The sequence below is a fragment of the Monopterus albus genome, unplaced genomic scaffold, assembly GCF_001952655.1.
Source record: "Monopterus albus unplaced genomic scaffold, M_albus_1.0 scaffold60.1, whole genome shotgun sequence".
In the NCBI taxonomy this organism is placed as follows: Eukaryota; Metazoa; Chordata; class Actinopteri; order Synbranchiformes; family Synbranchidae; genus Monopterus; species Monopterus albus.
In genome coordinates this window covers 2,386,399-2,448,167 of record NW_018127940.1, presented here as the reverse complement: position 1 = coordinate 2,448,167, position 61,769 = coordinate 2,386,399, and the positions used below count along the sequence as shown (strand labels likewise).

General features: G+C 40.5%; 1 protein-coding gene across 1 annotated transcript; it reads right to left on the bottom strand.

The window, feature by feature from the left end:
* Window positions 1–1,609: 1,609 nt before the first annotated feature.
* On the bottom strand, window positions 1,610–30,594 carry pax2a (paired box 2a). Its single transcript, XM_020603281.1, has 10 exons — window positions 30,027–30,594; window positions 28,526–28,703; window positions 27,281–27,478; window positions 23,897–23,982; window positions 23,587–23,706; window positions 15,965–16,140; window positions 13,802–13,922; window positions 6,038–6,139; window positions 4,569–4,655; window positions 1,610–4,399 (listed from the first exon to the last, which is right to left on the bottom strand). The coding sequence occupies exons 1-10, from the start codon at window positions 30,067–30,069 to the stop codon at window positions 4,257–4,259; spliced, it is 1,254 nt and encodes a 417-aa protein (XP_020458937.1). The 5' UTR covers window positions 30,070–30,594; the 3' UTR covers window positions 1,610–4,256.
* Window positions 30,595–61,769: the final 31,175 nt, after the last annotated feature.

Below are 61,769 nucleotides of genomic sequence, written 5' to 3'. Positions count from 1 at the left end.
ACGCTCCGCACCTTTTTTCAGCATTAATGGAGCCATCTCAGAAGTATAAGTTTCCTTTGCCAAGGGCACTGACACCACCCCAGACCAATACAGACCCTTGCTTTTTGACTTGTTGCTGGCAATAGTCTGGATGGTTGTTTTGTTCTTGGTCCGGAGCACATGGCATCCATTCCTTCCAAAAAAGACCTGAAATACTGATTCATCTGAACACAATACATTTTCACCGTGTTGATGGTCCTTCCTGGATGCCTCTGAGCCCAGAGCAGTCAACTGCGCTTCTGGACACTGTTGACATAATGCTTCCTTGTGGCACAGTACAGTTTTAAGTGACATTTATGGATGTACCTATGTATGTGTGCTTGACACAGGTGTGCCAAAGTAATCCTTAGCCCATGTGGTTATATCGCTTATATATATAAATACATTATGTCTATACCTGAAACACACTTTAAAATTTGCAAGGAATTTCTTCAGACTGTATACAGCTACCAGCTTGTTAAAATGGACTTATTTCAGTGTATAAATTAATAGTGACAGATATGAGTCATGCCAAAAAGGCCTAGCTGTAGGGCATCACCATACCAAGTTGACAATGAGGGTGAAGTGTTTGAGTAAATCTTGTGCGAGGCCTTTTGGCCCCCATGGCAGGGCCTCTCTGTGTCAGTCTGAGAAGCCCCAAGGATGACAGGTGCTTTTCGTAATGCCTAACTGATGAGAGCCAATCAGTGCGCCCCATTCTGCTGGTGTGTGTCTCTTCTCCTGTTGTTGTCATCTGGTCCGCTAAAGTAAAGATGAGCTTGACTGACAGATGCATCCGGGTTCACAGTTTATTGGTTTCTGCGAGAGAGCCAGATATGCCAATTTAGACAGGGTAGTGACAAAAAAGTTCCCGTCTAAATGGAATAATTTTACCACTGGGAATTTTCAGCTGGGAGAGGAGGGAGTGCTAGTGTGTATGTGTGGCAGTTTTTTTTTTTTAAATCTTTTAACAAGGCCTGAATGACAAACACATAGGACAGTTAGAGGCTGACAGAAACAGCAGCTTTTGATGCTTCACAGGGGATCCATGAAATAAACAATAGGCAGAGGAAGCAGAGAAATTGAATTACAACTGGCTGGGTTTGTGTGTTTCAGAATACAGAGTGCAGAGAGCAGCAGTGTCATATAGCAGGATGAAACCAAAGCATCATTAAATATACTGGAGTCAGAAGCTGGGGCAAAGCTCTCCTGCTTTCCCAACCGTTCTTCTTTGTTTCACCCTATTCTTTTTTCCTTCTCCTTTTTCCCCTCTGTCTTCTACATTATGTAGAAGACAGAGGGGAACAGATTGTTAACATAATGCAGTTTTTGTTGTTGTTGTTGTACACTAAGCTATTTTAACAGGAATCATAATGTACATGATTTCTACAGGCATCCACACACTGATACATGCGAACAATATGTTGTGCAGATGTCAAGTAATTCTTGACTGTTCATAAAACCAAACATCAATACACCAGCAGAAGGAATGCTCCCTAGGAACCTTGAACTCTGAAATATTTTCTTATGAGGTTAATAATGAGGGGGCGCCGAGTCAACAGCTGACATATAAAAGAATTTATTTCTCATGTGCACAAAAAGAATTGGAACAGAACTGAGACAGAACAATGATTGAGGCCACAAGGCTTTCCGTATAGATTTTCATCAGAAATCCTTTTTATGTCCATGACACATCTCCTGTATCATCTTTACAACAGCAGAAGACTCATTCCTTCAGAGGTGCTCCACTTCCTAAAGCAAAGGCTCCAACTGCACTCTGCACCAGCGTTTCATTTTCAGATATGTTGAGCTACAAGTAGACAGCAATAGACAAATCCCAAGTGCAATTTGTAGAGAATAGCTTGTGTTGAAGAGCAGGACTGCAGACTGACTCTATGTTTTCTGGTGCCCTCAGCAATGACAGTTAACCCTGGTACCAGAAGATGTATTTACTTGTGTAGAATTAAAGTAAATTTCATCTTGGATGCCTTATGCTAAAGAGTTGTATTGGTCACGGTGCTGAGAGAGTGGAGGGAGTGAGAAAAGAGCAGCGTGGAGAGAGGGAGGAGAGATGGGCAGCCGGGAATAAGTGTTGATGTGTTTTTATACATGGAGGCACAGAGGACTAATTTGAGTTAACATAATGATCACGACATCTACTAACAACAAACAGGACAATATCTTTGATTGTTGCCAAGAACTTCAGTTTGATCACATATTTGTTTGAGGGAATTTTTGGAACAAAAGTGAAACCAGAGAGAAACCATTTTACATCTTATGTACTTTCTAACCTTTATGCTGTTCTCCACTGGGATTGCTCATTCTGAGCCCAACAACAAAAGATGATACAGAAAGCCATTTAACTCATTGCATAGTGACATAAAACATCATCATGACAAGATCATGGACATAAAATAAAATGACAAAGACAACTTATGTGATGTTAGCGTCAGAAACCTGCCTCTGATGTAGCCACAGGTTATACAGTAGCTGTGCATCTCCTCAGAACACATTACATTAAGATGCAAATGTAATGCATGTTTTTTTTCAGTCTGTATATCTACAAAGGGAGCCAGTACGTTAGTAGATACTGCAATGGTGTGTGTGATATTATTTACAGAGAAGAATTGTCTTCACATTTATTCACAAATCATTCTACAAAGCAGCATTTGTTGCAACTGTTGGAATATTGAGTCACTGAATATCACCTTTTTCATTACAGTCATGAGCATCATGTTGCTCGCCTGTTGAAAAGTCACAACATACATGTTCAGTGTTGACTACTTAAGAGATAATACTGCTTTATTTATGCATACATATACTGTAAATAAAATATTAAATATCAAACTAAGTCTTTGGCAAATGTAGTTAAAAGTACATTCACAAAATATTTTCCAAAAAACTGAACTGAATCAGTGTATCGTTTCAGGCCCTATGGAGAGTTGAACATAACTCAAGGAGGGGAGTGAACATGTGCTTGTAAAGGTAGTCAACTTTATTGAACAGGCATGAATTTAGGTTGGAAAAAAAAATACATGTTTGTAAGGCAATTGTTGAAGCTAATTTACAGTTGGTTTTCCCAACTGTGTGCAGCTTTCTAAACTGTGTAGGCATCTAGTGGTATGACTAAGTAGCTGAATGATGTACAACCCAGGAGAATTGAAATTTGTTCATGTAGCCAAAGAGCTATGACTTACAATGTCTTCAGAATTGTGAACATATCACTTTTACTCTTAAAATGATATTCACTCAAAAGCATGCCTCTCTGCCTTTTGTTTATACATCTAAAACAATTATTTTTAACTTATATTTTAACTTGGTGGATTAATTAGACTTAACTTTAAGTGAATGTACCGAATAAATCAAATAAAATGAGATTATAGTGCAAATAATAATCATGCATGGGCATGGACATGACTGGAAAATGAGTAAACTGTGACAACTCTTCTGAAAAATCTTTCTTATAGATTAAAACTGTCAGAAAAAATAATTTAGGTAAGTAATTTAAGTATTCAAAATTCTGGCAAGACCATTTTGAGTTCATGGTCATTACAATTTTTAATTCTTTGAAAAATGATTTACATTTTTACATCTGATTGTTTGCCACAGGGAATCAGTCTATTTAGTGTCAGTAAATGCCATGGGACATGTCGTCTTTGTCTGATACTGTAGGTGGGACTGGAGAAATGAGAGCAGAAGATGTAGTCAAAGCACCAGAATAAAGCCCACCCTTCACTATGGAGCCAGGATCTCATTAAATATCAGAGGGGCCCCACAACACTGATTCAAGTTGCTGCATCATCAAGCTATGGGACCATTGTCTCCCCTGGACTTTTCTCTTTAGAGCAGAAAAATACTGCAGTCCATTATGTAAAGGAATGTGAGGATCCATGAATAAAATAACAACAACAACAACAGCAACAAAAAACAAAAATAAAATCCCACAACATCTTTTCCACATGGTATTCATCACACTGTTTTTCTTCAATTTATATTTTATAATATATATATTTATATAATCTCTTAAAGTCAGTTCTCGAAATGTTCAGGCCTGTGAGAGAGTGAGGGCATAATGGGTAGGTTCTGAAAGCCCGCGGGCCTTTTTGACCCAAAGTATGAAACGCTGAAGCTGTGCTTGATGCACCGGTGTCGACCTCGCTGATCCTTCCTTCACATCACAGAGCATCCCAGGGTTTCCTTTGGAATTCCACCTCACTGCCCTTTGACCTCAGTGTTTCTCAGACGGGGACAATATGGAGGCCGAAGCCCTGGCCCTGCAGTTTGAGCTGGTCTCCATGGTAACTAGTGGCGGGGGGGGGGGGGGGGGGGGCGGTCGTAGGCAGTGGCAGCAGTGGGGGGGGCGGAGCCACGGGATGCGGCACTATAATAATAAGGGGAACCTGAAAGTTAACAGAAGAACGAGCCGTTGGAAACCATGAAGTCAAACATCATGTGAGACGTAAAGCTCCAAGGACAGTGAATGCATGGAGCCTGGAGATTTTTATTACTGAACACTGTACAGTATGTTTTATTAAGACAAAGTCGCTTACTTAGTAATGCTGGATTGCTGACCCGCCATGCTTCGTTGTAAGTGGTGTATTGTGGATGAGAGTAAGGGTTTCCAGAAAAGTCCCCTCCTAGAGAGCAAATGAGTAAAAGTGAACATTAGCAAAGAGCTAACAAACAGAAATGACTGACAGCTTTTAGAAAATATTCACGTTCCACATTTAAATTACAGTTTTGTCTAATAACAATGTGAATTTTGGTCCTGGCTGCTTGTTTCACTTTTCTCCACAACCCCTTCAGGTGCAGTGATTGTTCCTCTATTCATTCGTTAAGTGAGGACTTCAGAACTTTTTTAAGCGATGATGCTTGGTTTTAAAACTTCCTAATAGGTTCTCTGAGACTTTCATTCTGTCTTTGTTCTCTAATGCAGGTCGTGGTGTAGAGCACAGGAGACTGAGGGGGTGTCAGAGGGTGAAGCAGTGGGCCCACAGGTTTCTTTCTTTTATGAGACTATAAAGACTGGGTTTTATATGAAGCAACTGAAGAATGGCCTTTGCTTTAACAGTGTTTGGGGCCTGTCTCTAAATCTTAGTTATTTGCCACCAGATGAAAAAACCTACAACCTTTGTGCTTGTGAGCTTGTGTGTGCTTTTGGGTGAGGATATCCAAAAGCATGCTCTTGTGGCATAATTCAATAAAGCAAAGCAGAATTTCTTAATTTAATTTGGATACATGCTTTTGCTTCCATGTCCATCTTAAAATGTTCCCATGATTCACAGTGAGTTCACTTGTAAATACTGCACGCCTGCTTTGATTATTGGTCAGTGTGAAAGGTACATTGCTCCGAGCAGTAAAGGCAATTGTGTTTTCAGTTGTTCTAGTTGATCTACACATTCCTGCAGCTATAGCATCCTCACTGCTGGTCATGTAACTCAAGCTCATCCCTGAGAGAGATAGTGATTTAAATATTTACAGGCCCTCCACGCCTCTGTGTTTTGACCCTTAACTGTTTGCTGTGAACCTGAACTGCAGGTTAAGTAGAGGAGAAAGAGATACGCTCTGCAGCCCTGGGTGGCCGGGGAGGCGAGGAGAGGAGCAAAAGCAATGTTTATCGACGGGGCTGGTGAGAGTGTGCTGTGTGGACATGGCGAGGGTAATGAGCGCTGGGAGCTGGAGTGTAACTGAGAGGAACTGTCCTATCTCACGGCCACTGATTGTGGCGATCGCCTATCGAGTTCATCTAATGTCCTCGTCTGCAGATGCTAACCACACGCTAACCGCAGTCTAACAAGGTTTCTTCAGTGATTTGATTCCAAAGCAATGCTTTAAGGGTTCTTCAGTTTCTCAATTGTGAATGTTCATATGTGTTTCTAGTATAAATGTTTCAGACACCACAGAAATGCTTTGCTATGTGTTTAGCTTACAGTGACCTCGAGTTCTTTAAAGAACTTCAACTAAAGGTGACTATAACATGTGAAAGTAAAATTAATGGCATCATAAAAAGGTCACCTACCAGGAACCATTCCAGCCAGTGTTGAGGTGGGGTAGCTGCCTTGTCCTGTGGGGGGGACATGCGGCGGGTAGCCAGGTAAGGTGGTACTGGCCATGTCTCGACCTGTTAGGGACACAGGAGGAAAACAGTTAAAAGGATGCTCAAAGAAGATATATGATTATATGTAAACATACATTTTTAATAACATAGTACATGTACATGTAACCACTGTCTGGATTATGTTGACAAGGAACAATTTTTTGAGTGAAGGCAGTGCAATATTTTGGTGCCACACAGTGCAGGATTTTGACACCAGAGACCAGGGTTTGCATTTTGAATCCTGCACCTTGGTTACGGTTTGAGAAATATCGTGATTCTAGTTAAGTGGCAGGAAAGTGAACATGCTGTGGTGACCGCTGTGGCTTAGGAGGTAGATCCGGCCGGCCATCCACTAACCATAGGCTTGGCGGTTTGATCCCCAGCTCCTCCAGTCCACATGTTGACACTGAATCCGTAGTTGCTCCTGGTGATACCACCAATGTGTGAATGTGTGGGCATTTGTGTGTGTGTGTCCAAATAGGTGAATGGGAAATAGTGTAAAGCGTTCGATTCAATGTGAAGAAAAGTGCTATAGAAGTATGAGGGCATTTACTATTGTGCTGTGTGCCTGGAGTCATTATGGGCTTTCCCTATAATGCTTCCCTAAATTAAACCAAGTTATACGACTGTTTTAACATGGCCATAAAAAAGTTTACTCGCACTTTAGTTGCTACAAGTGGATATTGTAGAGATGAACATCAGTGAACATATTATTACTAATACATTTTGCAACTTGCCAGATACATTAATTAAAGTTTCCTAATTATGCTGTGAATAATGACAATACAAAATTCATAATAAAAGAACTGACAAAAGCATCAGGCCAGTAAGTTTCCATCAAACTGTATTCACTGTTGCAAATTTTCAGTATACAGTATTCATGTCATTTCCTGAAAGCAGGGTTGATCATTGATTATAGTGTTATTATGATAACAGTGTCATTGTATTTTTGTGCTTTTCCACATGCTAAGAACACAATAATATCAAAGTGCAGTGATGCATATAGTCACAAATAATAAGAAATCTGTCACAAAACATCAGATTTCGTCAGCAAGATTCTTTTAGAATAAGTTGCATGTTGACCATTAATGTTTATGGGGACTTGAGCCAATGCCAACAAACACTGGGTGAAATCCTGGGTACATCCTGGACAGGATATCAGTCTACAGTACCACAGGGAGATTTGCATGTTAACTAGAGGAAAGATATTTACATGAAATCATATCATCAGACACTGAAGTCACTTTTATATTAATAAACCACTGTAGCTTTAAAACTGACAGGAGCATCAGGCCATTGAGAGTGTTCTGATCTTTGCTCCACATTTAGTGTTGTAATTGACAGTGACAGCATCAGGCCTGACTAGATGAAGGGGCACACAGGACAGGGCCCCAGCCCTATGTCTATGCCTCTGCATCCCCCTTAGAAGGACTTATAGGCCTATTGTTAACCCAAGAGACAAGCAAAGGGTCAGAGCTGGAGAAAAGCAGGGTGAAAAGGGGGACTGAGCCTGTGCTGCTAATGAGGGGCAAACAGTTTTGCTCCTGAGCACACAACAGTAGATCTACAAAGCATGGAACTGATGGCTTTGAAACATGAGAGTTAAAATAATAGATAATGACAAAAGCTAAATTGTTACAAATGAACATATATGAAAATGAAGAAAACACTTGATTTAGAAGTAGTTATGGGGCCTAAATGGTAAAATTCTACCTTCTATAAAGGGTTGGCTGGCATAGTGCCTGTAGCGGGAGCTGCGGACACAGGCAGGGTAGCTGGGAGCATAGGCATCTACAGGGAGGCGGGACTGGTGGGGCAAGATGTCAGCTAACACAGAGTCCCCAACAGAGAAGGGGGTGAAGGGGGCAAAGGATGCCTCATGGGGCTCCTGCTTTGCACACATAAGAAGGTGGATATGATGGGTGAGAGTCTGCCAGGCAGAAAAAAAACAAAAAAAAAACTAGACATAATGTAGAAATGTAAATCCCCACATATTATATATACCTTCGATTCAGTCTCTGATGTATGGTGGAAAGAATATATGGCATAGCTTTTCTAAATGTCCAAGTAGCCAAAAGGAAAACTATTGTACAGAGGCACAAACAAATTGCAGCAGACGTCTGTTGATTTGTCACGCACATAGCTACAGGGCAATAAACCAAATAGTGGCCGGACTCCAAATTCTGAGCAGTTTTGTTGTATGAATTACAAAGAGCCTAAAGGATGAGGAGCACTACAATAAATGCACTTCCTACTTTATATCAACTTTTCTTTTCAGAACCAGGTATTTCACATGAATTCTGAATAGATAAGCAGTTGATTTGTTCATTTACATAGCTTATAATAATAATAGTAATCCCATATGCATGCAGCAGTAACTCATTGAAATAAATGGAAACATACACCAGTGAAATGTTGAACCAGTGAACACCACATCACGCCTGATCAATCAAGCTCAAATGCATAAAAAATTTCCCAGAGGTTTTGGGAAAACAAACAATATAATCTCACGGCTGCTTTCTCACAACAAAATCACTCCCACAAATAACCAAACAATTGGTTTGCAGACAGTTCAGAACCCTACACTTTGATCTAATTTGGCTGATGAGCGTTGGCATCTTTCATTTCACCGGCTCTGCCTCTTGAACCTACACAATCAATGTGAGCTCTGTCTTCGGCCTCCCCACGTCTGCTGCAGAGCCTCTTCTGTTCACTGGGGCCTGTGGGGAGAGATGGCTCCTTCCTGTCACCATGATAGCCTCATTAGCTGCTTCTCCCATCATTGTTTTTTTTTTTTTTACAATAGGACTGTGTGTTGCAATTCCTCATTAAGATAAAGACTGTTCTATGGAAGGGAGATAAAACCCTATGAACCTAACACCAGGGAATCAGGCAACATAACTGACTGTTTTCCCATAGAAATCGATAACAGGTTTCCCAACTCTCTTCCTTCCTCTTTTTGTCTTTGTGACAGTTGGACATGTGAATTTAGAAAAAGGTATTTTAGTTTCACCAAATACCTTCATATCTTTATTTCATTGAAACAAATACCAAAGTTATAGTGAGAACAACACAATAAGTAAGTTTCTGACTTATATTCAAATCATTAAAAAGAAGGGTTGCCATAAATCTGACATAAAAAGAAATATTCTAATGAGGCTTTCCATTTAATTGGGTGAACCAAAGACTTTGTCATATGCACTGTATAAATATGTCAGAAATGTACTGGAAACACAGTTTGCTTAAGAATGATTGCAAATGACTAGCCCTCAGTTCAGCTCTTCAGTTAATTATGGCTAATATGTAGGATATTAAAGCCATTTAAATCAAAACAGCCTTCACACGTCCAGTTACCCTGTGGTTGATTCGGGTGCATAACAACCCCCATTCTCTCAGAAAAAAATATTCATTCATTGATATAAGACAATACAGCTGATGATGTTAGCAGTTAGCCTTGGTCCGAAACACCTTAAAAGCACCATATCCAACACGTACTATACCTGAAACAGCAGCATTCAAAGCAAGCCTAGTTGGCAGGAATTTCACAGGCAACCAAGATTAAAATAAATTTAATAACTACATACATATTAAAAGACATACTGTATAGTAAAAGTATAAGCATTATTCTCTACAATAAAGCAATATCCAGTAACTATATTCCACAGTTTAGAAAAAAATGGATTGTGTGTAACCTCAGACTGTTTGTTAAGTGAATCTTGCTCTGACAAGTGCAGCATATTGTCATTCTTAGGACCACTTATTTTACTATCAAGTTGACACTGGGTCACATAACCTTTAATACATTAACCTGAGCTTTAAGGATGACTCTGAAGGTGCCAAACATGAATCCGGGGCCTAGCCTGTTTACAGTGTATCTGAGAATTTCTGCTTACTGCTGTAGGCTTCTGTTTTCTCAGCGCCCGAGTAACCGTTGTCAGACAGACAGGGGGTTACAACACAACAGCAAACGGTACAAACACAACGTTCAAGACCACTGAACTCTGAAACTAATCAGACATGGTGCTGCTTATTGTCCTGGAGACGAGGCAGAGCCTGGGTAAAGGGAGTCTGTCAAATCACAGGCCCTGATGATGGAGATGGAAGATAAACTAGAGGTCCTTGGGGACTCTTCTCACCAGCAAACACATCTCTGAGACAGTGGAGACACTATAGAGTTCTCCAACATCTGTCTCAGCTGCACCACTGATAACATGTCTACAGACCCCATCAACCATAAAAATGGACTGTTAAGAACCTACAGCAGTCCTGTGAGTGATGCATCCAAATATAGCTACAACAGCCTTCCCTCAAGTGAGCGTTTCAGCTTTAAACGTACACCAAGGAACTTTAGTGAGCAAACCACTTATTGGCACAGCTCTGGTTCTCAAAGGCTGACATTCATACCACGGAGAACTTTTTCATTTCTACAGTATACTTAACATTATGGCAAAACTTCCTTCTTTTGTGCAAAGTCATCTGGAGAGGAGTCTACAAAGAATTATAAATTAAAAATTTCAGGGACACAGTCATGTTTTTTCCAAGTCCAGACAGTTTAAACTCTTCCATCACTAACCAGCCTTCTAGAAGTGGTAATTTATAACCACTTACGCCAGAAAGACACAAAAGAACATCTGTCAAAGTTTGCATTTAATTGTGAGTGAGTAAAGAATATTTGCGCAGCTAAATAGCTTGAATTCCCCATCCAAAGGTTTTAAGTCATTCATTATCAAATGTGTGCTCAAAGGTTAGTGTGCTATTGCAGGGGGTGATATAAACATTAATTTCTGAGCTCGGGCCTGCAGGCGTTAACTGAGCTGAGACAAGCCGTTTGTCACTAGTCCACACACCAGGCACTGCAAGCTAGGTAGCTGCTTGTTGTTAGCGGAGAATAGCTGGTACTGCCAAGTCATACAATAGGCTCAGAGTGTGGTGTACATTTCAGCTTACATTAATCTGAAATAAAAACCACCCCTCCCCCCTTATCTGTACAGTGTTATAACGCTTCACTCATAAGCAGAAAGAGAAATAGAAAGGTGAGAATGAAAGGGATATAAAGACAAAAGGAAAAGCATTGCATCTCCACATCTGCTGGAGGTGTAGTAGGCCAGGGAGGTGAACATTTACAACCAGATCCCCAGAGGATTTGCTGATTATCAAGCCCAGCCTGTGCACAGACCACTGAACTGCAAATATTACAAAGAAGCCAGATTCATTATTCCTCTTTAGAGAGATAAGAGAATATCCTCCTTTACTTACTTTTTTTTCACTAATAACTGATGACATTACAACGAATTTTCCTAAATTTCCTAAATCTAGAGGTTTTCATTGTGCAGGAGAGAAATCATTTGTAAACAATCTGTGCTTCATAGTAAACCCCATTGGTCCGTTTCACTGCCCTGAATCTCTCCTACAGTAGGTAACTGTCTCTCGCACATATTAGGGTAAACAGAGGACACAAAAGATGGCCAGCATTGCTTTTGCGGGCGTCCTTGTAATGCAAAGCTGAGTACTTCATTAATCTTTCTTCTTTAATAGATTATGTAAATTTCAGGACATAAAAATCAACAAGATCAATAACTATATAAATTTTAATTGGGAGCAGAAAACAGTTAAAGAATGAATATAATCTCATGGCTCCATCTAGTATGAGAGCATAATTTATTGATAATTGGATCTCAGCCTCTGTGAGGAAGGTAATTTAGCATTTTTTCTGCCTTGGCATACATTCCTATTTACAGGCTTTGCTAATGGCAAAAAAGTAATATTATGCACTAACAACCTACACCCAATCAAATGTTTCATGCAATACTTTGTATACTTGTAAAAATTAAGTAATAAAAGTTTACTGGATATGACTTCTGAGTTTAATTTGCCACCCAGAATACTGAAATGGCTATACCAAATTATGTTGTCGTATTCTACTTTTTAAAAGTTTTGTTAGTACATTTGCTTATTATGTCATCTTTAGGAGGCCACAAGCCCCCAGGTGGCTTGGAGGCCACCTGCTATGAGAGTGCTCTCCAGAGCGAGACTGCTTTCATAGGAGGAACCCGGTATAAAAGACAAAAACACACCTTTCTTCTCCTGAGGCCCAACTTTCTGGGGCAAATCTACCTCCCACACATTCAGTAATAAAAAGGGGTCTTTCTTGTGCCTGAGTCTGGGACTGGACCATAGGGATCATCTGAGAAGGGCCACTGCAGGTTTCAATCATACTGCCCTCCTCTTTACTTTCTCTCTCACACACATGCATACACATGCACACATCACAGTGGACTCATTGACTTGGTGCCCATTGCGTAATTATTGGCATTTTATTAAAAGCCAGGCATATTATTCTTGAGTCAGTGTGGCCATCAGCAAACCTAACCTCTCCTGGGAAAAAGCCTCAGCAGCCACAACGAAACAATATTTCAATTAAACAGGTAGTCATCAACCTGGTCAGCAGAGCAAAAGAAGCCGAAGTGGGTTATATGATACAGATAGTTAATGCCAGAAGACATTCAATACACCGCACCTGCCAATACCTGTTAGCCTTAGGAGGAAGGTACTAATGAAAACAGAAGCCAGTTTGTATGTTGGAAAAAACCTGTAATTTCAGCATTTCTTTAACTGGCTGTGTCTCATTGGTATCTGGGCCTCTTCCTCTCTCTCTAACCATAGCACGAGGCACACAGCCAGCCACAGTGCTATTCCAGCCGCTGTCAATCAACGGGCTATCATAGCCTTTGATGACAATGTCATGTAGTGGCGAGAACAGCAGCTGTCTCTTATGAGAAGCGCTCCCAGTCAATCTGTTAGCAGGCCAATCCACGCTAACACAATAGCCAGTTAGTAGCAGCGTGTGAAAGGCCTGTAGGATTTAATGGGCTCAGATGATATATCACCTGGCTCTGTCAGTTAGAAATAAACACAGAGTGGCACAAAAAGTGCCTTGATAGAGTTTTTTCATTTGATGACAAGAGTTTTATATTGCTGTAAAATGTGTAAGCCATAATAAAGAAATAGAAGTCAAAATACAATCCAGTTGATGACTCAATGATTGTGCATTATCTTAAATAAGAAGCAATTGATTTTTGACCCATACCCTGTCCTTTCAGCTGAACACATTTAAAATAATTTGTGGAGTTGTACATTTTAATACTTTCACCCTTGAAGATAACACACACAGTGAGTTGCTGTATGTAAAAGTAAAATTCAAGGGTAATTATCCATATTATCAGGGGTATGATACAGCTGTAAACTGAGGGTAAAACAACACTTTATATAATCAGTAAATGCTACCATCCTTTCCAGCTACAATTAAATCAGCATGTGATTTGCACTTATTCAGTTTGACTCAACATGTTGATCAACATGAGAGGAACAATGTGTTACTAAGTTTTTTTTAAACAGACAAAGGCAAACTAAGAGACAAAGGACAGTTTAGAAGAATTTGATAGTCCTATGTTAATGCTGACAGTATCAGGAATGCTGGTGTAAGTGTTTAGTTTGGGACAGCTGATAAATCAAAGTGATGGATGTGGTGGAACAATATGAAAAGACTGCAGCAGAAGCAAAAGCTAAATGTTTGTGATCTGAACACTGAGGCCTGTAAGTTCATCCACCTTGCCGCAAATGACTTTGACCTGCTGCGGCTGCATGTGTGTTCTGTTAGGGATCAATGTAGCATGAGTCAGATTGTACCTGTTACAACAGAGTAACTCTGGGAGACACTGGAGGCGAGGTCGGAGCTTGCGCTGGTGGAGAGGCTCGGTTTTACGTCCTCCAGGCCAGCGTTCAGCGATGGGAGAGAGTACTCATTTGCCTGTAGACAAAGGCAAAACAAATTCAAAGATATCAGTGGAGAGGTGCACACATACGTTAAAAACAACAGTTCACACAATGTCACATTCCATCAGATTGGGGTTGTGATGTGCTTGATATCACTGCCTACTTTGGGTGTCAGTGTTAGAGAAGAACCCCCAGCTTAGGACACATACTTTGGGTGTCAGTGTTAGAGAAGAAGAGAAGAACCCCCAGCTTAGGACACGATATCAGTCTAAAGGAAACCTCTGGTGTGTCTGAGGAAATTGTCGGTGATACTCTGACTGTGTTTCCTTCTGAATACTTCCTGTGAATTCTGTGAACACCGCCATCACCCCTTCCCATGCTTTACCAAGACTCATGATGTATGCCTGCATTAGGGCTTGTCTGAGGAGAAGGCAGAAAGGGAGAGAGGGATGAGACAGAGATTGGAAGAGGAGTGAAAGGACAGGGTGTCAGCTGGCTCTTTGTGCTCCACTGCAGTCATCCCTGTGACCAGTCAAGGGAGGAGACATTCAGGGCTTTGTTACAGGAGAGACATGTGGTGTGGATTTTTAAAGGGGAGTACAACCTCAAAATCACCCTTTGTGCTATACCTCCAGGATGAACACATAAAACTAAGTTAATAAAATGATAAAATAGTGTATATTGTTTTTCGCTTTTTATATTTTATTAGTATTTTTACTTTTTATTGGAGGTTTTCATTGCATTTCTTTTCAAATGCGATTAAACGTACCGTGCTACAGCCATTTTTCATGTTTTACAGTTTCTAGTACAAATAACGCAGTAGTCTACTGCACACAGAAGCATGAGGATCAACCACCACTGAGTCTCTTTAATATTTATTCACTTTAATATCAGGTTAAGACTCTGCTAGCAGCTGTGATGAATCCTGTTTGTTAATGAGATGACACTTCCTGACCCGACTCTTCTTTGAAAGGATAAGTGTGTGCACACATTTGTGTGTGCGAGTGTTTGTATCACAGTTCCTGTGTGCATCTGTTTGTCTCAATGGGATGGGGTCCCACAGGGCTGAGCTGGTGACCCCAGTCTTGTCTGCCTCTATCCCAGATAAACTCTAATTGTCTGCTTACAACTGTTCCCTGGCACTGGGCTGGATGTTCCTGTCTATTCCGCTGGGCCTCGGCAGCACAAGAGCCATTTTGTCATGCAGATGGGCTGTGGGCAGGGCTGGGCGGAGGGCGAGTGGCATGCACAGAGGGGCCTGAATGACCTGACCACATGGCTGCCAGAAGTGTGGGAGGGATGAGGCCTATTCAGCCTGGTCTCTTCAAAATGGCTTTTTAATGTCCTAACGCAGACACCAGACAAGCCCCTAATGGCCTAATATCCCACCTTTTCACCAGTTTAAGAAAAGGAGGGGTTGCTGGAAGCAGGGAGAAAAAAACGAGGTGCACAGAAAGAGTGGAAAGCAGCCTGATTAATATTACATTAAATTAAAACTGATTTTTCTGGACCATTCTGATGCTGTTACTCGCCCCCCTCCTCCCCCTTCCTCTCGCCTTTTTAATACCTTCTCCTCCATTCTTTGTGATTGCAAGTCATTTCCAATTCGTTTTCGTATTGATCTTGCCGTAGAAATCACTTTGGTAATTAGCTGCATTAGGGCCTGTATAGCCGGCTGAGGGGCTGTCCCTCTGATTTATCGCCGCTGTAATTCCCCACGATCGTGCAGAGATGAAAATGAACTCAATTAGGGCACTGCTAAGGCAGCATGGGCACCCACATAGAGTTCCACTGGAAAAATTAATAGTCTCTTGTTGTTTAACAGACTAATGAATGTAAATAAAGTTTATCTGCTCTAATAGGCTGTAGGGTTGTAGGTTGCTTTAAGCAAGAAGTTGCATAGAGCTTTTTGTCACCTGTGTCAGAATATTTATCATTTAATTCACTAAATAATGTTAAATCTGAGTTATTTTATTGTTAGCTGCTACTATTTAAGGATATATAGGAAGCAAGTAACCAAGACGTCAGTGCAGGGCTTTAAATTTCATTGAGCAGAAAGAAATCAGTGTGACCAACCTGTTCAGGTTTGATGTGTTCTGAAGTGGGGAAGACATCAGGGTAAGAAGGACGTTCAAACACACGATCCAGGGCCTCCAGCTGCTGCTGGGTGAAGGCGTCTGCTCGCAGGTGCTTCCTTAAACTCTCCACACTGCCCTGAGAGTCACTGCCAGGGGCTGAGCCATCAGAGCCATCTAGAGAAAGATGGAGAGGAGGGACAACATTCTGTATCAGACCACAGCTCCAGTATTTTTACTTGATGATATTCTATAAGGCTAATAACAGCAGTGAAATAAGCATGAGGAAAAAAAAATGTTTGAGCTCAACGGGTATGAGAGTGATGGCATGAGGAGCAGTAGTAAATTCAGGGAGACCCACCAGCATGTCTGCTTTGTATCTCCGTCTCTGTGTTTCATTCTCTCTTCCTATCACACACATACTCTCAGTCAAGCAGTTCTCTTCCTCCCCCCACCTCTCCTTGCAGCCACCATCAGCACAGTCATCATGTGATAGGTCTATAGTAATTGATGGATTACCATCAGTGCAAATATATACTTGTAAGGGAGAGCGTGTGTTTCAGGAGGAGAAAGTAGGGCTGGCGATCACATACAGAGCCTCTCATTCTCCAAGCGGGAAATGGAGAGCCATTATTTAACTGTACTATTTCCTCCTGAATATATTACCCTTCTCTCTCTCTCTGTCTTTCTTTCTCTCCCTCCTTCCCCCACATATTGCCTGTCTTCTGGAAAACAGAATGGAGTGGCAACGGTACTCGGGGCCGAATGAGGACGGGGTGTCGAGAGCTAGCGTATGCATTTCCTCACTTGGTCACACTCTATATAAACAAATGAGCCTGTGCTTCCTTGGTTCTCCTGCTCTCTGACCCTATCAACACAGCCAGGGACCCCACTGCAGCACTGAAGCTCTCTCTCCCCTCAGTCATCAAGTCCTGAATGCTAAAGAAAAAAAAATCTGCAGCTAAAACCTCCAGCAGACATCCCAGAAACCTTCACTGCACTGCATGCCTCCCACCACCCTCCCTTACCTCCCTATACCCCACCACCAACAGCGGATGAGGGCTTTAGCTCCCGTACAAATCTGTCATTCTAAATTTGCAGCAGATTATGTTCTCTACTGGGCGAGCCAGCAGTGATATATGATATGCAAGGCCACTATTGATTGCCTGATCTGCCAGCAGAGGAGGGAGGCGAAATGAACTTGGAATGAACATCATGCCTCAACTCATTGTGCGTATAATACTCTACTTAATCCCACATTTTTCTGTTCTATAGAATTCAATTGATCAATCATGTTCAACTGATGGTACCATTTCAGGGGCGTTATTGCCATTCTGCTCGGCTGCTTGACCTTTTTTCAATGGCTGAGGCCAGAGGATGAACCCAAGTCGCACCAAGAAATAGATCCACGGAGAGAATGGAATAGAGGTCTGCAATTGGGTATGAGTGTGTGTATGTGTAGAGAGGAAGGTGTGTATGGGAAGGTCTGTGTGTTTCACAGCTAAAATATATTGACTTTAGCTTTGTGTAACATTTATGACAGAATCGGATTTTTTTTCTGCCACGTGTTTTTCCTTCCATCAGTTAAGTGAATATTTTAGCTAATTTTTTTCAGCTGCCATTGGTGCAGGGTTGGGGTTGCTGGTGCTGGAGCAGCAGTAGTGTTGCTGTATAAAACGCCATTGTTGTCTGTTGTACAGATGAAAATGGAGTCATTAATTATCTTGTATCACCTGGTCTGAGAATGGAGGCAAGATCGATCAGTAGCAAGTGTTTGTCACTCACTACGAAGGAGCATGCTTGCACTCGGCAACCCCCCACCCCACCCTCACACACACACACACACGCAAAACATACATAATCAGACCTTCTGAATTGGCACATAGATTCCCATTACAGGATACTTTCTTGTGTGCTTCTACATGTAAAGAAGAGTCTCACTATCAAAATTAAAAGACCATTTTTAATATCAGCAACACTTTGTAATTCTGTTTAAACCAGTAATGTTTAAAATTTGATGTGAAACAGGCCTAATTTGTTCATCTCTTCAGTTACGTGTGTGAATATATTTCAAAATGATGTGGCCCAACAATTACAGATATGGCCTTTAAATAGAATTAGAACAGTAACTCATTTAGTTTCAGAATTCACCATTAGAGATTCTTGTTTGACATACACATATCATAAGATAACTGCAATAAATCAGATTCACCCTTTGACAGTCAGTGTGTCAAGTGGAGTGTGAAGTCTGACTCTCAAATTGCGTGTGTGTGTGTGCCTCATTGACTGGCTTGTTTCATTTTCTCACTGTTTCTTCAATCCCTTGAGGTGTCTCAGCAGGTATTCTCTTATCACTCCCACAACACCAGCTGACTGCGTCTCTTTGTTTTAACATCAACGTGTGAGGAGACAAACTGAGATAAAAAAAAAACAAGACTTTCCAACAGTGACGTTCACACATCACCCCTAAAGTAATTTCTGGTAAATACTTTCTTTGATCAGCAGACAGATGCTGTTTGACCTTGTTGTGTCCAAAAGTTGGATATTTCACCATGATGCACTCAAACATTTTAAACGGACTGTGCAGCTTTGTATCAACTCAAAGCACCAAAGACAAACTCAGCCAACGAACATGAAACTGTAACTCGTCTTCTTGTTTAACAATGTTGCTGTATGCCTTCAGCAAACTAACACACACACACACTCATATGACTGTGCACACAGAATTAACAAAGGACAGCACCTAATGCAACACAGACCACAAGTGTATCAAAATCTGTTCTGTTTTGCTTTGTCTCTAAGGGGGACGTTAATGTCCTCCAGTGGCATGGTGGCAGTTTATGTCCCTCTTTCATCTCCCCTGTTCCCCTGTGATAAGATAACTCAGAAGAGAACTGAGGTGTGGGTTTGTTTGAAAGGCAAATGAATTCCTACACACTGCCTAGCTCTCTTCGTAAATCAGTGATGTGGGGTTTCCTAGATCAGAGGCTGCGAGTTGACCGTTCACTTATTTGTCTTCTGTTGATAGGTGAAATGATGCTATCGCAAATTACGGATCGTTTGTTGATATTTTTAAAAATGCAGTTGAGCTTGTAAAAAAAAGAGAGCACAAACAAACTGGTATACCCAGAGGGTGAACACTCCTTCCCTGTAAGCTAGCTATATTTATGAAACCTCTGAAGTGGAAAGGAGAGCGCTGGGTGGGTGGGGGTGGGGAGGGGGCAGCAACACTGCTATGGCTGTTAAGATCCTGTTATGTTGTGGCATGTTTAAGAGCTTTATTAATTCAATTTAGCACCACCGACCAGCGTACTGACTGTCAGCAGGCACAGTGATGCTTATTTGATATTTGCACTCACTGCCAGCACTGAGGCTGAGTTGGTAGTTTAGTAGTATTATTATTATTTTTTAACTTGAATTCACATTCTCTGATCAAGGGTTTTGTAGAATGTTTCTAATAAACAAAAATACATGACTATTTGGTTCCAGTTTGAGTCTATAATATTAATAAGAGGACAGTAGTTTAAGGTTGGTAGTTTGTTTTTGGACTACTAATAAGGACGAACAAAGCAGTACACCCACTTCCTCTTCAGCATGACTCCATTCCTGTTTCTTTTCCTTTTTTTTTTGTATTCATCTCTTTGCTTCTCTGCCCTCCTCTGGACCAGTCTGCCGTTTAGCGTTGCCACCCTGTGTGGTGAGTATTTGTGGAAGTCCAATTAACGTATGCCTTCTTTTCTCTTGCCTTTTCTCCCTCCTCAAGCTGAGTAATGCCCCGCTCCATTAATTCTCGGCACTGGCGCCCGTAATTGACTTTTCTCTGACATGATTCCTCTCCAGTGAGTGAGTTCCCTCTCCTTATACTTTTGTGACGGAGCTCATTGTATATTGTTTACAACTACATGGTCTCATGCAGCCAATTTGTTGAGTGCAAATGGTTAACCCACAAGACTCAGAAAGTTGGGAATGATAAGAGGAGAAATGAAATGCTGAAGTCATAGTATGACAGAGATAGAGCAGAGAAGGAGGAAGGAGAGACATGCAATGTGGACCCTTTTGTGTCCTCCCCTACTGTCGAGACCCTAACAGCTTCTTGTCTCTATGTTACGCTCCGTGGCCCCTCTCATACCTGGGCTTTTCTCTTCCACACAGACCCCATCAGGGCCATCATGGTGCTCATGATTCTATTTATTTCTGTCTTGCTGTGGATGCATTTATTTTCTAAAGTGATCCTCTATTGACTCATTGTCATGGCCTGGCTTGACTAGTCAACCAGTGTAGGCCTAGGTTCAACTTCATACACTAACTGATTTAAACTCGACAAATAGGTCATACAAGTTAAAAGATACAAACTGGACAATCGCCAAAAGACCCAAATATCAAATCTGAAAAACTCAAAACAGCGACTGTATTCATTTTTCCTCAGGCTATTGAACAAGGTTGATATGACTCTGGCTGCTGTGCGTGATCGTTCTTTTATGTCATGAATGAACAAGTTGCTAAGCCATATTTTTTTTCTCCCTGCTCACTCACTCATCTGCTCTTTCTACACACATCTCACCCCCATGCTACAATCACAAGTTATGACCTTTTCTTTCTCCATCTAATTTATCACTGTAGCTCCCTACTGCCTGTCCTCCTCCTCCTCCAGAGCTCCACTGGGCTACATCCAGGACATGGTAAGTCAGCAATGAGAAACATACAGTTAGGTCACATCAACCTGACTGCATACAGCAGCAAGGTCAGGAGTAACCTGTCACTGTGTGCTAAGACCACGAAAACACTGAATTTACATAAAGCTGCACCTCTGGTGAAAAAAACCAAAACATTTCCTTTAAATAGAAAACAAATGAGAGCAGGTACATCTCACATAATAATTAGCTCATAATCATCATGAAGCTCAGCCTTTTTAAATGAGTTCACACTTTCATACAGTTTTGACAATCACAAAGCAGTTGTCACCCAGTCCTCTCTGTCTTTTCTTGGCTTCCACTTCCACCATAGGTTTAAATGACTGAGTGAGAGCATGCAGTACAACAGGCTAATTTCCCCACCTCACTATTAATGCATTTGGCAGGAACAACATTCCATTTCCTGTAATGAGATACACAAATAAATCTGGCTATGGATAGATTCGGGGTGGGGTGGTGGTGATGGTGGTGGGAGATGGGGGGCAAAGGAGGTGGCGCATTGAGACACATTCTCCCAGCACTGGCATAATTGGTATCGCTGCTTGCAGACATGCAAACCAATCTCTCCACAGAAAAAGGGCTGAAACTCTCTCTTTTCCTCCCTTAAGGCTATTTCTTTTGTCTTTTCAATAGCTTGTACATCCAAGATAGAGGGAGGGAGAAGGGAGAGATGTTAATTTGTGAATTAATGGCTTTTCTCTGCAGAATTGCAAATTCTTTTAAATGTCACCATGTTCACCATGTAAGGAGCAACTGAAGCCACAGAGTTACAAACAGACACGTGCACTACACACATAGGTGCATATATACACGTGCACAAGTTCTAAGACTAATTCTTGCTCAACTCTCATTGAAGCTGCCAGGACCTCCACGTTCTTCCCTCCTCCCCTTATAAACCAAGCTTTTTTCTGACATTCCTCTGCTCCTGTCTCTGTTTCCTCCTTTCACTTGAAGCTGTCCAGTGTAACATGCTATTTTTAATTTGCCATAACACATGACAAGGACAGATTAATGGCTCTTTTGGCACCTATGTCCCTGAAGCTCATCTTACGGGGACCCCGTATACGTAATGCATGTCACACTACATTATCTCTACAGCCCTCCAGTAATGGGGACCCTTCTTCCTCAAAGGGCAGTTGCTGACTTCAGCCACACCGGGATCTCATGCCACTACCATCACAACACCAGCAGTACAAGGACTGCAGTGCTTTTTTCATCATGGTCCAGTTATAACAAACATGTGAAGCGTTCAAGCTGAAAACTTTCCTTTAGATTATAGACATGCAACAAAGGCTAGTGAGTGATGTTTAAAAATATTTAATATTTGAAAACTAGGTCTCCCCTTGTTATTTTATTCACTTTTTCACTTGTATTTACTGAGTTGTCTGCAAAGTACTGTGCTAACATGTTAGCAGGAAACATATTGCTGTGAGATAGTTCAGATAGACAGGTCATGTTCTTATATACAGGTTTGCTGCAGCTGAGACTGTCCCTCTAGCTTTGCTTTTTACTGTAACAGCAATGATAAAATTGTTTTAAAACTATGTGGGCAATTGAAAATTACCGCAAGTAACTCAACACAAGAGCTGCTGTAGGTCAGCAGTCAAATTTCATGGAAATGCCAAGTTGAGAACCATTAAAATTTCATTTTAGATTACAATAAACTGCATCTTGTTGTTGAAAATCCACAGCTTTCTTTGCCTGATAACAGTTCTACAAAGCTACACTACACATTACTGTATAACTTAACTTTAACTTTATTGTCATTGTACATTGTACAACGAAATGCATGCCAGTTTAACTCCTCTGGAGGTTATTTATTGGGAAAAAAAATCTTCCCAGCCTCGTCCCCTTAAGCTCATAACCCTGAAAAAGCAAGAACAGTAATTGACAGGAAAGTGGTGTGATCTGATTGACCAAAACAAAAGAGAAGGTTGTCTAACTTCAACTTACAATATCCTATTTTCCTTCCATCCAAGTGGTTGCCACTCCAGAGAACTAAAGAGACAGAAACATAAAAGAAGGAAGTGGCCTGTTTTGATGAGTGCTCTTTGAGATCATTTTCAACCATATCACCCCATCAGCCACCTCACAGCAGTACCACAGACTCACAAGCACACACACAGGCACACATGTAGCCCCCTCCCTGCCTCCACCGGTCTGTTCCTACACCTGTTCAGGCCTCCACCAGGGACATGTTAATTCATAGGCATTAAAAAAGCCAATTGTTTGCTCAACCGATAATCTATTAGCCCTCAGGCGGTGTGCGTCCATTCTCTTGCCTTGCCTAGGAATGAGAAATTCTGGCTTGGACCGGATAGGCTTCCACTTAATCTTTGAGTGTATCTAAGTCTATTTTCTTGCCAGTTCCATGGTATAACACACAGTCTAAGTTTTACAAAAATACTTTAGTATTGAATATTTTAATGCTGTTGAGCACCGCAGAATAAAATAAAATTCTGTCCAAATGTATTTATATAGCTGTATAGTACAGAATATTAAATTACTGGTGGTTAACTGATCGTATCAAGGCAGAGAATCACAAAAGAGCTTCTTTTTCTGACTTTTGTTACGCTATAGAAATGAAAGCAAGGAGCAGCAGAGCTGATGCCTTGCCAAGGGGGATTAGAGTTGTATGACAGTTATATGGGATATCTACAGAATGTCTGAGGATGGTATAAAATTGAGATGCAGCTCTGTAGGCGTATGGTAAAACATAGAGCATCAAAAAGCTGATTGAATCACAACACTCTCTCAACATTCGCCCCTGCCTGATATACAACATAACAAGTCACTGGAGACAGCACACAGAAACACATTTGGCTTCAGTGCTGTCATAAATGCCATCTTCTTCACACAGCAAAAAAGTAGGAGACGAGCGATGTAGAGAATTAAAAGGACAGAAAACAAAGGGATCTTGTGTCTCCCTTACCATCTTCTCGTTTCCTCTTCTCGCCATTGGAGCGGGGGATACCCAGAATGCCGTTGATGGAATAGGATCCTACGGGATCGTTGGAGGCGCTGGTCACAGGGGGGGAGGCTGTGCTGGGTACTGATGGAGAAAGCTGATTTTGAGTGTGTACAGTATATGAGTGAGTCTTTGCATGACTGTGGTGCATGTTATTCAGAATGGGTAAATGCATGTACTATGTGTTCATGTTTAGGTGTTTTTACTCCACTTTCTTCTTGTTTGCCCTGACTGGCTCATTTGACTGTGCTTGTGTAGCCCCATTCACTCTCACCTATAGTGTGGCCAGGCGTGGAAAGTGGCGTAACAGATCCGTCAGGGGAAGGGTGGAACTGCTGCTGGACTTTGGTGCGGATAATTCTGGCAAAGTGAACAACAGACACGGATCAATCAATACGTCTCCCAGAGCATGGAGATTTCACACTGGCACGGTTGCCCCGGTACACTTAAACACAGCACATCAAGTTCCCTTACGCCCGTGCATGTACAAGTGCTCCATCGTTTGGGGCACTTGTCTACCTATATTCAGGCCCCTGTCACAAATAGCCAATCCCAGGGCTTCAGGGGCAATCGCTCTGCTTCTGTGTGAGGCTGAATAGGGGTTGCCCCCTGAGATTGTGAATTCAATCTAGTTGGATTCTGAGGTTAGAAATATGATAAAGTCCCCATACCAGTAAGATGTGATGTGGCGGGAAAGTCTTCATTGCACTTTGGTCTGAATGATCTTGCAAACAAAGCATGAAATCACATCAATTCACCTCAATGATCAGCTTCACTGGCTCTACCTGGCCAACTCTAATAATCTACCTCTCCTGCTTTTCTCTCTCCATCTCTCAAACCTGATCTTTAGCTCCTCTCACTCCCACATCTACTTTTCTTATTTCTACTGTCCAATGCGTTGCCTGTTTTACTGTACCTCACAATCTCTGTTTTTCACACTCATCACATCTTTCTTTCCTTTCTCTCTTTACTCTTCTCCAAATCATACCTTTATTTCTTACTCTATTTTTCTGTTACCTCTCTCTGTCCGGCATAAGTTTTCTGGGTCTTTTTGTTTCTTAGTGTAGCACACAGGAATCCTACGGACTCACTGAGGATCAGAGCCTATTGACTGGGACTCCAGGTTAGAAGAGCTGAAGACGAATGGCAGTGAGGAACTACAAATGCAAATGGTGATCTATAAATTATGTGTGACTGGAAAGCAATAGTGTCTTACTGGGCCAACCTAAGACCATTAACATTAAAGGTAACAAAAAATAGAGGCCTTACATATAATGTTACATTTGAACACTTGAGGATTATTGTAATTCTTTTAGCACAACAGAAAGGTACAGTGGAGATCACAAGCATAGCTTTAGCTCTTATGGGACATACTCTTATCACATTAACTATGGTAATATTTTGATTGACATAAGAACAGGAAATCATTGAACAACAAGCGGCCTTGTGTACTGACAGAAATCCCACACCTCTCACTCGAGATGTGTGACAAAAACAGACTTTTACAGGCTGCAGATGAGCCAGATGACGTCCACGTGCGCACGCTACATCCAGCAATAAGCTATCAGTTCTGATTCAAGCAGCTGTGGAGTTAACTTCCTCAGGGGCAAAAATGTACATCAGATTAGTTTCATTCTCCTCACTACCTCATGTGTCCTCCACACTTTGTCCTTCAGACAGGGTAACAAAGTCTATCAGCCCTCTCCAGTAAACACATATCAATATTTTATTTGAATTTCTAACATCTCACCACAACAGTTATCTGACCTCATGACTCGAGGGAACCTCATAAATTCAAGGACTTTGTTTGGAGTCTCTGTTGTAGTCTGTGTTGTTGATATTGAATAAGCAATTCGGATGAGCAAATTAACGACTGTGGTGTTTGGCTGTTGTTAAAAAATATCCCCAAAGAAATATTAACACATGGATCAATATGATTGAAAGTCACTTAAGACCTTATGGGTGCATGTCTCTCCATGGGGCAAGGTGCAGCAAGTGGAAACTCCTTTCCGCAGCAACAAAACAAAGTGCAACCCAGTATCTGTGTAATCTTTAATAATTCATGCAGGAAAATGTGTTTAAAGCCAGGACATCCTCTTTAGTTAACAGAGCAGAGGTCAGCCCCTTAACCACAGAGACCACCAGGGGTCCACTGTCTCTTTCTCCTCCTCCGCCTGCCTCTTCACTTGTTCACTCTCTTTCCTAATCCCCTCTTAAAGGACATCCAGAACTTTAGACAATATTTTAAAATAGCCTGTGAAGTGAAAAATGCAGGGAACTATGAATGGAGTTAAGGTTAGATTTTCCATTTCAAAAATACTCCTCTACTTCTTCTCACTGCTGTAAAATAAATATCAATTAACCTTTGGTCAGTGCTGATGTATTCCTACTTGCGTAGGGGAAAAAAAATCAACAGTGAAACCTATACAGATTTTCTTAGTGTGATTTGTGAGGCCATGCTTTAAGAAAGAGATTTTTAAAAATGCTGATTTGTGCATTGCCAGAAGGTCTGATGTTAATTATTAATGCGCAGGCCAACTTAGTTTTAAAGGACACTAACATAGATACCAGTAATTCTGCCATAGCTCAATCTTAACCTATCAGCAGGGACTTGTTATAATAAAAATATCAAAAACAAACCAGTGAATACATTATCCTTGATTTCATGACCAACAGGTGAAAACAGACTAGTGCTAAAAGGCCTGTTGAAACCCTAATTTCTATGATAGCCTAATTTTATTTTTTTTTAAGTCTTTCTCTTATCTTAAAAGGTTCATCCATCTCCTGCATTTAGCTGGATGTTATGAGACTCTCTTCAACTCATTAAAATGTAATGCCGATGACTAGCTCTCTGGAACAGTGCCTCCTAACCAAAGTTCATCACTGGCAGGCACTATGGGGCTTTTTTCACTTCGCACACATGTACTGGGGCTTTTCGCAGGCGTCCTCTGTCTAATGATACTTTGTCCACTGCTGTTCCGTTTCATGTGGAAAGGTGGAGGTGTAGGGTGTCTGCTGCTTTCGCTGCTGCAGTGGAACAAAACCTCTTTTATAGTCCAGATCAACACTTTATTAGATTTATTCATCGATGAAAATGAATAAAAAATAACCCAATAATAATGAGAAGAATGCGTGGTTAAACCCGGCATCGTTTACAACTGTCCAACCACACTAAAATCATAAATGTGTGATCTGCTGTCGCTCCATATTCACTTCGGTGTTGGAAAACCGAGCAATTGGTTGCCAATAAAAAGGCTGCTGTCGCCTCTGTCGCAGTGTGGTGCTCGTATTGAACGACTTTGTTGGGTATTTCCCTCTGCCGCTGGATCTGGTTACGCAGTATTGATCGGTTTTTATCGAGACAGATGTGAATCTTTGCGCATGGCCCCAGACTCAGCTCCCGAGCTGGCTGTGCTGTGAAGGGCCGCACAGCGGATTGAATTGCGCTTGTGAGACCACCCCGAATAATACGTGAAGGTAAAATAGATATCTATTTATTTAAGAGCTTATTTACGCATGGCAAATATCTGAGGTTTTTCCTCTGATTCTCCTTTTGTAGGTCTTCACACATTTAAAGATAAATATGAAAATTTCAGAAAGACCTTTACAATTTGACATGCTTGGTTTAAACAATAAAATTAAAACTGTTTCCACCTACCTGTTGATGGAGGAAACGCTGGGGACTGTGTCGTTGTCGCAGACCCCCTCAGCCAATAGCCGGTCCCGTATCTCCCAAGCGAACATGGTCGGGTTCTGGCGTTTATATTCTGCAATTTTATCCACCACTTTCGGAGTTGCAACTTTAGGTTTGGAGCCGCCAATGACTCCGGGTTTAATACTGCCGGTTTCATAGTACCTGCATGGGGACAGAGTGAGCGTTCCTGAACGGATCCCTCCTGAATTCAAGCATCCAATCAGTCGTCTGATTGATGAGAAAGGTGGCTTAAAACTCGTTTGCGTGAAAACAAATCTCTTCAAATCTTCATGTTACCTACAAATATGATGGCGGCTTTAATCTATTAATTGGCCTGGAAATGTACTGTTATATGGGCCTGACTGAGTGTCAGCTGGAAGGTAAACACAACGGATTGTCAACGAAAAGAGGTGTAATCAAAATCACACAATATAAGCAGTGAGACGGACAGAACAAAGGACAGTTTAGCTGCAATAGCACAGTTCACACCGTACTTCCAGTCTCCATGAGCTTAAAGTAGCATGCACGACATGCCACCATAACCTATTGGTAAATGTTGGTGACAAACATTCAGTGTGTGTGAAATGAAATACCTCTGAAATGCCTTCTGATAGCTGGAAAAAATATATTTCAAAATATTATCTCACAGCATTGTGCTCTGACGTAAAATGATATAGACCAATTTCTCAGGTTTAGAGTGACTTTTACACTGATGAAAAAATATGGGAACGCAAAGAATGAGTTTATGATGTTTTGGCAATAGATTATTATGCTGAAAGGTGAGTCTGCTGTGGCTGTAGACTGTGCTGATTTTCTTAATTTACTATATTCACATTTGTTAAACTGAAAGGTCAGTTTTCAAGTGATCTCTCTTCTTTTTCATCTACAGTCCTCTGTAATATTAATGCAGCCTCATATTCCTCTGGGATGTTTTTTTATGTTTAGCTGTAAACGTCATTTTTTTTCATGATTATGATTTTTTTTGTTGTTGTTTTTTGCGAGGCTGCAGGTGATTGATAGAAAATCTCGGACGCAGAACTGCTGTGTTCAAGAAAAGAGAGAAAGATAGAAAAGAGAAAGGAAGGAAAAATGACCTGCCTATATAACCGATGACCGAGGCTGAAATAGAGCTGGGTGCGCATACAGGAGCTATAGAAGATTGATGTTTGACACACATAGGCTCTGTTGGTAGTGGATCCCCCCTTTTACCTGCCGAGGATTTTGCTGACACAGCCGTGACTGACCCGTAGCTGTCTGGAGATGTCGCAGGGCCGGACGCCCTGGTGGGCCAGCTCTACGATCCGCTGCCTCACCACGTCCGGGAGGGGTCTGCCGTTGACAAACACCCCGCCGAGCTGGTTCACACCGCCGTGCCCTGCGTGGGATACAACAGCAGCACAGGGGGAGCATAACATTACATACCTGCAGAAGGCACGGCTGTTCTTTATATGGGTTCATCTGCTTTCTATTATTTGGTGGCAGAGAACAAGGAGATGCATTTTCAGCCTAAACGTTTAAAATGCAGCGCATTAACATACACATAGAGCATACAGTGTAATTTACATTTATACAAAGACATAGACGCACACAGGAACGCACAATTTAATTTTAGCCAAAGAATAAATAAATAAATAAATAAAATAAAATATATTTACCAATGTAGTGGCAACAATAATAATAATAATAATAATAAAAATAATGTTACATTAAAAAGTGAGGCAGCCAAAAAGTAAAAAGAGTTAAGTTTGGGTACTGTGTTGCTTTCAAATACAGTAAATAAGATTATAAGAAACATCATTAACTATAGTAACAATAAAAACTCCTCACTCGACAATAAATGCAACAGTAACTCTTCCTTCTCTGTACACTGGCCCGGATAGCCCACATTTTCCAGGAGCATCTCTTCCACTGCAGCTTAACACATGTCGCTGATATTATGTTTCAACCTGTTTAATTTTCCTTGCACAATTACTTTAAATAATTAAAATGAGCTTTGATAACTCATATTACAAACGCGGATGGTGCGAATGAAGAAGAATAAATAATTTACGCACAGCCCGGGTCTTCTTTACGCATATCATATGGATGAAAACATGAAGAAAAGGAGCAGCCACAAAAACTGACGGTGTTTACGGTGAGTTTTATGCTCTACCTCCTAAATCTAAAGTGAGAGGTGGTAAACAAGTGTTTACAACCATTTACACACAACGTGCTCTATTCCTTCTAAAGTATCTTTTCGCAGTTAATAAAACCTTTGTATTTAAATTGAGGAGTTTCTATTTTCACACCTAACTGGAAATGTAACATAAACCAGCTCACGTTTTCCAGTTTCTATTAACATTTGTTGGATTAAAGCTTTATACCGCAAAAGAATAAAAATAAATATCCCCGTTTTAAACACGAGAGAAGCCATTATTCACTGTCTTCTCGGTGTTTTATTCACATTTTAATAATATTACGAGTGACGCGAATAATTATATTTTAAACTATGTAAAATTAAAGCTGTAGTCATCTTCAGCACAATACAAAAACATTGGCAAATAATAAGCCTTAATGGACTGGGGGGAAACAACCAAAGCACAATTTAATATTTCTAGCTATGATTTCTGTGTAAATTACACCGCAGCCACTGTATGACTTGGATATCTTTTGTGCAGGGAGTAAAGTGAAAACATACGTGGTTTTGTCTAGAAACTAATTCAGTACTCACGGTGCATCGCTGAGAAGGGGTCTGCTTTGCAGTGAATATCCATGGGATAGCAAAGGAAAGAAAGGTAATCGACTGAGGTCGCCGTTTCGCCTCGGTGATGCAGCTTTAAATGAGTAAAAAAAAAAAGAAAGAGAGAAAGATTTGTATTTTGGTGTAAAACAGTCCGTGTGGGGGGCGTCCGCAGGCTGCAGCAGTGGATAACTTGTTAGGGCGACGTCAAGTTTTCCTCCTGTTCAAGTCTAAACTCAAAAGTCTGCAGAGGGGCTGTCAGGTGCAGAGCATGACCCACGCGTGTGCAGAGCGCACCAGTCGCAGCAACATTGGCTCAAATCGGGTCAGTGTTTAAAAGACATCATGAAGGAAAAAGAGGAGTAGCTGAAGTCATAACGGGTCCACTCGGGAATCTGCGGCCGAAATATCCCTCTCCTTTCACGACGTGGAGGACCAGCGGGCTCTGTGGTTTAACCAGATAGGGGCGGAGATGACAACAACACGGACAAGGCGAAGTCGCTGTGCGTCCCCCGCTCCTCCAAAATGGGCTGTGCCTGAGCGAAGCTTTGGGCTGAGAATGAAACCCTTCTCCCTGCCCACCCCACCCCCACCCTCCTACCTTCCATCCCACAGATCCCCTCGCATAGAGATGGATGACTTGTCAGACAAAGGCAATAGATTCCAACACTTTGTGATTCGCCCACGTAAAAACCTGCAGCTGAAATGAGGAGGTCCCTGCATCCGACAGTCAGGAAGGGGAGGGAGATAAAATGGGACATGATTAGACTTTGGGGTGAAGAATCAAGGAAATTAAAGGCACGAGGTAGAGGAGAGGTAAAGCACTGTCAGGCTGGTGTATGATGTTGAAATGTTTTCAGGACTCCCCACAGAACCGCACGATGAGAGTGAGGCTCAGGAATGCGCACATGATTCTTGTTTTTACGCCAACATTTTAAAGCGATATCGAACGAGTAAAACAAGGTGTTCAGATAGGAATCATAGTTTTATTTTTGCTGCTGGCTAGTGAAAGGTTCTGAGCCACTAGCGTCCCAGTGACCCGCCGAGGCTCTAGTTCAAAGTGCACCATCTCAATATAGCTAAAGAGGATGCGGTTTTACAATAAAATCCCTTCTACGTGGTGTGACTTTACTCTATGTCACCCCAAGCTTTTCGTTGCATTCCTTTTTTTAGCTTGCTGTGCGTAAAAAAATACCCTAAAATAGAGGAATTCAAAAAGTCTTTGGATTTTGTGAGCGCAGCATGAAGACAGTCAAGTTAGTGGTGTGTGGCCAAACAGGTGTGCAAGGTGAGCTCGCAGCCTGCAGTCAGTCAGTAGGCCATCGTGCACTCACTGCCCGTGTGCAGCATCGCTCTGTAGATGGCGCTCATACAGAAGGTTACACAGCCCGCTGTGCTCGGAGGGGACAGGCAGGCTGATGCTGCTGAGGTTGCCTGGGTCAGAGGTCAATGATAAGTCTACTGTAGCTGAACTATGCACTTTTAATTTGTTCTAGTCGAAATCAATCCGGAAAAAAACCCCAGAGAAAAACAAGATTAATAGATTTAAAAAGTGCTCAATTACATGGACTTTAGCATGAAGTTACCATTGACGTCTGCATGTCTAACTGCAATTTACCTGCAGGTAGCTGCAGCTTTTCTAGCAAAAAAAGTGTCAAAATAATTTTGTATAGAGCCTATAGATTTCTATTAGCGCAGTGTTTGTTTCGTGTGGGGTGCTATACTGTGGTGAAATATTGTCCAAAGCTGCGATCTCTTTTCATTGGATGTATTTGGTGCTTGGGACTGTGGTTAATAATAATAATATTACTAATACTAATACTAATACTAATAATAGTAATAGGCTATGCAGACTTCAATGCACAAGATTTCATGTTGCGTCCAGGGGGGGCTTCTAGTACAATATGTAGCACCATGGGCTGTAATTTCACACGTCAGTGCACTTTTGCCCTAAAGCTGCTGCTATTTCCCCACAACATCCAGATTTGCCCCCGTACCTCTCTGCGCTGCTTCGATGACGTCCCCGTGTCACAGCACCACAGCAAAACAAAACTGCGTGATAATTAAGAAACTGTTAGTCCTGACTTCACCCCTTTTAAAACTCCAGCCACCAAGGGCCTAATGCTATTATTGTTTTCGATTTTTTGCCTGCATTATACAATAAAAAGCATCTGCACAGTTGTCACCCACTGTAAGAACAGTTGATTTAATAGAAGTCCGACACTTGAAATAATTACGAAAACGTTCCAGCTTTCTAAACATAATGCATTTTATTGATATCAGCAGAGGTTAAACAGTCCATAACAGATCTTTTAGGCTTGTCTTCTGTTACATATTTCCCTTCACCTAAAACAGATTAACATAATAATAATAATAATAATCTGTCCTTACTGGTATTCTACTAAGAATATTGAAGTAGAAGGACAGAAACGAGAAAGACAGAGACGGAGGGGAGGATGATAAACTTCCACAACAAAAAAATTTTTTTTTTTTTTTTTAAATATATGGCCTGCAATGCGCGTTCATGTCAACAGTCGATAATGTTGTTTGTATCTCCCTTCATGCGTCTTTCTTGCGTGTCCCCCCAGATGGGGGTTTGGAATATTTTGCACCCCTAAAGTTGTCTCACCTAAGATTTAGAATCACTCCTGTGGTGGAGCCTTCTGCAAGTTTTACTTTGAGTGTAACCCTTGCTAACTTTAGATTCATACTTATAAATGCAATCATTTGTAAATAAACGATGGCTGATTGGTTTTAGTACTAACAGATTACCTTGATTTCATCAGCATTTTAAAAATATAAGCAGTCTCCGTTTGTCCTACTAAAGTATAAACCCCATGCAGAAAAAATACATTATTATCCTAACGAGGGCATCCAGGTGTCAGTAAAGTACCCAAAGCTATAGGAACCTCTAAACTCTCGAGTTTGACATGTGTAAAGCCTAATTTTATTATGTTGCAGACAAAACGTCACATATCTAATTCTGCACACATTTCCCATGGACCTACTTCTCCCATTAGTCCAAACACCAGCATCATACTGGGAGCCACCACAATGATCTGGTGTCTCCTGACCCCCCAAAGCCATATGGGTAGGCTATGCCAAACTGCAGGATATCAGCTGCATCCTTAGATTGCTTATTCATGTGCTTTATAAGGGGAGCAGATGGATATCAATTTGACTCTACCCTCGACACCACTACAGATTGATTTTGTACTTGCTTTTAATTTTGCCATAATTAATTAGATGATTACAACTGTTTCACATTGATCTTCCCATCTAAACCCAAAACTGAGAGGTGAATTAGATTATGATCTATGTTTTCAATTACAGCCCCAAGCATATAGGTAGTTAATAGACTAATAAACGATCATATGCAACGATAATAATAATGATAATAATAATAATAATACATCTAATTTCCTGATTTCCTTGATTTCTGACGTTGAACAATAAAAACCTGAAGTATAACACGTAGTCTTCGCACAGTATGGTAGTAAAAGAGATGCAAGCTTTGTTTAATTATTTAAAAACAGTCCAGGTACATAAGCAGAGCGCTGCAGCCTCCACACACTTGTGTCTCTCACAGCGCGACCGACATACCTGCAAACAAACATTGACATTAGTATGAGGCAGAGGGAGAGATCCTTACCTGATCGACCAGCGCTGTGAGGCATGGCTCCCCCTTGTCTAATGGTGCGTCTCACCGATGCAGCCCAGTAGATGTGTCCGGCCTCCTGCTCTCCCTCCCCGGCTGGGCGTCGCGCGTCTCCCCGCTGGTTGTCAGAATCTTTGACCAATCATCCAAAACTAAACGGTTTAGGCGACAACAAAAAGAGGAAGCAACCCTGCTCCAATGAACTACGAATTGATAAAAGGAAAAGAAATAAAATAAAAATCGAAGAACACGAAAAAGCGAGATTTGACTGGTTCTCAGTGTTTGACTCACAACGATGGATATTCATATTTAAATCATCATATATCACAGACACTGGAATGTATTTAATTTATATTTTAACTTTTACTTGAAAACTCAAGTGTATTTTCAGGAAACGTACTTAATTGGTTCGTGATTGAGTAGAAATGGCTAAATTGTTGTGATATTAGGCTATTTATAATAATTTTGTTATAGAAATTATGCATGTATGGAAAGACATCATGAAGTTTAGATGCCCAGAAATGTCCCCTCCTCGTGAACTTTAGCATTGGAAACACCGAAAATCGATTAATTGCTTAGTTAATTTAAATATATTTGCATAGTAACAAGGCTATTGTTAGCAGGTTTAAAACACCCGATACATTTAGGCATTTGCAAAATTACATTTGTCTTTCCATCACACACACACACACACACACAGAGAGAAGGTGGGGGGTATTAAGGCATAAACAGCACAATAGTGTGGATTCATTTATTAATTCCTATTGTCATTTTTTTAATAGATGGTTCATGGACATGCTGTTTTTCAGCTACCCAATTCAAAACAAAATTTTCTCTTTTACTGTTACAGATATATAGATTTTTTCTTAGCAAACATGGTGTCACCTCAGTGTGCTCTCCTCAAGAGACTTTGGTCCAGTCAGAAAAGAGATCAGAGACACATAAACTTCACAGAGAAAACTTTCTCTGTGTGTTTAACAGTGTGAGAGAATACAAAAAATTATAAGGAAGCGTATAAAACTTAGTAACTGGAACATTAACAGATGAATAACCAGTAAAAATGCAATATTACAATATCCACAAGAACGACAGAGCGTGGTAAAGCTATAAAATTCAACATTAAAAGATTATAGCTTCTCTATCGGCTATTTAACAAACATTTTGTATTATAAGACTCTTTACAGTGCTTGAAGTTCAGAAATGGCAATAACACTGCCACTGGACCACGGACCAGTAATGGATATTACGGAACACTTTATATCTAAGATACTCAGCTTGAAAAAATCTGTTTCTTTCTTGAAAGGTCATTTGAACAGTAAGCTTCCTTCCTAACCGGGTGCTAATCTGCTTTTCACAAAGTCAGATCTGTATGACAGGTGCATATTATTGTCCGTTTAAGTTAGATAGTTATGTAGAAAATATAACATTTCACTAATAATGTGACTGAACACGAGAAGCAGCCAAAAATGTTAATTTATGCTAATTTGCAAAGATTGGCACACACATACAAACTGGCACACGGTTGCGTTGTTTTTACTGTATTATTGTTCATTGCTGTGAGTGTTAAAATTGCATTTTCAGCAGTGAGAGCTCAAACTGTCTCGGTAATAATGATCTTAATAAGTGTTTTTTTCCTCTGTCTGCTCAGACAACACACTGGGGGTCTGCGGGAACATCAGAATGGGAGGAACCCAAATCGAGGAGCTTAAACGGTCATAAAGCTGTGTGGGCTGTCGGTAATGGAACCTAAGCTCTTCTCAGAGCCACACACCACATTTATGGGTTATGGCCAGAGTCTGCAGGAGAGGAAGATTGAAAATTGAGCGAGAGGAGTGACTTTGGTTGGATGGTGTTGTGGAGGGGAGAGAGATCTTGTGGCATAGTCCATTAGACTGGTCAGTGCTACTCTGTCCAAGATTGCCAGGGGCCTGATAAGGAGTGTGTGTGTGTTTGTGGTGGGGTTCAGGTTAATGGTTAATGCTGAGGTATGAATCTGCAAGCCCCCTCTTCCTGTATCCCCTCCATGGACAGCCAAAGTTCTCACCTGCACTTCCACCCTTCATCCTCAAACCTCCACCCCTTCTGTTCCCTTTTTAAAAATAGTGTCCCACTTGCTCATGGGCTGAACATTAAATAAACCTCCCTCCCTCCCTCCCTCCCCCCTTATCACTTCCTGGCACTACCTCTCTCCTCACTCAGAGGCCACTGTAACTCTATACTTTATGCTGTGCCCATCATTTATCACTTCATACACCAGCACATCGGGTTCAAATTTCACAAGTCTCTTAATGCCACCGATACCTTCACATTATTAATATTCCTAAACAGTATATGAATGGCTGTGTATCTAGATTGTCCCACATTTCTTTACCTCTGATGGGAAACAAACTGACAAACTAAGACAACAATGGGACAATATGTTTCCTGCCTGGTGTCTGGATGGTTTGCTGGAAATCTGGGCTGAACAACAGCCAGTATCACCATCATCAAGTCTTGCCAGCTTTTCATATTTAAAGCCAGCAAGGGTTTAATTACCAAATGATGACAGTGTCATATGGTACCATGATGGCACAGGATGAGGGTGTGTAATGTGCGCATTTGTGTGTCTCTCTCCCTTTCTGTGTTGTACACGTTTGTTTGTGGCAAGTGTGAGAATGTGAGCATCTTTGCATGTTAACATCATGATAGCAGGTAGCTGAAGGTCCTGAACAGGGAGACAGACAACAGACAGGAGGTGTTGTGGGAGAAACAAAAAAAAAACACAGTAAAACATCTGTAATTTGCAATTCCCTAGTATTCAATGGCTGCTCATGGATTAAAGATTAAAATCTATTGTCTTGACAGATGGGAGAGAGAGGGTAAGGAGAGGGGGACACTCATGCACATCCCATTTCCATTTGTATATGAGCAGCACAGTTTGGCTAATCACAGTGGAAAAATAAGCTGTCTGCTTGCTTCACTCTGGGCAATGCCACCATGAGCCTTAATTCCAGCTGTGGAGACATTAGAGACAGAGGACTCATTCTGTTGTGATGGGACTGTGTCAGCCTGCAAAGCTTATTTGTTTATTAATATCCCAGCACGCAGGCGCACCATAATCAGACAGAAATGACATTGTAATACAGTAACTCCCACCTTCCTAAACTATCAAACCACCTGTGAGGAAATGAGCCACTAAGGTGTTGTTGATGGGAAGCTCTGTAGTCAGGCCTCAAAATGTAGGGTGACCGTCAAATTGTGGGTAAAATATATGAAAGGTTTTTCTATCATTAGAATTTGTCATTGGCTTGCTTGAAATATTGAGAATTGTGCACAGAAGGAGCTAAGATGCTGCATGGATGACTTAGAATTTCTTGTTTAGACTGTGTGGTTTGCACTGTGAGGGTGATGTGTGTGTGTGTGTGTGTAGGGGGGTAATGGTCTGGTCAGTGGAGTGAAGCAGACCACCTGAGAGTTGTTTTTGGGCATTAGTGTGTGTTCTTGCGCTCTCTCTTTCTGTGCATGTGTGTGTGTGTGTGTGTGTGTGTGTGTGTGTGATATATGACACTGGCCATCTAAAGGAGGTGCCTTGCTCTCCCTTTCCAAGCTGCATGAAAGGGAGCTGAGAAGCCTGATGAATTAAAGTCTCTCTTCAATAAAACATCAGAGTCTTTCAGTAACACACGCTTGAGATGCTCCAGTAATTGACTTTTGGACTTTAGGATTTACATGAACCCTCCAAAAGCAGCTTACCTGTGCGCTGATGCCCCTTGAGTCCACATCCATTCCCTGCTGATGTGGATTTCCATAAACTCATGCAATCTCTGTTTTTTTCTTGTCTCTGATAAATGCAAACCTATCCACTGTAGATAATTTGACGGATTTATTGAAGTGTTTGAATTTATTTATCTTGAATAAAAAATCTCACCCAGTAAATCTTAATCCACAGTGGCACAATTGCATTCTAATGCAGTCACATATGCATTAACATTGCTCTGATTTTGTTTATGTACTTGAAGGGATTCTATACTTGCAACATAGTCAGTTCAACTGTATTTTAATGCTTGACATCATTCAGAAGTAGAAAACTTGATTACGTCGAACTACATAAAACCTTTCACATTATATGAAATGTGACTTTTGGATGGAAATGAAAGACTAGAATTATAATAATCTGTACACAGTTAAAAATGTAGAACTCTGTGACCTGGAGAGATGGCGCTGGACAAAATTGTGAATTTACTCCTCATCTCACGCAGCTCATATTGTAATAAACTCTTTAACAAGATGGGGAAAGTAAGAGTGAAGGAAGATCTATGGGAGGGGCAGAGTAGCTTGGCAGATTTAATTAATTACTGCATATTAAAATGTTTGTTTACAGAAGTGAGCAGCTACAAGAGGTCCGATGTTAATTAATTTAAGGTGTACTTCCCCCAGTCTCAGTGATGTGTCACAAGCTGCAGAGCTACTCCCTTTGGCAGGGACTCTGCGTCTCATTGGATATCCATCAATTGCTGTAAGGTGTGTAAGAAACAAAGATGCACAGTGCACAAATTAGACCCAATGTTAACATGATTGCATATTAAGATTATAATTAGCAGGCAGAAGGAAATGGTGAAGTGGTTGAGGAGTTTGGTGCATGAATGGTCATTCAAGAATTTTCTGTGGAGCAGCTATTTTCTGCTTCACTATTAAAATGCCTGAATGTTAAGCATTTGGTTCATGCTAAGCAGATGAGATGCTTGAGCCTGAAGTGTTGGTTGACAGATGCAGCGGCTGGACAAAGTCAGTCTGCTTAACACACTTGCTGCTTCTGGCTGGTCTCTAGAGGTTCCTCTTCGGACAATGATGTATCTAACTCTCCTTCGAGGTCAGCTGGACTCAGTCCAGAACATCACCTGCAATCAATAGTGTGGGTAAAGCAGGCCCAACTGAACGCATGTGAGGGCAAAGACTGCAGTCCGATTCCCACTGTGGGGAAAAAAGGCCTGCATGGCCCATTGCCTTGCTAAAACCAAACCATAGCCAGGTTGACGCTTGACACAGTGGTGTCTTTAGGAGAGAGGTGAAAAGATAGTGACAGAGGCAGAAAGAAAAGACTGTCATTTTCAGGAAATATGAATAAAAAACATTGGAAGCAAAACCAAATTACACTTGTTGCCTACATGAAACTGTTTGCTGCAGTAGCCTACATAAGGATGCATCAAGCACACCATGAGAGAGAGACCCTGGGAGTGTTCACTGAGGTGAAGAATGGCAGCGTTTGTGGGGATGCGTGTAATTATTTCACTTCTTAGAGTCATTATTGGCCCTGCTTGTTCTACCGTCAGCAGCTAAGAACTTTACATCTACATGCTGAGCACTAGTGTAACGCTCCTCTGTGGCAATCTAACATGTTTCCCTCAAACTGCTCTCTTACCTCTGATCATGGCTATCAGACCAGAGCTCCAAATAAAAGTAAGCACCCCCTTCATGTTGCCCAAATAGACAACAAGACAAAACACAGGTAAAAGAAAACACACTGTAAGAAATGATTGTAATATTTTTTTAAAAGTGCTAGATACAGCACAAGAAAGATCCTTAGCTGGACTCAGATTAGGGACGCTGATCACACTGTCAGCATCTTAAACTACTATTATTGTAACCTTGTAACCCTGTGTCAAATAAAGAAAAAAGTACTAAAAGGTAAGTTTCTGACCAACCCTTCATTAATAGAAAGAAAAAAAATCAATGTGACAAATTTGAAATTCATCAGTACAACACACAAAAAAAACCTTCCCCTCCTCTCTTTCTTTCTCTCTCTGTCACACAAACACACACCTTTCGCCAAAGAGTGTGACACAGAAAACTAACCCATTTATCCAATATACACTTGCGTTGTTTCTGCCCAAACAGCCATGGTGTATTTTTTATTCTTAACTCTCAGTTGCTGACAAAGCTGCAACTGCTTCTTCAATCAAGACCTAAGCGTGCCACAGCGCAGACTCTGCTTCTGGAGACACTTATGCCTAGGACACAGAGGCTGGGGAAAGTGGCAGATGCTCTGCTGTGTATGTGTGAGTGTTTGTGCATGTGTGTGTGTTTGCGTGAACTCTTACTGTAAGTGGGATTTGAAGAATTGGCACAGTCATCTGAGCAGCGCTCCGCGTCTCTCACAAACAAATGAACGCCCAGAGCCTCAAAGTGAGATTGATATCTCTTTCTGAACTTCACAGGGAATATTCTGAATATGGAATACACTATATACCATACGCCAATATGGAAAGGGTTTTCTTGCTCCCAAGAGATCCAAAGGGTGCCTCCTCTCTTCTCTTTCCCCCCCACCTTTATGCCAACATTAACAGGAAAAAATGGCCTGGGCAAATCCTTTGTGTTCATCCATATTCAGCCATTCATCGTGTGTCCCAGCAGCTCAAATGTCAACAAGCAGGGTGCAATTGATGGGACTGAAATCCACTTTTTTGCAGTGTAAAGGATGTCTGAAATTGAGTTTGGAATTAAAATAGAACAATCCCCAATTTTTCTGGACCGGAGGCAGAGTCATACATTTCACTTAGTGACTGAAAACTTTTCAATTTGTGCGCCGGGTCTTCAGCAGAGCCCAGCCATTAAATAGGTCAAGGATGGATGTACCCAGGCTGCACTGCTCTCTGAGTCAAAGAAAGAAGGTTGGAAGCATGCTTAGAAAACATCATTTGCTTCACATAAAAGGAAATGTTTGAAACTATGGTGTTGTATATGTTAATGGAAGAGATGTACAAAGATTTTCTAAACCAACTCTAAACATTAAGCAGGAATTACAGTTAGTTCCTTACAAAGCTACCTTTGACTGAACAGATGAAAAAAATGGAAAATTCTAATATTTCCAGTGCATTGTTCAGTCACAAGAAACAGATCCTTGGGCAGGATTCATCACAGCCAAATATAACAACTATCACCACATGGTGATGAGCGGACCCTGATTCACTGATGTGACTCACTGACCTGGTCCTGCATGGGTCACAAACTAAGCAAAAGTTTATGACACTGAGGCAACGGACCTGTGAACATGTCTCTGTTAAAATCTGTCTCTGGGAAGTATTTGCTAGGATCAATACAACATCATATTATGTTTTCTATGATGTGTGATTCATGCTGATTCATGGGACCAGTCATTTGTCTTATTTTCCCCACCATAATTTTTCTTAAAACTGTCACATCTTTTACAGCTATGTGATAAAATATGACAATTTCACTATGTGTTTTGTATATATTTGAGGTCTGTAACTATTGTAAATATATTTGTAGACACATGTACTTGTTCTCACCTTTATATCACTGAGAACATGTAGAAGTGAAGCTAATCCCTTTCCCCTCTTTAAATCCCACCCTCCCAATGCTACTTCATAATGATCTCCCTCTGAAAGGTAAATCAATTATATAATGACGACAAAAGAACCATTTTGTCATAAAATGGTAATTAGTTTGGGTCCTGACCTCCCTCTTGGCACGTCGACTCCCCCAGCTGAGGACCGGGGCAGGTCCGCAGTCCACACTTAACGACAGGCAGGCATAACACACTGGCTGAGCATTGTGGGGCCTTTGTCTTCATTCAGGGGAGATGAAGTTCTCGCTGCCACGTTTATCAATCATGGAGGGGCTCCAGCTGTTCCGCAAGCTTCGGCCTGGCTTCAACAGCCGGCCTTACAAATTGTCTGTGAATAGCAAGGAAAAGGAACCCCCGCTGCACACGCATATACAGACACACACACACACACACACACAAACAAACAACATTAGCATTCAACATACATGAACTGCCATACACTAATGCAAAGACCCACATTCACACCATTTACTTTCATTTAACACACTCACACACACGCACACACACACACACACACACACACACACACACACCCCACATTATCACAAATACTTACAAACGCCTTCATTGCACATGCAGATGCACCCAAATACATAATGCCTCCTATTGTTCAAGTCTGGTAACAAATGTTTCTCTACAGCTTTTTCACAGACATGATCAACCCTGCCGTCTGCTCGGTGCAATTACAAGATGGATTAACAGCTTTTTCTAACGCTGTCATCATCACCTTGCATGCCTTGGAGGAATCTGAAGATGCTGCATTCCTGAGAGTCACATCCAATTACAGCTTAATGAATGAAGGAGAGACATATACTACTGAACAAATCAGGCATACTAAAGCTGCTCTGAATTAACTTACAGTGTAGTTTTGAGTTTGTTTGTTTTCTGTTTGTTTTGCATGTCAGAGAACAAATGATTAGCAGAATCAAATCCTGCAAGTAAAGAATTATTATTTTATATTTTCATGAATGATCTGTAGGCCCTCAGTGACATGAAAAGGTACGTGTCAACAACATAAATAGATGAACAAATTAGCTGTTCTCCAAGGTCAAATAGTGATTGCATTGTTACACTCACATGCCACTGTGTCAACACGATCTACACGCTCACTTTTTCATCATATTGTGTACATCAACAAAATAGCAAGAGAATGAAGTGAAGGGGACAAAGAAAGAGAAAAGAGAATAAGAGAGAGGGAGAAGAAAGAAGAATGAGAGAGGGATACAAATTGATCGTTTGCTGGCTAGATCAGTCATAGTCATCCTGGGTGGATGGATGAATGTCTTTGATGGCCACCGCAGGTTCAGGCAGGGAGAGTGTCTGAAAACAAGAGAAATTGGTTTGGGCCCTCGGGAGGGGAATCAGTGTGTGAGGGGCATGTAAGTTCTGTAGTATTGTTTTGTGCAGGGCTATGTGGGTTGTCCAAAGTTTGAGAGGTCTTGATTGTGACAGCCGAATTCCACATTTAATTTGCTTCTTCTTTATGAAGGAAAACTTTCTTAGTTGAAGTCTTTTTGGGTTTTTGGGTCAATTTCCGAATTGGGAAGTGTTGATTTGTGGTATTGCAGCCTAGTGTTTTGGCAATCTACAGCAACATCTTGATGCTGAAGGGGTTGCTTCTGTTTTTAACCAGTTTTATAATGTTGAAATAGTAATATCCACTCTGTTGAGACATGCATGCTACGCATTGCTTTTGCCTCAAATTGTCAGAAAACTCAGCTAAGACAATTGTTTTTGCATAAATGCAGCATAAACCTACTGAAATCTTAACCCTGTCTAACCCCAGAATTTTATCCTAACTAAAATTACTTGCTAGGGCTCTTATTATTTTTATGGTTTTCACAGTTGAAAACTAGCATGTATATTATTTTACTTTATTTGAATCTAACACTAATTTTAAAATTTGGCTGATCTGCAACACAGTTTATTCCTTCATGAACCTCCTCTGCCTCACTTAGTGACAAAAATCAATCAAAAATAATTTAACTTCAAATTGATGATGTGGACACATTATTGTTAAATAAATAAAGTAGTAAAACAAACTTTTGCTTTAATATGAAATAGGTTCACCAAGTTTCCTTTTTAAGTTAGGGTACATGGACTTGGACTTATATAGCACTTCTCTACCATCGCTCTCAAAGCGCTTGACACTATTTACACATTCACTCACACAAACTGATGGCAGGTAAAACAGTCGTACAAGGCCAACTTGGAGTTCAAAGTCTTGCCCAAGGATACTTTGACATGTGGACTGGAGAAGCCAGGTATCAAACCGCCAACGCTGCAGTTGGGGGAAGGATTCACTGTACCTCCTGAGCTACAGCTGCCCCTAAAGTTATGTAAGGAATAATTACAGTTCTCTTGCTAACAGCACAGAGCTGACATAATGCCAATGAAAATATGTTGATCTGTGGCAATAGAAGGTCTGCACAAATAAAGTTGACTCAACAACTTAAGAATAGTTCTTTTATAATCAGTCATTAATATGACCCATGGTTTAATTTAGTTTTACTGCAAAATGTTTATTTCTTTATTCATGACAAATAAGTTCCTAATGGTTATTTAAAAAATATCTAAGGGCTATAGCACAGAAATTGGAGTTCATATTAATTCCTCCTCTGACACCTGCTGTCCTGCCAGCCTGGAGGAGGTCAGCAGCTGGCCTTCTCACTATATTTCATTTTTTCTTTTATGGAAAATCTCACAGCTCCAAATGATGTCCCTTTATCTCCTTTGGGTTGTAGGGCTGCAGTTTTTAATCTTTGACCAGAGGTACTGGGTGAGGTGGTGATGAGGCAGGTGGTTAAATGCTTCAGGGAGTGTTGCACAAGGAGTGAGAGTGTCAAAATATAATCTATCTATATCTATCTGTGGGAAGCACTCTGTTAGCTGTAGTATGATTTGGTCTAGAGCCGCTGTACTCTCAAGTTTTTTCCACACTAATGGCAGTCACTTTTTTTTTCCACAGTGGCAATAATAGAGCTTTATTAACTGATTAGTCTCTAGTTTCAGGGTGGAAACAAGAATCAAAATCTAATGCTACTTAATGGGGCCACTGTGATTTGAATAGTTATATTTGCTGGATTATGATGTTTCTGCCAGACAGTCTCTTTGAACGATGATGCAACCAAGTCGACTGTGCTCTGGTAATGAGTCATATGACAACTCCTGGGGTTTCTCCTAACTATCCAGGCAAATGTCAGCAGTATACCCCCCATTCCCTTTGATGACCTATTAAATATTATGAGGACCCCCTCCTGTGTGCACTGTAGTCTCACTCATATCAAGATGGTGTTTAATGCCCATGAGACAAACAACAGACAGATTAAAGCTATTATACCCTGCTGCACTCCCACATTCACCCTCAACAAAGTGGAGTTGTGATGACTTGTTTAATAGTTTTGCAGCTTAAAACCAGTTTATGCAATAAAGCACGATGTTATAAACGACGTCTGACAATTTATAGTACAGCGATCTTTCAAAATAAAGCAGACTGACCTTTGTGGCAGCTTTCTGTCTCTCACAGCATGCTGTTCTACATGCAGGACCTACCTCCCTCTGATCCAGTAGCTGTTATTAATAAAGCTACTGAAACCTAATCAACTTCAAACACTGCTTGTCATGTAGACAATATATCAAGACAAATGATGATTTTTGTTTCTCAGCCAAATGACAGGCTTCAAATTTGTTGAACATGGTCATTTTATGGCTTGTGAATCAAGTATAAAGAACTAATTATATGACAATCTGAACAAAAATAACTTCTCACTTTCACGAATAATGGGAGAAAAATGTTATAGATTAATGGCACTATTTGTCTTTTTTAAATTTCTGTCTTTCTCTGGTGTTGGCAGTGCTCCTCAAGGAAAATATTAAAAAAATGAAATTGAAGCCATAACTTAATAGGTTATTAAAATTTTTGAATGCATATCACCTCTCCTTTTGTGGTGCTATAAATTTAAATGGAAGTTTGTGTCGTTCTGAGACGCCGACAGAAGTTTTTTTTTATGGTGGCACAAGAGAGAGAGGACATGCATCTTTGTCGGTGTGGTATTTGCTATTCTAATTTTATAGCAGGCCAGATTATCAGGCTGGAATGTCAGTGTGTGCAAGCAAGCTGCTGACACCACCTCAGCCCTCGGTTGTGTGTTTCCATTAGAGAAAGCCGGCGTCCAGGGGGCTGTTCCCTCTATTATTTTCTATTTCTGTTTTTCATCTTGATTTAAACTGAAACTTTCTGCATATTCCTCTACCTGACATTTCTCACCCATTTCCACCTCTACCCTCGCCCACTCTTGCTCTCTCCCTCCCTCTAGATTTGCTATATTCTGTATTCATACTCACCTTTCTGTCTACCATTGCTCCTCAGAGGGGTTGCGGTCTCAACAGAGACAGAGAAGACAAAGAGAGATGCTCTACAAATCTCAAGGGGTCAGAGTAAAGAGTGAGTGAATGTGGGACACCTACAATCTATGTATGGACACAGCGCCAATGAAGGTAAGATGTATAGAGGTGACTGAACGTGAGAGGGGGTAGTGATGGAAGCAGAGGGGTCCATCATCTCAGCTGGATGGGTGGGAGGGAATTTTTCATCAAGGTCAGGGGGCAAATTTATTTATTTCCCTGGAAGTTACAATGAAATTTTACTGAGTACTTTGCTGTGATGATGAGAGAGATCAGCGGCCATAAATTTGTCTTGCCATTTGGTTGCTAGTGATGAACCATTTATTATGCCGCCTTCAAGGACACAACATGGTATTTGTATGATAGTGCCATTCTATGTAATGATATCCATTTCATTGTGCCATATAACACAAATTAAGAATAAAACTGCTCGCTGCAGAGCAGGGCTAGCTTTATTCATAGCTATCTACAGGGATATGTACAGTAAATGTCACATGATATTTGTGATGCCCTTGTCCTGGTTTTACAGTAGAGGCTAAAATACTGATCTTGTCTTGTCTTCAAAAAGTACCAAGGGCTTTTGGGAAGTGCAGCACAGGTGAAAAGCTTGAATTTTGGTAAATATAGCTTTTTTGGAAGCATAAAAAACAACAGAGGTGTGTAATCTCTTCACTAATAAGTTAAGCAATAAGAATTTACTTTCATAAATGACAGATTTAGCTCATGCTTGTTGTGGCTCATTTGTCATTCACAAAGAACAGAGCCCTTGACTGCAAATTTACCCGTTTATGTGTTGCTTCTCAACACACAACAGACACTTCCAGGGTCCCTCAGAGGGAATGATGAACTTTGAGCTTTTTTATTGATTGGCCATTGAAAAGCCTGTTGTAGCCTTGGGAGTATATTAATGCCGTGGGGCCCTTTCCCCTTTTCCCCAGGGCCCTTGTGTGTATTCCACTGTGGGCTATCATAGAGAGTTCATTAATGGTCAATTACTAATACCTGATGAGGCTCATTGTGTTACGAGGCTTGCATCTGTCTCTCTCGCTCTGCAATCAACCCAACAGCACAGGGCTTTTTACTGTAGCACGACCACTCACTCCTGGCTAGAAACCACACACAAACATCAGCGTGTTAGGGACAAAGAACGACGTCCCATTATTTAATGTTTAATGTTGTTTATTTGAATTCTTATTGTAGATGATGTTTGTTTTTGCAAAGGGCCACACAATGATACCTCGAGGAATTTTTACTCAGTAATTTTCAATTTCTGTTTAGTGATTGTGCATGGTGAAAACCTCAGAGTTTAACACATTGGAGCACTCACACGATCCTGTCCTGTTTATGCGAAGGAGACTTGATATGCTGTCAGGCCCCAAGTGGGAAGAGCCCCTGAATGAGGCGAGGCATCCTGTGACTGCTGGGCTGATATTTGTGGATAATAAAAAGAATAAATCAGACAATGGGGCTGAATATTTTATTTGTTATCTGTATTCCTTATGGGAAAAAGGTACCAAAATGTAAAAACAGCAATTTCCCACCAACCCCTGCTGGGAACATGCCAGGGGTTTTTTTATGTCTGAAGATAAAGTGCATCTTTACCAGCCTATTCTCTCTGGTGTTAATCTACCAGGCAGCTTCTACATTAGCTGTTCCAATGCGGCATATTCCTACTACACAAACACCTTGTAATATGTTTTTATTTCCAGTACTTTTCCTCTTCTCACTTCTTGTCTGTCAACATGTCTCTTTCTTCCTCTGTGTCCTTCCTCTCTTCATTTCATGTCCCATATCTACTCCCCTGAAGACAATACTCAATCTCTGGGACTTGAGGTCAGCAGAATAACTTGTGATGGCATTATAATAACCTTCACTTTTCACTCCTAGGTCCCTTGAGTTATCTCTCCCTCTGCTGAGAGATGAAGATTATCTGAATGAAATGGGCCTGTGAAGTGATAACCACTGTGCACTGTAGCCTCTTGGCTGCTTTACAAATGGAAGAACATAAACACAGCGCACAGCAGGACAGAGCAGAGGCCCTGTGCTCAACTGGCTTTGGTCCCAAATCTTGGAATGAAACTTTGAATGTATTGCAAATTTGATAAGAACATGTAGAGCAAAGGCAAATAAAAAAAAAACAGGTTTACAAAAGGGAGCAATTAATGAGCAGTGAAACCTTTGCCACCATCAACCAATGAAATGGCTGTTTCAAAATACTAGGTTTTAAGAAAACCATTATCTGTTTACTCAAATGTACATATGGCAATATTTTAAAAATAGATTTTTACATTTATCTATTAAAATGTCAGTTTTGGTGTTATTTTTAGGTTCAAAGAACCTAGGCACCCGATGAATGCAAGACAGACTCCCAAGAGTAAACTATTTGTGCTTCAGAAGCTTCAGATGCCAAGAAACAGGACTATTTGGTGGGCTTTTTATGCCAACTCAGCACTCATAGTGTATCGTCCCATCTGTCAGTGGACCCTTTAGTGCTGGGGAACACTGGGGTGGCAGGGGCTGAAAGCAGGGCAATTGGGATCAGCCTGCGTCCCACTGTCATTATCAGTTTTGCCCTGACAACACATCTACTTTTCACTTTCACCCCATAGATGGTGGAGGCGGAGGGGGCCCTCACTGAAGCAGTGGCGAGAGCAGGAGATGATGGACATGAAAATGAGCTTCTGTTTTCCCCTTTCAGTGAGTGGATGGAAGAAAATGTGGTGTCATATCTTGTCAGAGCTTGACTCATGGCCAAAAAGATATTTGTGATGAAGTAGGTCCAGCCACCTCCTTGCTTCTGATTTCACTTTTAAACAATTTATGCAGGCAGGAACGTGATGCTTGTTGCACAGAACGTACCTGAGGTTTACAGAAATTTATCAAAATGCACTGTGTTGCCAGTGTCTGCATGGGAACTCAACACACACACACACACACACACACACACATCTTTTTTTCCAGGTGTTTACAAAAAATTGTAGCTACTGACTAACAGCACTTAAATGCTCACTTAAAATTTTCATTGTATTAAATAAATATGAGTAAGCAGTTAACAGCTTTTCACCTTTTGTGTATGTGTGGATGAGTATCCATCACTGTCCCACAGCCAAATTAAAAATACAACATCTGAATTTGCATATTTTATTTAGCACAAACCTCATTTATTGAGAAAATATGCAAATAAAATTTTAAAGCTAATATTAAATGCAGAAATAATAGAACCAAAACCGCAACTGTAAACTTGATAAAAAAAACATTCATTGTGATGAAAGGCACAGTCTTAAGGTGCAGCTCTTTTACAGAGTGACTCTGCTGTATAACTTGGATGTGCAGTGGGCAGAGGTGTGGGCCAAGGACCGCTTTTCTGATCATTGATGACCGTCAGCCATCCCAGGCCTTTGGTGATATGTGGGCCTTCCGAGCTTCAGTAGCCCCACCACACCACACCCTGGGGTGCAACAAATATCAGCATTGTAATTTCACGCCTGTGATTATTATCGCGAGCTCTATCTCTGACTGGGAATTCTCCACCCATCCTCTTTAGTCCTCCCAGCTGAGATACTGTTTAACAGCCTCTCCCCTAGACCTGTGCACTCAGACACACACACACACACTCTCAGACACACACACACATGCGTACACTAATGCATGTTCACACACACAAACACACACAATATTTTAATGTTTGCCCTCCATGGGCCCGTTTTAGGCTTTCTCATTTCTTCTTCTCCCATCTTCTGTTAATTCACCACCATCTGCCTCAGCATCTGTTTGAAGAGCCAGAAAAAAGTGTTTGCTGTCTCAAAGAAACTCTATTCTTTTTTCCTCTCTTGTTTTTTTCTCCATTTTTCTTGATTCCACACCCTCTTGCTCATTTAAATGCCAGTGGCAGCATCCTCTTCAGTCTTTGTCTGGCCTTCTGCCCCACCTCCTCTTCTAACTGGCCCTGATTTAGCATAATCTCCAAAAACCTTGGCCCGTCTCCCTCAGCCCTCTCTAAACACACACACACACACACACACACACACCAGCCTTAAATGTAACCACTACTTGCCTAACTCTAACTGAGTCCCCACAACATGAGTGTGTAAACAGGTTTCAGTCCCGATGTGAGTAATACCAGGCGTGCATGAGCTCCTCTCCTTATCTATGAATTGAATCACTTCACCTCATCACTCACAGAACGCTCTGATGTCTATGGTCAGGAACATGCAAAGTAGTATTCTCATAACTAAATATTGGACAAAATATACACTTATTCTATTGTGAAATAAAAAGACAAACAGGAAATATTACTGAAGCTGGCAGCCACCGGGATAAGATTGTCTTTCCAGGATAACATAAAGGTGAGCTTCATCAGGACAATAAAAGAAAGATGCTACTCGTCAACTCCACGCTATTAATCCATCCATTCCTGCACCATATTTAACTGCTTCTAGGACCTTTTCCCTTCCAGCCTTTTCTTTCCTCCTCCTGCCTGACCTCCTAGCTTCCTTCTCTCCTTTGAGCTTTGAAGAAACAATGGGACTGTCCACTCCACAGCCAGCCTGGGATCTTCCCCTGCCACAAGAGATTACAAGCATTCATCTGCCAGGCCAAAGTTGTTGTGGAGACTCAAGATGCTAGGAGCCTTCTGAGGACTAATCTTGAACTAGCCTGTGTCTTTTAGGTTTTTTTTCAGTCATTTCAATCATGGCAGGGACATGGCATTTATAAACTGTATGTCATGTTTGTTAAAAAAAGAACAACCCTCCAAATTCAATACATTTGTCACTATGAAAGATACAACATAATAGCATTTGACTACAGGGGAAGGAGCATCTACAGTCTGTCAGTAAAAAAAACTAGTTGAGTTGACTAGTTTTCAAGTTTAAAATGCTACTTTTTCTTCATTTCATAAACTAGCATGTTTTTATGATTTACCTCAGGTTAGATATTATATAGAATATTGTCTTCAAGAGATAGATAAAATGCCTTTTCTTGCTGTTTCTGTAACCACCCTAGATCTGATTTGTATTAGACTGTGAAGAACATGTTTTGTTTTATTAGTTTTTAAATGATAATGATCATTTGACAGCAAGAACGACAAGACCATGCCAATATTCGTCTTTAAAAGTCACATCCTTATCTGCCTCTGTTTACCCCCCCTAGACACCACCCATCCCTCCCCCCTACTGCCCCCAATTCTTTCAGTTTCTTGTTGTTGTGTTTAAATCTTGGGAGTGACACACATCCTCCTCTGATCTCCATCCCACTGGGACCTGTAGTGTTTATTTAGCAGCTTTGACTGACGTAAAAACTCTCCACTTACACTTTTAAATCTTGCCACAGGCGGTAGGTATTAGAGTCATCTGATTAACTATAGAGCCGGACATCTTCTGCTCCCTGCCACCCCTCAGGCCAGCATGGATTGGGCTGCTTTGTGCAATATGGTAAAACATATGGTGCCATGCTTGGGACTCTGAATAGACATGTGATCTTTGACACTTCATCCACTTCAGATATTTGTAGAGTTTCTTCTTCTTCTTCATTATAATATATTATTCTGTCTGTGGGCAATGATGTCTTCCTCCCTCCCTTTTACCCTTTCTGTCATTTCCACATTCTCTGTGGGGAGCTTTTGTCTGATAAGTTGTCACATTAAGAGCTAACTTTTGGGTGATTGCTGGGCTTTTCTTTCTATCACTTTATGGCCAGACCCTCTAATAGCTGTCCTGCAGCTGCGCCCAAGGCAATCATGTTACAAATAAACAGGCTGACACAATCATTTACTCAAATCGTCCCTGCACTATTCACAACCCTCCCCTGGTGATGATCCTTCGAACAACAATTATTTCAAATGTCAAAGATCCAAGCCTTCAGGGCATAGACAAATGAACATTAAAAATCTATTACCGAACACTTTAAAATATATATGTAGGCTTTCTTTATTCTCCTAATAAAAGAATACAACAGTGTGCCTGTGTAGCCAAATATGGAAGAATTTCTAAAACAAGATATAAAAGAAATATCATTATAGTATTTAATGAAGATCAATTTTGGCAAATTCTTTCTCTATTTATGAGGACAGAAGGAGGCTATAAGTCACTGGTACTACAAAAAGCGTGGAAGTAATAGCATTTGCCCACAGAGGTTTGTGTTTATGTTCCATCTCCTTGTTTCCTTTTGTTTCACGTGACTCCATCCAGAGGGGTGGCCTCTGATTTGCTGTCACACTGAGCTGTTCTACATGACCTCTCATAACCTCATCTCGTCTCTCCGAAAACTCCCGGGAGCCTTCAGCTGACCCTGCTGATGAGATGAAGATATTTCCACCACAGACAATTGAAACCTCGGGGCTATAATGGTTTGTGAGTAATCGAAATAGTCAAAGTTTGATCAGCCCGTTTCTTTGATACTCACACTTAATTGTAAATGATGAGAGAGATGAAGAAAAATTATGGAATATAAAGTGTTTTTGATTAAACTTGTCTGCCTTTGGCTGCAGAGTTGCTTGGTTCAACCACTTCCTGTTTTGCCTTCTTGTAAATGAATTGTCCAGTTAAGATATATAAGCCTAATATAAACTTATTGCTTGCAGTATCAATCTATTCCATGTGATTGCCCCTCATGATGGGCACAGAATCCATCCAGCGATAATGACATCTATCTCCGCCTTTATATTGCATGTATTTGTTACCTTTGGCCCAGTAGCAATAAATCCAATCTAGTCTCCTGGATGTGGACCGCTGACCACTGCGAACTGGTCAAGGAGAGTGGCTACAGTTCATTTCACATCAACACCAGTCATGATTACGGAGAGATTAAATGCCCTTCCCTACCACTTTGCAGCTCATCCCATAAGCATATATTTAAGACTGACTACATTTTTTGGAGTATCTACTCTAAATTTAAAAAAGTTAAGACATCTTGAGAATTAACTAATTAATTCTGCCTCTCACCATGGAACAAAAAAAAAAACAAATTAACCCCAGAAGGGCACAGTTCTTATTGGACCTTAATTTCCTTTGCATTACTCTTGTGTATTAACACCATCACAGTCGTACCTCACTGTCACTACTGGTAAGAGCCCAGTCTACAGTGATGTGACAGTATTCAGTTTACTGCCAAATTAAGCTAAATGCTTTAACTCTATTTTTTTATATTGACCTTTGACTTCACATTTTTTCCTTTATATTGACTCAGAAAGAAAACTAAGACTGGTTTTTACTTTTTCTTGACAATATAGAAATAACAGTAGTACATTTACTTTAAGGGATTATCAAAGCTGCAGCAACTCCTACTGGTAATGTCTTATGACATACGGTTGTAGCCTGGATATACAGTTGGCTTTGGCTGATTAGTTTCTCTTTGTAATTCCTGTAATAATTATTCTGTGAGAAAGTTAGTCGCCTGTCTTATCCCCCTAATACCTACAGGAGATGATGGCTAAAGTTGATTATGGAAGACTGTACAAAGATGTTAGCAGGATTATTTAGGTTAATTTGAAACACTCATGTCAAACTTATATGCATTTACTTGATTTAATATAGATGTAGAATTTGAATATGTGTTTATGAATATTTATGTGCTATAGATTCCTTTTGTGTTAGCTCAGTTTACTCTGTTGTATTATAGGTGATTATTGGTATGCTTGTTTAAAGCCATGTTTACACCTTAACAGTGTTTACATGGGAGCTACATCTGTATAGGTAGCAAATGACACTGTGCGGGAGTTCATTTCTAACAAAGTGCACTTGCCCAGAGAGCTAAGGGCTAACAGTGTCAGGGAATGTTAAATTTCAAATTACACAGAGTCAGTGGTAATTGACAGTTGATGAAATACCGACGTGAAATGATCTCTGAAGCTGTTTTTGTGTTTGCCAAGTTTGCTGATTTTAAAGATTGATTATTGCCTCATGCAGAATGTTTGATGTTCATTGTTAAAATATATTTGCTTTGTATGGACTTTGATGCTTTTTAAGAGACTACGCTCAGCTGAGAGTTGTGAGCACTCAGGACTCTCATCAGCAGTGATATCAACCTATCACAATGCTGATCCCCAGGGGAGCTCTAAGTGGAGCAGATGGTAGACAAATGGCATTTAAGTGAAAAAAATTAAGGAGCTTTACAGGATTTTCATCAATTACCTGGGCTAATGTATCAATACAAAAGAAAAAAATGTTATTTGGAATGTTTTTGACAGCACCATCAATATATTAATAACTGCAATGCAAGACATCAATCTTCATATCCAACTTCAAAGGATGTTCTTCAACAACACCACACCTGACGGTAAAAGTTGGATTCTCTGCCTCGTAAGACGCCCACTTTGCATTTACATGTATCATACAATAATCTCTGTCACAGCCCTCATGTTGGGCCTCCAGTACATTCCATAATAGCAGGCAATGAGCGAGTCATTGTCCTGCATTAGCATGTTACGGTACAGGGAGTTAAAGAGACCAGTTTCATCTCTGCCCCACATCCTTCTGATGGGATTGGCTCTGATGAGCTTTTGTGTTAAAAGGCTGGTTGCTGGCTTCATAAAGGACAATATGAGTGTGTCATGGCTTCATAAAACAGTAAGACATGGTTTTTGGAGCCTGGAGAGATTGCCAAGCTGAGACCTATTATAAAACAATCTCTCTGGTTTAGCTTTAAAACACTGAGACTAAACACATCAAACTGAGAAGGGTGTAATCATTTCTTTGAATCTGGTAAAAAAGCCTGCTGTATATAATCATTATTCAAATTATTCATTCATTCATTCACCAGACAAAACTGTACATCTTTACTAGCAGAATGCTGGGACAAACCAAAAATGTTTTATTTAACCAGACAACAATAATAATAAATTAAATAATGAACCATTGTGATATGAGATTAGATTATATAATTATACATAAATCTTAAATAACTGGTCATGTGGGTAATTATTATATTGTTCCATGAAAAAATTATAGTAAATAAATAAATAAAAATAAAGGTATGCGTTGCAAACATCACTCAGTAAACTATGCATTTGTTGGCATGTATTTTCACTTGTGGGTTTGCAGGATAATGTAAGTCTATGACTTAAACTATAGTGTCCATGTTCAAATACACAGGCCATAATTAATATTTAATATATGGTCATTTAAAAATAGCATAGGAAACACATAGACTGTCATCAGCCCTATAGTTTAAGCACTGAGTAGTTTGACCTTGAAGTGAAGCTACTTCTTATGGTTTAATATACAATTACTGATGCAAAATAGAGACAACCAAAATTAAGGCGTGACAAGGAGTCAACACACAAGAGCCACCTTTCAAAATCTATGAATCCTAATGTCGCCTAAAAGTTATATTTCAGTGTTTTACTTCCAACTGTTATGTTCTTTTTGCATCCTAATTAATATGTTAAGACTTCTGTAATTAAAATGCTCCTGGTGTAAATGCAATATTCAACAGTTCTCCTGACAGTGATATATTCTTCAAGGATTATCCTCAGTGATTTTGACTTGCTAATTAATCAACATTATTTATGATGATAAAGAGGGGAAAAAACTTACTGATGAACAGACTGCTTCAGTAGTCATGATGTACACAGTCAAGTAAACTTCTGAAGTATGTATTATTCAGTGTAACTGCTCTGGTGTAGCAGTGGCCACCAGCTGAATTCTGTGGTTGTAACTGGGCAGCTCCTCTGAATTTACATTTAATAGACTTTTTACTGTATGTAAAGATCAAAGGGAGATACAAGTGTACAGCGCACTGTGGGGTCATACCTGCTGCTTATAAACTTACAGTATACGCTTATGAAGGTATACTGCTAATAAACACGACATATAAGGGTAACACACAGTTGCTTATAACAAAGAGAGAACTGTTAAAACTGAAAGACTCAGGGTCAGTTCTTGGATCCTCTGGGTTTCTCTGGATTCCCGGTGGCCAGCTTCTTGAAGCCCAAATTATGCTTATGAAGGCTCATGATCTTTAATTATGCCAGCACAACAAGGGCTAATCTACAATTTGAAGGTGTTCTCCCTGAAATAAAGAAATATGCACACCCACTTCCCAAGGCTTCCAGGCTTAGCCCTGCCCATTGTGTTTTTTCTACAGTTTGTCTCTTTTCATTTGCATTTTTATGCAAGGTTAGTCATGAAGGACTTCTATTATTGCCATGAATACATTAAGAAAACCATTAATCACGTCGGTGTAATACAGAGTGAATCAGCGACACACCTGTCCTGTTTCACTGGGAGCCTTGTTACTTATCACTCAAACTGGGCAGGACAGGGACATGAACCCGAGGCAGACACATCCAGACTTGACTCCTTCCAGCAAGATAGATGCACTTATAGTTTTTCAAAAACTGTGATGGCATTCATTTTTATACTGTATTGTTTGTTTCATTCTTTTTTCCCTTAATTTTCACTTTCCTCTCTGGAGGTTTGAGGAAAAAGTGAGCCTGGCATGTTTTGTTTCATTATGCAAATACTAAAACGCTGCATAATTTCTGATCAAATCAGTCCAATCCCTCAATAAATAATCATTTATCAAGTGCAAAATGGTGATTTTGGTGAAATCTGGGGCATGAAATTGTTCCAATTTGTTGTTGCCCACTAGCTTCTTAATTTAACCTGTATCTAAATATACCATATCTGATGGTGAAGCTATTAGCAGACACCCAGAGCATCAATTAAGGGTTCTTAAAATGCACTTAGACCAAAGAAAAGCTTTATTTCTAACAAGGAAAACAGAAATTAGCCAACCATCAAGGAAATAAGCCACTAAACAGGCAGCATAATGCAATAGTTATGGTGCTGCCCCTGAAGTTGATGTTCCACCTACCTTTTCTGTTTTTCTGAAAGGAACATTAATCTGACGCACCAGTGGAGCTCTGTCTAATGTGAAAATGTAGATTTTTTTCCCCTCCTTCTGCAAGGAAAAGGCTTCTATCACACTAATGATAATAAATGGCAACTAATGGGATGACCAAACATAACAAATGGAAAGTTTTAAAGGTATGGGGGCCACATTAAACTTACAATGACATCCTCAAGTCAGAGCTGTGTCTTTGCTAAACAAGAAAAATTAATCACAGTTGAGTAAAGTTTTGAAATATCATTGTTCATAATAATGTACATCATATACAGTGTATATTTGCATGTGTTACAAAACTGTAAAATCCTATAGGGTTCTTTATAGTTTGATGATATACTGAACACTGTCCCCTTCAGATTCTCCTCACTTTAAACCAGTGTTGACTGAAATGGGCATTGGTTTGTCCACACTGACGCAATTTGTATCTGCTTCAGCTTTGTAGATTAAAACAATCCATAAATTGTTGTTTTACGGAACTACATGAAATACTCCTGCATTTTAGATTATTCTCCATTTTTTTATTTTGCTGGTGTCTAAGAACATGTACTCAAGTACTGTACTTGAGTACAAATTTGACATACTTGTACTATACCTGAGTATTATTTTTTTAAGCTACTTTATACTTCTGCTCCACTACAGTAGATTCATTTGGCATATTTAGATAGTAGTTGCTTCACATATGTGGATTATTCATACAAAACACATAGTTTGATGCATTGTTATAGATAAAACTACTCAACAGTATATAAAATACTTCAAATATTTTCCACTTTGACCAAATACAATGCAATAATAATACAATAATATAGCATATATTATGACCACTAGTGTAATTTTGCTACCTTTATTTAAGTGAAGGCTCTAAATACCTCCTTCACGTCTGATACTCAATATATAGTATTTTTCAGATCTAAAGTGCGTAGTGCACTGATGTACATTGTATCTGCTCAAGTCTGACACTGAGAAGTATGTCTCAGAATTTCTTTGTGTGTTTGGCATTGAATGGAACTGCATTTGTCCTAATGATCATGGTCTTTGGGCTGATTTTTGTTTCACAATAAGCAATATCTAAGTCGCCAGTGGCACCAATGCCCAAGAAAGGGGGAGTAAATGTAGGGAGGTATTCTTTCTCTGCGTCGGCCTTGTCAGTATAACAATGCTTTTAGAGTTTGGCCCTGAGCATCTAAACACACTCTCAATCACTCCTGAAATCCTAGTAGGCCACACTTGGCTGCTATTGTAGCTTAGATACAGTCTCAATTTGTATGTTGTCTCTCTGTAGACATGGGAAAAATAAATGGATTGCTCGCATGTCCCAGTCCAACAGTTACACCACATCTGTTTTGAGACAGAATTTATTTAAAAAAATGTCAATGCTGACAAATAAACAGGCATGTTCACAACTTTTTTTTGATTATGTTGTTATCATCCCTGTATTTTTCTCCACTTCTTTCATCAGACATACCATGAAAACACAGTTTACACATGGTTCTGTCACACCAGCTGACTAATTTGATATGTTCTGTATAATTAGTGAAAACTACTTATCATATAAAAACATGAGCAATAAAACAGGTGATAAGTCAGTGAAAAATCCAACAAATAATCTTTTCATTTGCTCTGTATGAGGACTCATTGATTCAAAAGAGGATGGTTTCTGCACTGACTCTGTGAAGGTCTACTCAGTCTACTGTACATCTCTGCAGTTACCCTACTTAAAAACTATGAAAACTCATATTATCTTCTCTACATGTTTGTCCTACAAACTGATTGACTCCATCTCACCTCAGAGTAAATTTACCAATTCTGCCAACAATTCAACTTTGGATGTGGATGCTTAATATGCAAACCCAGTGTTGCTCACGCTGAAATTTATACACATTTCTTGGCTTTATTATTGTAATCACATATTCAGATTGTGGACCGCTAAAGCAAAGGGAGGGTGTGAAAGGCATGCAACCCCATTTGGCCCCTCAGTGACCAGAGGGGAGGTGATAAATGACTACAGCACTCGTCCCTGTCAGCAGTGGGAGTGGGGAGAGGCAGCCCTCCTACCGTGAGCTACATCATCCTAACAACATTATTCTTTTCATGTGGCTTGTCGATAGAAGCCCAGTGTGATTGGCATGGGGATCCGCTCAGGTTAATTGGAAGCCTGAACTGTGTAACAGCACGGGAAGCTGAGCAGACATTGTCCCTCTTGTAATAGCACAGGAGGCCTGTGTGTCTGTGTATCGATTACATTTTAGGTTCATGGCACCCATATGGGAATGAAATATCAGAGGACAGGTTATGGATGTTGCCATCAATGGTGCAGAGGGAGCGGAGATGAGCCAATTTCACCAAAGGAAAAAGCTTAAATGAAACACTTTGAAAGATTAAAATGAAATATTTTCTTTGATCAACATCCCTCACATTTCCCACCTAAAGCACAACTGATCTGTTTATATTAAAAGCTCAAAATTAAAGTTTGACATTAATGCAACTGATGTGATTTACCAGTGATGTGTTTGTTGGTTATCTGACAGGTGTATTTGCTCTTAGGCCTGAGCTGTGTGTGCACAGAAATGTTCAGTCTCTCACTTTGACCCCCCACTCTTTAGCCTCCTTTTGATCAAGGGCCATAGCTGGCATTAGATGAGGGACACATGATATCCCATATAGGAGGTAACCTAACACACAGATGTCTACTTGCAAGCATGGCTTGCAATCCTATGGACCAGGCCACCCTGGTCACTGGTGAGATTAGGAAAACAGAGTGACTGGCAGTGTTAATATACAGAAGAGGGGATTGAAAGCATGCTTTATTTGCTATTTTCAAAATGTTTAAAATGAGAGGGAACATTTTTAAGAAGAGAGGTCATCTGTATTTTGCTTATACCTTTGTTATACCTTATTTTGCTATGAAACAACCTGCCAAGTTTGTGGAATGTCTCCTGCTGAGTCACATTCTTATTATAAGTCTCAATCATACTAGGTGGCATTGTGGTGCATTGTTTAGTGGCCAAGGTTTTCAAGGGTTTGATGCCATAACTCAGAGATTCTGCTTATTAATTTAAAAATTAATTACAAACACAAAGTGACATTTTACAAGAAATGTTTAGCATAGCATGAATTATCGCTGCTGTAAATTGGATGCAAGCAACAGAGTGCAAAGCCTTGACTTGAGCTCTTTGTGATTAATAAAAGAAGCTTTCACTTCAGATTCAAAGTCAGTCATGATGAACGATATGAAGGGATGAAACAAAACTCCTCCTTCGGCTGAAGGACAAACTACTTTAAGGGTAGATGTACATTTCAAAAGACGCATTAGATTAAGAGGAATCAGGGCTATCATTTATTGTATTTGTTGTCCCGTCAGACAGTTCAGTGATGTACAGCCAACGAAGGACATAACTTAAGATGGAGGTCACACATTTATTCAGTAGACTTCAATTTGTGCTTTACAACATGCTAGACAAGTCTGTGTATGTCACTAAGTTTTCTTTTCTTTTGCTGATGATCACATTATTGTGTGACATTTTGTCATAGATAAAATGCCTGCATTAGCAACCGCACAGGCAGGCAATGACTTGGACACCCTCACTCTGTTCTGTGGAACACAAACAGGAGGTCCAGCTCTGTCTCCTGTGGAGCAGAAGATCTGGATTCTACATGAGTGAGTGAAACACAGCATTTTCCATCCTGCCCCCTTACAGAGCCCCACAAGGCCCACCACGTGGCTCTCAGTGCTCAGGTCCAGATTGTGCCACTGGGCTGGTACCGGACTGGAAGTGGGCGATGAAGCCCCAATCCATCTCCCGCAGGAGCCTGGTGACGGGAGCATCGGTTGCCCACTCCTCGGCTCTGAGCACACTCAGGAAGATGGATTGGTTGGCCAACTCACCAAAGGAGGCAAAGCATGCCGTTAAGAGCCTGTGCATCACTTGGCTGCTCATATGCAAAGCTTGATGAAAGAGGTTTTACTGGGAGCGATGAATTAGGGCTCCGCTGTGAAATTAGATTTCTGGTGAAAACCTCAAAGGTTTAGAAGTAGCATTGTTTCCTCACTGTTGTCCAGCCCAACAGTAATTATAGATAAAGGTGAAATTATGTGGGGAGTTCAGTGTTGAATGATAAAGATGAATGTCAGAATAGAAACCTAAAGAGATTTAACTGGTGGAAATGATCAATCAACACAAAGATGTTACATGTAAAAGAAAGAAAGAAACTGTGCATAATACATACTACACAGAAAAGAAAAGGCAGAAAATACGGCATCTGACACTGAAGGGTGAACCGTTAATTGCCCCAGTTAATCAGGTAACCAACAACTAATTATCATTGTTGAACTATAGTGCATATACCGGACAGTACTGTAGACTGTACAGTATGTAAGGGGAGACTGGACCAGCAGACATGCAACAAACAAAATGGAGAGTGGTTGAAACCTTTTCCTCTGATGAAATAAATCTTGTGGAAAAATTGTCTCATCTTCAGAAACTATCCAAATTGGTCAGCACTTTAACCTGATACAGTAAGGATCCCGCCTCCTCCTCTCTGTGACCCAAACCTAAAACAGCAGCATGAACACTGACAAATTTGACAAAGGGAATTTGCTCAAAAACACAGCCTCTATTTGGTCATCCAAGCGGCAAATATGTCGGAAGATATGGTTTATTAGGCAATCCATTTCTCCACAATAGTGAGGCCATCTGCAAAGGTTAGCGTGCATAAGGTTCGTATGGCAAATTCTATCTAATCTGCCTTCGAAGGGCCGCCGCGAAAACTCAGTGGCACATTTTTCATGTGCGTACGATTTGGAATGCAAATAGAATAGCTGATGAAAGAGGTGACCTTCTAAGTGCAGAGCAGTGGAGGCTTTGTGGAGTATGCAAGGGTAGAATAGAATAGAAAAGAATGAGTTACTGCCACTGCCACTTCAGCTGCATTGTAATATACGACTGTGGCTCAGATACAAGTGAACCTGGCCTCAAGAACATCTAGGTTAATCTCTGAGGATGGCACATCATGTACTCAGCACAAAAAAAAAATAGTTGGCTTGCAGAAGTAAATGTCTTTATGCATTGAATACGGTCTCCAATGTCATACAAAACACCTCAAAAAGAAAGTATTTCAAGTGATGGACTTCAGAGTATGGTATATTAAAGTTTATATATACAGGTTTTAGGGTTTTACATAGATAAAGTCCTAGCAAATATTGTAACCTTCTCAATAAATGTATTGTTTCTTTTGAGACAAATTTGACTGACATTAATTTTGATTTGTGCCATCGTAGCACAATTTGCATTATAAATAGCACGTATAGAACATTAAGTGGCCAGCCCAGGCAATGGATGCACTAAAATGCTAAAAATCCCAACTCAGAATGAAAATTGGCACAAATATTCAGAGCTAAAAAGGCTATATGTCAGTAGTGCAGTGAGAGGACTCCTTTGTCATACATAGCGCAAAGCTTGAACACATAGACAAATGGGTG

What these genes read in the sequence shown, in the direction of transcription:
- pax2a (XM_020603281.1), bottom strand. Translation starts at nt 30,069, where the DNA reads ATGGATATTCACTGCAAAGCAGACCCCTTCTCAGCGATGCACC. An exon ending in CACGCCTGGCCACACTATAG is followed by an intron (nt 23,707 to 23,896) that starts GTGAGAGTGAAT and finishes TTTCTCCATCAG; the next exon opens with TACCCAGCACAGCCTCCCCC. An exon ending in AACACATCAAACCTGAACAG is followed by an intron (nt 13,923 to 15,964) that starts GTTGGTCACACT and finishes CTTTGTCTACAG; the next exon opens with GCAAATGAGTACTCTCTCCC.